The 72,089-nt window shown below is 30.9% G+C and overlaps 1 long non-coding RNA gene across 1 annotated transcript; it reads left to right on the top strand.

The window, feature by feature from the left end:
• The first annotated feature begins 27,562 nt into the window (after positions 1-27,562).
• On the top strand, positions 27,563-47,837 carry LOC147802011 (uncharacterized). The gene is made up of 4 exons (XR_015430273.1): positions 27,563-27,744; positions 35,485-35,546; positions 40,686-40,762; positions 45,936-47,837. It is a non-coding gene; the product is annotated as an uncharacterized LOC147802011 (long non-coding RNA).
• The last annotated feature ends 24,252 nt before the right edge of the window (positions 47,838-72,089 follow it).

The raw sequence follows: 72,089 nt of genomic DNA, 5'->3' as shown, positions 1-72,089 counted from the left end.
TTTAAGAAGGGAAATTTATTTCTGTATTCCAGAATTTCCCGTTTTTCTGATTCAGATATAATAGTTTTGAGGATAATGTGATTCTGGAGATCCAAAATTTCTATCTCCTTACTTGAAGAAATTCTGAAATGTATGTTGCTATTTCGGTTACGTTTATTTGGCTGGCCAAAGGATTTACAGAAAAAGGTGACTATAAGCTCCTTATGATATTAAATTGTTGAAAGCGCTTTTCAAGTTGATCTTGAAGTAATTGGAGGTTGATGACAAATGTTTATTAGTCAATTTCATTGCTGTCTATCATTTTTTTCATGTTTGAAAAATGCACAAGAGACTTCATTTTCAAATGTGATATCCACAAAACCAGCTTAGCTCTGAACGAGATCATAATCATTCTTGATATATGTTTGTCCTTCCCTGCAGCTAAATTATTTAGTTTTTCCATTATGTCTGTTACGAAAGACAAATCTGCTAGCCGAAGAGGATCTCTAAGTTCTAAAAATATTTGATTTTTGGCAGCAAGATAATTTTTTATTTCTTCAATTAAATTTATAAATCTATCAATATATCTGTGGGGATGCAGGTGTTTTTCCTGCGAATTCTATTATGGTTGTGTTTAACATCAATATTAAAAAAGCAAAAAAAATTGCATAGCATTTTATGAGAAAACTGAAATATTTTATCGTTAGGCACAAACAGGGGGCACACCAAAACCGACCGACGGGCGCCATGGTGACCGTGGGAGAGTAGTGCAGGTGTCTCCAGGGCCCGACTTAGCCTAATTGGGACCCCCTTTGCTTTACTACTTCAGTAATGAAGAACCGAACTTTATGGGGGTATTTAAATTTTTCTCCTCACTATAGGTAACAAACTACTATACTACTTTTTTTTTACAAAAAAAGTAGCACTCTACACTTCAAACTACGAATAAATGTAGTGACTACAGTAGTTTCACAAATTGTAGTGCTCTAATTCGACCACTGAGTTCAAAGGATTTAAATTATGATTGCAACCTATTAAGAAAATTCATATATTAATTGCACTTTGCATTCAGGAGCAGTGTTAGTACCTGTTTCGCTACTAAAAATTTAACGAGTGCAAGTAATTATAATTATAATTGTGTCTTAAAGTCACGAATATGATTTTGATTTATGTCTGGTATTGAAAAGCCAATCTATGTTTGGGCTTACGTCTATCATTGTTCTATTCCTAGTTTTTTTAATTTCGAACCCAGCCTAGAAGACAAAGAAAGTTCTAGATCGAGAATTGGGATAAACTAGAAAAATTTTTTGATAGAATTTTATATGGAGTGGAAAACCATGAGAATCTCTAACGGAGCCTTAATGGCAAAGGAATTCTAACCTTTGATCATTTGATTTAATTATAATTGTAAATGATAATGATATTCGTTTTATTTATAATTATTTATTCTGATCGTATCTTATAATAACCAGAAATCCAGTTGGCCTATACTCGTGCAAATCCAGAAGCCCCTTTAAAGACGAAAAAAAAAAAGTCCATTTTTGGGTTATTTATTAAGACTATAAAAATCAGAACTTTTTTTTACTCCGTCTACTATATGGAATTGGCAATTAATATTCCAAAATATTAAGTGAAGAGACCGGGATAGCCTGTTTGGTAGGGCACTGGACCCATGTCCAAGAGGTCGTGGGTTCGATCCCTGCCGGCCGAAGACTCCCCGTGTAGTAAATGGTGACTGGTGCACACTAAATCTACCGAGTCACAAAGTCCTCCATGTTCCCATAACAAATCATATCTCTGGGAGTATTGATCCAGGGGTTTCCTTGTGTTCTGGAATGGGTTCAAAATTACAAGACTATGGAGTTGAACATTAGTAGTCGTATACCCAAAAATTGGGTCGGTTGTTCAGCGACGGTTATAATATAAAATATTAAGTTAATACTTTTCAAAGAAGGACTAAATTACAGTATTCATGAAAAGAAACTATTATAAGTTTTGTTATTTGCACTTTTATTTTATAAACAAAGTAATCGTTTCTTTCTTTGAGGTGTGAGGTATTAAAAAGAGCAGAACGGTAAAGGAAAGAACATGATAAAAAGTATTGAAAGAAAATAATAACAATTTGCCTCCAAAGGCGTGTGATATAAATTAAACGAGGAATTGAGTATAGTAAATTCAAAAATATTGTGATTCATTTTAAGAACTTTTAATACGAACTCGTAAACGTATTTTTTCCACTCGATATATTTTTTTTTAAACTATCAGACTTTGTTTATCATCGAAAGCAAACCACAAACCCCTTTGAGAACCTCGTTTTCATTTTAAAGATTGAAAATTAGCAAAATATAAAATGCTTTATTTTAATTAAGTAATTTAAAAACAATTCTTACACTTATCAATGAATCTCGTTAAATTTAAGATAATTTGAGAAGAAAATACTTCTTAATAATTATTTTTTATTTTCTATTATTTATGGCAAAATTTAAATTACAAAATAAATTATTTTAAATGGCAAAATTAGAATAAAATCTACGGAGTAGTTCATAAGAAATCAAATTTTAAGCATACGGTTTTTATTGGATAACTCAGAAACCGTTTAACCGATTTCGTTCAAATTTTGTCTCATTTAAAGTTACATGCTTTAAAAAGATGTAAAAATTTACACATCATACAATTTTAAAAAAATTGACAATTATTAAACAAAATAATGAAAAAGAATTTTTTTTTTTTTTTTTTTGGAAAATATCAAATTTTATAATTGTGTGAAAAAATGCTTTGGCTTGCTTGATAAGTCCGCGAAATACGTAAAAAGAAAAATTAATATTAAGGGACCCAAACGTAAGTCTAAATTATTGGAACCCTATTTTCCACAATTATGGCTACTTTGGAGATCAAAAATCTATATCCGTTAACAAAAAAAAAAAAAGTTTCATTAATTAGAAGAAAGTGCGTTTTTTTTTGTTGTCTGATTTCGTGACTTAATAGTTAACACTAATTCATTAACATATTAAGTTCCGATTCAAAGCCCTATTAATTTAAACTAAGAATTAATACTTAAAGTATGAATAAATCAACTCTTAATTTATAATTTAAAGAGTAAAAATTTCCACAGTGTGTGTATAATATTGCTTTTAGAGAGATGGCCCCAGAGAAAAGTAATAATCCGTTGACCACAAAATCGTCGATTCGTTTCTGATTTAGTGTAGCTTATTTATCAGATTAGCAATCAATTCAATCTGACACAACTCGAAGGCAATCATTAAAAATAAGCAATTTTGAAGTACGTTTATTTTTTTTATAAATAACTTAGTGAAATCAGTGTTTTTCAAGTATTCATTCTAAATTTGAATTTTTGGATAATTCAAAATTTTTTTACCTTCTCCTCTGAATTCGAAGCACTTTCGAGTGTATGTGGGTATTAAATAAATGAAATTATACTTTAAAAGTGAGGAATATCATTACTATTCTCATTACTTTTATTATTTTTTTAAGCAAGCACTTTTAAAAAAAACTGCGATTTAAATATCATTATTTTTAAGAAAGTTACATGTTACATGTTTTTTTATTAGAGTTATAAAATAGTTTTAAAATTGTGTCATAGAAATAAAAATTAAAAGAAAAATTTTGCTTGAGAATGAAAACGATATTTTAAAAGCCACAGTTTTTGAAAGACACAGTTGACAGACACAGTAAAATTTGATGAGTAAGTTAAGCATCTGCTAGCAAAAGAGGCATATCGTATTGAAAGACCCCGTTTTGAAATGGAACAAAACTAGATGCTTAAATAAAAATAGTCGCACAGATGAGAATGTGGTTTGTAAAATGTGTTTCAGTTGCACCGCAAATAATGATTTAAATTTTAAAATAATTTCGATCACCGTGATATATAAATTCTTTTTTGCATTAAGCTTCTATCACCTCGTCGTTGTTTTTCTTTCTTTTTTTTAGTGTGATTCACTCCACAATTTCAATTTATAGTGTGATAAATATTTAAAACTATCACATTTTTAGTCAACCTAAATAAAGTGGTTATTAAAATCCATTTGATTTATTATTATTTGTTTACAGTAGGGTATTCGAGGTGCGTTCTCAAAACCCCTACTCGAACTTGTAAGAAAAGTTTTGTTCGAGAATTAAAAATGAGAATTGAGTTTTTTAAAAAAGAATATTTTTCTCTTTAAGTTTAATCGGTGTATGATTATGTTATTAAGCGTTAAAGTTAACTTTCAAGCTATTTACATTATATTGTCAACGTTATTTTAAAATGATAAATATATTTAACGTGAGTTGCAAAAAATAGTGTTAGATACGAGATAGATTGTTATGATTCATAAAATTATTATCTCCAATAAATTGAATACTAAGTGCTTTTTGAAGAAAATAATTAATTTTACGAATGATATTTCAGAATGCAATCGATACTTTGATCGACGTCATTCTCACCAACATCTTTAACTGTGTCAAATAAATGTAAGAAATTTTTTTTCCGTCATAGTTAAGCTAAATTCGAATTTCTGTGTGATGCACTTTTAAATAAAGCTTCAGGTTGTAGTTACAATTTGTAGTACTTTAAAAATTAACTGTTGGCTATAATTTTATTTTATTTTATAACCGTCGTTGAACAGCCGAACCAAATTTGGGTTTATGTCTACTAATGTTTAACTCCGTAGCCTTGTTATTTTGAACCAACCCAATCCAGAAGACAAGGGAACTCCTGGATCAAGTATCAGGAGAAATTTGCCTTGGTGGAGGACTTTTTGATGAAGCTAACCGGCATTTGCGTTATATGGAAAGGAAAGCCACGAAACCCCAACACGGTTAGCCTGTGGGCAAAGAGACTCTAATCCATGATCCATCTACAACTGAGGATATTTTACATCAGCGGTGCACAGGAAACTATTTTATTTTTTTATTTTATAACCGTCGTTGAAAGCCGACCCTACTAATGTTCATATCCGTAGCCTTGTAATTTTAAACACAATCCCAAAGACAAGGGAACTGCTAGATCGAGTATTGGCTTAAATTTCGCCTTCGTGAAGGGCTTTTTGATGGAATTAACACGCGTTTGCTTTACATGGCGAGGAAGACCACGAGAACCTCTCACGGTTAGCCCTCTAACCCATGATCTGTCTACCACTGAGGATATTCTCGCGTCAGTACTGTGGTCGGTGCAAGCCATCTCGGAGTTCGAACCCGGTTCACCTCATTGGAAGGCGAACGCTCGATCCCCTGAGCCATCGGGGCTGAACAAGGAACTATTTTATTTAATACAACCGTCGTTGAACAGACGACCCAATTTAGGGTTTACGACTACTAATGTTCAACTCCGTGGAATTGTAATTTTAAACCCATTCAGAAGACAAGAGAACTCCTGGATCGTGTATTGGGAGAAATTTTGTCTTCGTGGAGGACTTTTTGATGAAGCTCACCCGAATTTGCGTCACACAGAGAGGAAGATCTCGTGAACCTCCCACGATTAGCCTGACGGCAAGGGGACTCTAACCCATGATCCGTCGACCACTGAGGATATTTCATGTCAGCACTGTGATCGGTGCAAGCCGGATGCGGAATTCGTATCAACTGGGATTAACGTTTTGCGGCATTTTCAGAAAATAAGCAAAGACAGCGGTTGCTTTAGATAGGCTAAACTTGACCTAACAGTGACGAGTAACTGCTGAAAACTCATCAGCTTTGAAAATAGTATATTATTCGCAAAAAAGGCATCATTTCATATGACCCTACGAAAAACAGACAAATGTAAACCTAAGAAACCAATGCCTAAAACCGAAACTGAGAGCAGGATACTTTAAATGTAGGTTACGCAGTCATATTTCCATCATCAAGGAAGATTGGTTTGAACTATTTTGAAAAGCGCCTTTAACCGTTCCCTCTGCGGATCCAGAGAGAATTTCGGTCGCCGAGAGTGATGTCCTCCTCTCCTAAATTGATAGATTCCATTTATCTTCAAAATTGAAATTTGCAACCATATGCTTTTTAAAAATAAAATTATGAATTGAATAATAAATATAATTTTATTTTAAAAAAGATATTTCCGATTTTAATGAAACTACAGAAGTCTTCTTGTTGTTGTCTCTAATGCCACTTGCCAGTATCCAAACCTGCTGGAAGTCAAGCGAACTTAAGGCAGAAGGTGCGTTTCTTGTTTTCCGGTAGCGGCATCTATAATCAAGAATACATCAGTCACACACACGCGTCACAGCCTGTTAATAGGGAGGAACCATTCATCCATCCATGTATTCATCCACAGATCGTTACTTTTACCTGAAGCAGGGAAAGACCCATCTCCAATTCAGTACCACTAGAGTTATTGATTTGCTAGGGGAACATGAAGGACTTCATGACCCGCTTCATTTAACGTTCACCAGTCACCATTACAACATAGAAATTCTTTGGCCGGAAGGGATCGAATTCACTACCCCTCGGACATAGGTCCAACCCACTGCCAACCAGGCTATTCCGGCCCACTAAAGTTGAGGTACCTGGGTCTCCTGACCCTCTTTCAGAATAATTGATGCGCTGGGCATGGCTAACAGGACTAGTCTAGCAGAACAATAGTACAATTTACATAAAATTTAAAGAGAAGTTTCAGATTAAATAAAAATTGAGATAAAAAAGGGTGAAGAGGACCTTATTAAGAGGACGTTATAGCCAATCCGAAAGAAGATCTCTGCTCAAATTGACTCACAGAGAGCCTAGGCTGATAGAGATGATAATTATGCAATGATTATGAAGAGGAGCCGGCAGGTCAAGAAGACACCCTTCTTCGAAGAGGATGATGAGAGAGAGAGACTACATCCTCCCCAAAACTTCCGACATCCAGGGAAGGAGAAGAGGGAGCGCATCAGGGAGGAACATAAACCACACTCGGATCTGTTTTTCCCCCCTCCAGCTGGGACGTCTTTTTCAGGACGTCCGTGCTACCCTCCAGAGAGTGTTGCATCAACAGGGGCACTGAGAAGAAGCCCCTCTTGCCCTCACAGCCACAACATGAACAGGGTGTGCATAACTGCCAACATTGAACTAAACCGCATTTGAGTTGCATGGAGAGGAAAACTTCCCACGGTTAGCCTGACGATAAGGGGACTTTAACCTGTGATCCGTCTTCCATTGAGGATATTTGAATAGGCGGAGGGTATCGCAATCCGTCTTCCATTGAGGATATCGCAAAAGTATCCGAACTTAAAAGGCTATGATACCTTTTCCGGTCAGAGATTTTTCTAAATTATTCTCACTCTCAGCAAATGTCATCCTCGCAGGAGATGCCAAACACACCTTTTGGAATAATAATTCTAACAATGTGTATCGCAAAAATCTGTTAAACAGGCCCAAAAGCACCGGCAACAGGATTGTAGCCCCCTTCCAAACACATATTCGAAAAACATGTACATATGATAAGAAATACGTAAAAAATATTTTATTATGTCCTTGTTACTCTCTATATATAGATAGCACAGGTGTCGCTAAGATCGATGATGGTGTAAAATACGATATGAGGACGGAAAGAAATTTCTGTATGGCCTACATTTAATGTATAGTATTGTCTACTTTGCTTATAGGCATTCCTCTACATTGCTTTCTAATTATTATTAATAGCTGGTTTTAAGGGTATAATTTGGTGGACACTTTAGTAATTTTTTATAATTTTTGGGTACAAATGACAACTTTGATACTAATACCAGATCAAAGGAGAGGTGTCAAAATTTCGAAAAATATATACATATATTGAGAAATCTGTAAAAAGCATTTTTTAAAAATATTTCATTCTATCCATGTCACTCGATTTACAATAATTAGCACAGGTGTCGCTAGGATCGATGATGGTCTAAAATACGATATGAGGAGAAAAACAATTTCTTTATAGTATACATTTAAAGTATACTATCGTCTACTTCGCCTGGTGGCATTCCTCTCATTTGCATTCAAATTATTATTAATAGCCGGTTATAAGAGGATAATTTGGTGGACACTTTAGTAATTTTTTACAATTTTTGGGTTCAAATGGCAACTTTGATACTAATACCAGATCAAAGGAGAGGTGTCAAAATTTCGAAAAATATATACATATGCTGAGAAATCTGTATAAAGCATTTTTTAAAACTATTTTATTCTGTCCATGTTACTCGATTTATAATAGTTAGCACAGGTGTCGATAAGATCGATGATGGTGTAAGTTACGATATAAGAAAGAAAAAAAAATCTGTTTGACCTACAATTAATGTATACTATTGTCTACTTCACTTATAGGCATTTCTCTCCATTGCTTTCTAAATATTATTAATAGCTGGTTTTAAGGGTATAATTTGGTGGACACTTTAGTAATTTTTTATAATTTTTGGGTACAAATGACAACTTTGATACTAATACCAGATCAAAGGAGAGGTGTCAAAATTTCGAAAAATATATACATATGCTGAGAAATCTGTATAAAGCATTTTTTAAAACTATTTTATTCTGTCCATGTTACTCGATTTATAATAGTTAGCACAGGTGTCGATAAGATCGATGATGGTGTAAGTTACGATATTAGAAAGAAAAAAAAATCTGTTTGACCTACAATTAATGTATACTATTGTCTACTTCACTTTTAGGCATTTCTCTCCATTGCTTTCTAAATATTAAATAGCTGGTTTTAAGGGTATAATTTGGTGGACACTTTAGTAATTTTTTATAATTTTTGGGTACAAATGACAACTTTGATACTAATACCAGATCAAAGGAGAGGTGTCAAAATTTCGAAAAATATATACATATGCTGTGAAATCTGTATAAAGCATTTTTTAAAACTATTTTATTCTGTCCATGTTACTCGATTTATAATAGTTAGCACAGGTGTCGATAAGATCGATGATGGTGTAAGTTACGATATAAGAAAAAAAAAAAAATCTGTTTGACCTACAATTAATGTATTGTATTGTCTACTTCACTTATAGGCATTTCTCTCCATTGCTTTCTAAATATTATTAATAGCCGGTTATAAGGGTATAATTTGGTGGACACTTTAGTAATTTTTTACAATTTTTGGGTTCAAATGGCAACTTTGATACTAATACCAGATCAAAGGAGAGGTGTCAAAATTTCGAAAAATATATACATATGCTGAGAAATCTGTATAAAGCATTTTTTAAAACTATTTTATTCTGTCCATGTTACTCGATTTATAATAGTTAGCACAGGTGTCGCTAGGATCGATGATGGTCTAAAATACGATATGAGGAGAAAAACAATTTCTGTATAGTATACATTTAAGGTATACTATCGTCTACTTCGACTGCAGGCATTCCTCTCCATTGCATTCAAATTATTATTAATAGCCAATTATAAGGGGATAATTTCATGGACACTTTAGTAATTTTTTATAATTTTTGGGTTCAAATGACAACCTTGATACTAATACCAGATCAAAGGAGAGGTGTCAAAATTTCGAAAAATATATACATATATTGAGAAATCTGTAAAAAGCATTTTTTAAAAATATTTCATTCTATCCATGTCACTCGATTTACAATAATTAGCACTGGTGTCGCTAGGATCGATGATGGTCTAAAATACGATATGAGGAGAAAAACAATTTCTTTATAGTATACATTTAAAGTATACTATCGTCTACTTCGCCTGGTGGCATTCCTCTCATTTGCATTCAAATTATTATTAATAGCCGGTTATAAGAGGATAATTTGGTGGACACTTTAGTAATTTTTTACAATTTTTGGGTTCAAATGGCAACTTTGATACTAATACCAGATCAAAGGAGAGGTGTCAAAATTTCGAAAAATATATACATATGCTGAGAAATCTGTATAAAGCATTTTTTAAAACTATTTTATTCTGTCCATGTTACTCGATTTATAATAGTTAGCACAGGTGTCGATAAGATCGATGATGGTGTAAGTTACGATATAAGAAAGAAAAAAAAATCTGTTTGACCTACAATTAATGTATACTATTGTCTACTTCACTTATAGGCATTTCTCTCCATTGCTTTCTAAATATTATTAATAGCTGGTTTTAAGGGTATAATTTGGTGGACACTTTAGTAATTTTTTATAATTTTTGGGTACAAATGACAACTTTGATACTAATACCAGATCAAAGGAGAGGTGTCAAAATTTCGAAAAATATATACATATGCTGAGAAATCTGTATAAAGCGTTTTTTAAAACTATTTTATTCTGTCCATGTTACTCGATTTATAATAGTTAGCACAGGTGTCGATAAGATCGATAATGGTGTAAGTTACGATATAAGAAAGAAAAAAAAATCTGTTTGACCTACAATTAATGTATACTATTGTCTACTTCACTTTTAGGCATTTCTCTCCATTGCTTTCTAAATATTATTAATAGCTGGTTTTAAGGGTATAATTTGGTGGACACTTTAGTAATTTTTTATAATTTTTGGGTACAAATGACAACTTTGATACTAATACCAGATCAAAGGAGAGGTGTCAAAATTTCGAAAAATATATACATATGCTGAGAAATCTGTATAAAGCATTTTTTAAAACTATTTTATTCTGTCCATGTTACTCGATTTATAATAGTTAGCACAGGTGTCGATAAGATCGATGATGGTGTAAGTTACGATATAAGAAAGAAAAAAAAATCTGTTTGACCTACAATTAATGTATACTATTTTCTACTTCACTTTTAGGCATTTCTCTCCATTGCTTTCTAAATATTATTAATAGCTGGTTTTAAGGGTATAATTTGGTGGACACTTTAGTAATTTTTTATAATTTTTGGGTACAAATGACAACTTTGATACTAATACCAGATCAAAGGAGAGGTGTCAAAATTTCGAAAAATATATACATATGCTGAGAAATCTGTATAAAGCATTTTTTAAAACTATTTTATTCTGTCCATGTTACTCGATTTATAATAGTTAGCACAGGTGTCGATAAGATCGATGATGGTGTAAGTTACGATATAAGAAAGAAAAAAAAATCTGTTTGACCTACAATTAATGTATTGTATTGTCTACTTCACTTATAGGCATTTCTCTCCATTGCTTTCTAAATATTATTAATAGCCGGTTATAAGGGTATAATTTGGTGGACACTTTAGTAATTTTTTACAATTTTTGGGTTCAAATGGCAACTTTGATACTAATACCAGATCAAAGGAGAGGTGTCAAAATTTCGAAAAATATATACATATGCTGAGAAATCTGTATAAAGCATTTTTTAAAACTATTTTATTCTGTCCATGTTACTCGATTTATAATAGTTAGCACAGGTGTCGATAAGATCGATGATGGTGTAAGTTACGATATAAGAAAGAAAAAAAAATCTGTTTGACCTACAATTAATGTATACTATTGTCTACTTCACTTGTAGGCATTTCTCTCCATTGCTTTCTAAATATTATTAATTTCTGGTTTTAAGGGTATAATTTGGTGGACACTTTAGTAATTTTTTATAATTTTTGGGTACAAATGACAACTTTGATACTAATACCAGATCAAAGGAGAGGTGTCAAAATTTCGAAAAATATATACATATGCTGAGAAATCTGTATAAAGCATTTTTTAAAACTATTTTATTCTGTCCATGTTACTCGATTTATAATAGTTAGCACAGGTGTCGATAAGATCGATGATGGTGTAAGTTACGATATAAGAAAGAAAAAAAAATCTGTTTGACCTACAATTAATGTATACTATTTTCTACTTCACTTTTAGGCATTTCTATCCATTGCTTTCTAAATATTATTAATAGCTGGTTTTAAGGGTATAATTTGGTGGACACTTTAGTAATTTTTTATAATTTTTGGGTACAAATGACAACTTTGATACTAATACCAGATCAAAGGAGAGGTGTCAAAATTTCGAAAAATATATACATATGCTGAGAAATCTGTATAAAGCATTTTTTAAAACTATTTTATTCTGTCCATGTTACTCGATTTATAATAGTTAGCACAGGTGTCGATAAGATCGATGATGGTGTAAGTTACGATATAAGAAAGAAAAAAAAATCTGTTTGACCTACAATTAATGTATACTATTGTCTACTTCACTTATAGGCATTTCTCTCCATTGCTTTCTAAATATTATTAATAGCTGGTTTTAAGGGTATAATTTGGTGGACACTTTAGTAATTTTTTATAATTTTTGGGTACAAATGACAACTTTGATACTAATACCAGATCAAAGGAGAGGTGTCAAAATTTCGAAAAATATATACATATGCTGAGAAATCTGTATAAAGCATTTTTTAAAACTATTTTATTCTGTCCATGTTACTCGATTTATAATAGTTAGCACAGGTGTCGATAAGATCGATGATGGTGTAAGTTACGATATAAGAAAGAAAAAAAAATCTGTTTGACCTACAATTAATGTATACTATTGTCTACTTCACTTATAGGCATTTCTCTCCATTGCTTTCTAAATATTATTAATAGCTGGTTTTAAGGGTATAATTTGGTGGACACTTTAGTAATTTTTTATAATTTTTGGGTACAAATGACAACTTTGATACTAAAACCAGATCAAAGGAGAGGTGTCAAAATTTCGAAAAATATATACATATGCTGAGAAATCTGTATAAAGCATTTTTTAAAACTATTTTATTCTGTTCATGTTACTCGATTTATAATAGTTAGCACAGGTCTCGATAAGATCGATGATGGTGTAAGTTACGATATAAGAAAGAAAAAAAAATCTGTTTGACCTACAATTAATGTATACTATTTTCTACTTCACTTTTAGGCATTTCTCTCCATTGCTTTCTAAATATTATTAATAGCTGGTTTTAAGGGTATAATTTGGTGGACACTTTAGTAATTTTTTATAATTTTTGGGTACAAATGACAACTTTGATACTAATACCAGATCAAAGGAGAGGTGTCAAAATTTCGAAAAATATATACATATGCTGAGAAATCTGTATAAAGCATTTTTTAAAAATATTTTATTCTGTCCATGTCACTCGATTTATAATACACTGCTGGACAATTGCTAAGGACGGATAACACTATCATCCATAGCAACCACAAAATGAAAGGCAGCAAAATGTGGAAAATTAGAATAAGTGCGGGATATAGTAAGAAGAGGTATGAGTATGCAAATTTTTTTTACACGTCTGTTCATCACGTGATAGCGCTGATAAGAGCTTTAAAGGTTTTGACGCGTGTGGAGAGTTGTTGTTTCAAGTTAAAGTTTTACAGGAAAGATTTAGATGACGAACTTGAAATTTTCGGCATGTCTTCCCGATGTCACTTAGATGATTTTAAGCGTGGTCGAATTATTGGAAAGATCGAAGAAGGGCGAAAAATAACAGATGTGGCCAGGGAGTTCGACATCGCTCACAGCGTTGTTTCACGGCTGTGGAAATCATTTAAAACTACTGGAATGTGCAGTAGGCGGCACAGGGGAGATCATGTTAGAAGTACGACGCCTGCAGAAGACAGAGACATCGTCCTATCAGCAAAAATGAACAGGCGCACCACAGCTCAGCAGGTGGCAAATCAGTTTCTTGCTGCCACAGGAAAGCAGATCTCCCGAAAAACTATTGCCAGACGTTTGAGGGGAGGAGGACTATACGCCCGCAAACCTGCTGTGTGTGAACTATTGACCAGACAGCACCGTACTGCCCGTTTGCAATGGTGTCGTGAGCATCAGAATTGGACTGAACAGGACTGGACATGCGTACTATTCTCAGATGATAGTAGGTTCAGTCTGTCATCGGATTGTGGACGCCAACTGATCTGGCGCGAGAGTGGTACTGGTTATCGTCCAGAAAATATCCAGGAAAGGGACCGATATCCGACATGCAGTGTCATGTTGTGGGCCGGCTTCATGATGAATGGCCGCACGCCCCTACATGTGGTTGCGAATGGGACTATGACGGGCCAACGATACATTGATGAAGTTCTACTTCCTCTTGTTCGTCTTTTCCGTGGTGCTGTCGGTGATAAATTTGTTTTTATGTACGACAACGCAACATGTCATCGAACACTCGCTGTGCAGGATTGTCTAGACAGCGAGGGTATTCAACGTCTCGTATGGCCATCACGTTCTCCAGATCTAAACCCCATTGAAAATGCTTGGGTTGCTTTGGGGAGGCAACTTGCTGGTCGAAACTATCCTCCGACAAACAAGAACACCCTCGTCCGTGCACTGACAGAGGAATGGGATAAATTGCCTCAACAGCTGCTGGATAATGTTGTGCAAAGTATGATACGACGTGTAGAATGCTGCATCACACTCCACGGTGGACATATCCCGTACTGACACCTTTCCTCAATTTGTCTGCTGACATTTAGATGCATTGTTCCATTTTTTCGTACACAGCATCAAATGAACATTTTTTTTCTTTCAGATGTTTCATAGCTTTTGTACTTTCCAGAACAATGAGTATTCTTTATTCTAATGTCTGAACAGTGTGGCAACTATATTTTATCCTACTAGGCCTCATGTCTCGCTTAATGTTATGCTACATTGCAATTTGTGATCCGTCCTTAGCAATTGTCCAGCAGTGTAGTTAGCACAGGTGTCGCTAAGATTGATGATGGTCTAAAATACGATATGAGGAGAAAAACAATTTCTGTATAGTATACATTTAAGGTATACTATCGTCTACTTTGACTGCAGGCATTCCTCTCAATTGCATTCAAATTATTATTAATAGCCGGTTATAAGGGGATAATTTGGTGGACACTTTAGTAATTTTTTATAATTTTTGGGTTCAAATGACAACTTTGATACTAATACCAGATCAAAGGAGAGGTGTCAAAATTACGAAAAATATATACATATGCTGAGAAATATGTATAAAGCATTTTTTAAAAATAGTCTCCTCCTTCAATTCTCCTCCTGCTGTTGTCGCTTAAATCTGAGATTCTGTAAATTATTCTGGATAGCTGGGATAATTTTTTGTTGTATAGCCATGTTTAAAGGACTGACATTTACTGTTTCATGCATTGTTTTCTTTTATTTACTTATTATCATCAATTGCTGCATTTTAGGGGGTCATTTGGCGGACAACTGACTAATTTTTTATATTCATTTGTTTGAAAGAGAGTACTTTGATATTAATACCTAGTGAAAAGGCTAGGTGTGAGATGGGTATAAGCTCTTTTCAAAAAAATGTTTTTTTTCTGTCTTTGCGACTTAATATAGTATCCACAGGTTTCGTTATAATCGCAATTGAAGCAAATATGATAGGACACTAGTTAAAAAAATTCTTTTTAGCAACATTCAATATAGCTTTTACTTTTTTTCGGTTTTAAGCATTGCTTTCTTCTGTATATATGTTATTATTGCATTTAATATAATGATCAAGAACAGCCCTTGGAATTTTTGTGTCTAACCAAACAATCTGCCAAAGCTTTACACAATGTTGCAGGATAGACTGATTTACAGGATGGTAATACTTTCTGAGGAGTTTTGCCTGATGGAATTTGCGTGTGTTGAAGATTTTGTTGACATGGGACAGAATTTATAGCGAGTAAAATTGTTGGAGGTGATATGAAGCCGTGGTATCCCCAATTATACGGGGAAAGGGAACGACTATCTGCCGGGGTAAAGTAGTTTGAAATTATCATGAAAACAAACCTATTGGCAACTTGGCGCAATTAAGTTACATAGATGGAAAACTGAGCGTGTTACGATATTTCGAAAGCCGTAACATAGAGCAAAAAAGTTGTTAACATTGAAGAAATGAATTGTCTTACAGAAATACTGACCCGTTTTTAATATGTAAGCGTTTTTAAACTTTTAATTTTAAATTATTTTGCTTTTTGTCTTTTTTTAGAAATATGAAATTTAACATTTTCTTTACGTAAATCGTACCTATAGCTACATAAATAAATATAAATTTAAGTTAATCTTATATTTACACATACTGTACATTAAGTTAATCTTATATTTACATATACTACACATTAAGTTAATCTTATATTTACACTGTTTTGAGTAATTGGTAGTAAGTCTTTTTATTGAATACTTTAAAATCAATGTTACACTCAAACAATTCAATGTTTATTCAATGTAGGTATTGTATTTTTCTCTTTCAGAATTCTTCACTTTAACAATAAACAGTAAAAGGAAAACTTTGAAGATTATGATTCCAACTTTCATTTAAAATAAATTATGGCCAGGAGGTGAAATTATGTTTTTCTTTGAAAGCTGTTGGATTTAAAAATGCACACTCTAATCAATGTATTTTGACTAGAGATAGGTTGATGTGCCTACGTTTTGCTATTTTTACTTTTGATTTAGATCTTTTTTCTTTTCTTAAAAAAAATCATGGAATTCAGACAATCCAACGAAATTTTAATTACGAAAATTTCCAACGCACAAAATAGTGTTTCTTTTTATCTCTTATTACTTTTTGAATTCTGATCAATCAAAAACTCTAACTGATATTTTGTTTACCTTCCATTTATTTAACCTTACTTAACACTAAATTAACTTTATTATTATCAATAATTAAAATCGTGCACAATCTAAAATAGTTGATTCAATAAAAAATGTTCCACCATCATTTTCTTTATCTTTTTTTCAGAATTAAAGAAACCCAGTAAACAACTTTAAAAGCAGAAAATCAATAATCCAATAAAGAAAAAATTAATCCAGTAAAGAAAAAATGAATAAATAAATAAAAAACTTTATCAAAGTATGACAAATCATTATTGAAAAATGTGAGATTATCATTTACTCTTCGCATTTTTAAAAACTTTGCAGTTGATGTATGATCTGAATTGAGAATTTATTTTTTCATTTACCCCGGCAATGGGATAGCAAATTTTAAAAATTTGCTTACGTTGTTTTCGCAATTTTCTAGATAAAAATGCTCAGTTTTGCCTTGCAGTTAGCATTTATATTTTATTCAATTTATTTTTTATGCTGCTGTGCATGATCATAAATCCTGGTTTTAGAAGATGTGGTGCCTGACACAAAGAGTAAAAAATAATGTTTAAGAAATCTTGGATAAAATGGGTAAAAAATGGATAAAAAATAATATGCATAATGTTTAAAATTCGAAATAAAATTTAAACTGAAAAAAGTTATTGAAATCGACTATTGTGGTCGAATCACTATTGTGGAACGCAGGACTCAAAGCAACGAAACTTATTAGGTAATTCGAAGAAAACAGAAAACTTTAGAAAGGTGATTATTATAGTATACACTTCCAACTTTCATTAGACAATGATTTTTAATTAATTTAGATGTTTTTCAATCCTCCTTCATCATGAACGTTTGCATAATTTTGATAACGTTTTTATTTACCCGATTTAATATGATTTTGAGACCTCTCATTTATATTTAACTTAATTTTCGACAAACAGGGCATAAGTATATCAAAGGGCCGGCCAGATGGTTGAGCGGTTAGCGTGCCTGACTGCGGGTTCGAATCCAGCTCAGGACATGAATGTTTATCTGTGTGTGTTGTTCTCTATTGTGTGAATGTGGCCCACCCTATAAACGGGTATCTGTGGCAGTGTGGCATGTTGATCGTCTCCGTGACTTAGGTTCACAGGTACCCACTGGGTAAAGTTAAATGAGTAATACTTCCGGCAACTTCACATTCGAAGGACGTAAAAGTTCAGTGCCTGCCTTTAGAAGAAAAAATATTAAGGGTGACTGTTGTGTAAAACCCTGTAATAAACAAAGAACAATAGCGTGCATAACAAACTCCTAAAATTTAAATTACTATTTGGCAATCATAATAAAATCAAGTTAGTGAGTTAGTGAATAAAAAAATTATGGTCGAAAAATAATAATTAAAAATAATAAATAATTTACAATTCTGGGGAAAAGCTTTCAAAGGCACGACGTAGAAGGTAGTTTTAAATTTAATTAAAACAATCTTCTTGGTGATTTAAACATTGTAAAAAAAATTTTTACTTTCAGAATTTAATTGGATAAATATTTTGAAAGCACGACAATATATAAATAAAGATTACATCATTTTTTTTGTTAACTATATAATACGATTTCATAATCGTTAACATTTAAACACAGCGAAAAGCTGATTTCTCTGCATCGATTACAATCTGTTAGAAAGTCAAATGAAACTAAAATTCAATAATAAATTCTAGCAGATTAAAAAAGAAAGAAAAAACACTTCTTTATTTATATTTGGAAGTTGTATTTGTTTATATTTCTAATAGGAGTTATTGATATTAAAACAAATGGGAAGAGCTTTTCAAGCATATAAATTAGGTATTTTTTTCTGTAGATATAGAACATTTTATTTGAAAAACATAAAAATTAATTACGATAAGAAAAACCTAATAGATGTATGAGGGTTTAACTTTTGATTCCATACAATCCAGTGAGATGTAATTCTTTTTCGAAATTTGCAACATCTTAGATTCGCCCTTCACACCAACTGTTCAGGTGTACTTTTTTTGCATATTCTATGCAGCTTAAAAAAATGGAATTAATTCACCTCAAAGCACTCGCTTTTTTTTTCTGCGACTATCTTTAAAACAATAGAGAGCACGCGTAAAATGTTTTTAATCGCCTCTTAATCTTGTCATATCTTCAAGGAATCTCCAAAGGGATTTCTCTCGCATGAAGATTTCAAATTACGCACCTCGGAATGCTATGCTATAGCGTTGAGCTTTAGCTCGTTTTCAGGTGATAGTAAAGCATAAGCCGGGAGGGCACCATAAGGATACCGATGCATTGTACAACAGTCCACTAATTAAACATAAGATGAATGCAAAAAAAACAACTTTTTTTTATTATTTATACCTGTTGAAAGAGGCTTAAATGCTTTGATGGTATGAGCGCTTTTAAATTATGTATTAATATATATATATATATATATATATATATATATATATATATATATATATATATATATATATATATATATATATATATATATTGGGTTGGAGGGAAAGTTCTGTCGTCAATCAATAGTGATGTTTTGCAATCCATGTTGGAAAATAATCCACATTTAACAAGTCGACAAATTGCAGAAGAGTTTGTTATTCATCATACAACTGTTGGAGATCACATTAAATCTCTTGGATTTGTGTTAAAGCAAAGTGTTTGGGTTCCACATGAAATAACGGAAAAGAATTTATCTGATCGTGTAAGAATGTGTTCATCACATCTGATTAGAGACAATGTGGAGCCGTGTTTGGACAGGCTGGTTGCTGGAGATGAAAAGTGGAATCTTTACGAGAATATTGACAGAGAAAAATCCTACTGCAAACCAGGAACATCGTCAGCAACAGTTCCAAAACCAAGTATCCATCAGCGAAAAGTACTGCTTTGTTTGTGGTGGGACAGGAAAGGTCCAGTGTACTACGAGTTGCAGAAACGGGGAAAAACCATCAACGCGGTTCTGTACTGCAATCAGCTAGATAAATTAAAAGCAGCTATCAAAGAAAAAAGGCCAACATTAGCGTCCAGAAAAGGAATAGTGTTCCACCACGATAATGCTCGCCCGCATACTGCAATGGTGACACTTCAAAAACTGAATGCGTTTGGATGGGAAATCCTTAGTCACCCACCGTATTCACCTGACATTGCACCATCAGATTGTTATCTGTTCAGATCTCTGCAAAATTATCTAACGAGTAAAAAATTCAAGTCTTTTGTAAGTGTTTCTAAGGCAGTTGCTGACTATTTCAATTCTAAGGACGAGAATTTCTACAAAACAGGAATTCACAGGTTACGTGAAAGATGGCAACAGGTTGTAACAAATAACGAAGCATACAAAATTTATTAATATTAAACGCATATTTTTATAAATGAATTCAAATATTTTCTTTAAAATACGACAGAACTTTCCCTCCAACCCGATATATATATATATATATATATAATATATATATGTTGTTGTGTTGTTGACGCATGCCATGAAGGCAGAGGGGGAGCGATTGTTCTTGTTTTCCAGTTGCGCCATATATGACCAAGAATTCGACTTCCGCCACACCCATACGTCACAACCGTTTATAGGGTGGACCCATTCATACATCCATTCATTCATCCACAGATCTTAATTTTTGACCTGAATCAGAGATAATGCTTGGTGCTCATTTAAAAAAAGAAATATTTTAATGAGTAGTTGGATGTTAATCTTTACATAAACCAATATATTTAATTCCTCGTTTCATTCTCTGTCTTCTACTATCGCACATACCTTTCCTGTATCGCTCTTATAATTTGATATCAAACTCTCATTTTCTCTCCTTTTTTTCGATGTTATTATTTGTTTGCTAAATTAGAGATTCAATTTAAATCTCTGCGCTTCGAATTTGTAAACATGCACGTTACTTAAAATTTAATTTCATTTCAAGTTGAATATGATAATTTAAACTTTTTCATACCAGATATAAAATTAAAGAGTAAATTTATTTGTTAATTCTTTTCAGATTTAAATTCCATGCCTTTTGATTTTAATTTTTTATTCTGGGCTTGCCAAGTTTTTAATTTTAATTTCTTTCACGTTGCTTTTAAAAACTGTTGTTATGGTTGTTTCTAATGCCACTTGAAATATCAGCAACCCAGATTGGTGGACCAAGCGACTCTCCTTGTTTTGTAGTGGAGCCATCCATGCCAAGAATTCAGCCACACACAACACGTTTATAGGACGGAACCATACATACATACATTCATTCACAGATCGTAATTTTGACCTGAACCAGAGAACGATCAATCTCCAATTCAGTACCCCCAGAGGTATTGATTTGTTATGGGAAAATGGAGGACTTTGCGACTCCACAGATTTAACATGCATCAGTCACCATACACGGGGAGTCTTCGGCAGGCAGGTTTCGAACCCACGATCACTTGGACATGGCCCCAGTGCCCTACCAACCAGGCTATCCCGAAATGGTAAAGTATATTAAAGGTATATTTTATGACTATTCTGTATAGTTTAACCATCTCCCCTTTCTTTTTTTAATATAGGGATAGGCTTGTTATTATTTTTTGGTTTCATTCATATTACCAGGCATAAATATAAAGATATCCCCTATATGCGCCCCTGCGACCACGGTAGAAAATTGAACAAGATGAAAGCGTCGCGGCGGGACGGGGGGAAGTGTTAGTATTCTGACTCCACTCCCATGCGTGTGAACGATCTCTGGCCTGGAAGGTGTTGTTCTTGAAGAGGAAAAGATTTTTAAAAGAGAAGGACACTTTTTGGATATGTACTGATACTCATAGACCTAGGCGTACAAACAGTAATACGCCTTGTCTTATATGAAGGGAGAAGGTTGAGAACCGGAGAGATGTGACTCCATGAGTAAAAATGTAAACTTTTCTTTAAAGTAACCGATATTTATTATTTACTTATACATATTTTATAATCGTCGTTGAACAGTCGAACTAAATTGGAGTTTACAACTACCATTGTTCAACTCCGTTGTTTTGTAATTTTGAACACAATCCAGAAGGCAAGGGAACTTCTGGATCAAGTATGCGGAGAAATTTTGCTTTTGTGGAGGACTTATTGATGGAACTAATCCGCATTTGCGTTACATGGAGAGGAAAACCACGAAAATATTCCTCAGCTGGCCTGGCTGCACGTTGATTTTTAACCATGATCAATCCACCACTGAGAATGTTTTACGTCAGCACAGTTGTCGGCTCGAGCCGGGTGTGGAAATCGCTCCGACGGGTCATCGTTAGGATTCGAATTCGGATCCCATCATCGGGAGGTGACCGGCGCACTATCCGTTGAGCCACCACGACTCATATATATATATATAAATGAATAACTTTAATTTCTACTTTTTTTTCAAAATTTTTTGACACCCTATACCCTTTGTCACAAAGTATCCCATTTCACAATTCGGAGAACAGTTCGGAAACAAAATACATGTTATAGATCACATCTAAAATTTTACTCTTTAATTTTAAAGCGTTTTTTTTAATTACATTTGTTATCTGAATATAGATGAGCCTTTATTTTGTTATACGAGATAAAAAAAAAGTATAAATATGCTAAATAATTTCAAATACATTAAATAATTTTAAATATATTAAATAATTTTAAAGCTATTAAATAGTTTTAAATATTTTTATTTTAACCAAAATGTGTGGTGTTTTATTTGATATTACCTCTTCCTTTCTCTCCAAACATGGCTGTTTTAGAGCATTTTTGACCCACTGATTGAAAAGTACTAAAAATTATATTTAATTTCAAATGCAGTGAATGATCTTTTAAGCCTTTTTTTATCCAGACTTTTTTAAAATCTCTCTCTACCAAGAAAGTACTATCTTTCTTCAAAATTAGAATATCTATTCTTTAAGCTTTGAACAGAAGTTATATTGATTTTGTAACACGTTATGGCTAAAAGAAAGAAATAATAAAATTGAAAACGTCTAAAAAAGATTGAATAAAATTTGAGCTTAAATATCAAGTTATTGTTTTCAAATTCATAGTTTAATACTTCTTTGGCTGCATGCCAACTTTTTAAATTTGTGAAAAGGTGAGGGAAGAAAGTTTTTTTCTTATTTATTTTATTTTTCCTTCTCTTGTTTAAAATCAACAGATGGGATTTTTTTCCCTTCAGGTGTCCATATTTATGACAGAATCTTTCTTTTAATTAGTTTGGCGAAACCAACGCTTCGAAGTAATATATTTTTTTCGCTTAAAAGCTTTCAAAATCATTTTTAATGATTCTAATAGTGTTATTGTTTACGGTTCTAAACGTAAAATAAAAATTATATAAAAATAGGATTTAAAAAGGGCAGGAAAGTATGTAAATAGGGTTTCAAAAATGTTAATAATAACAATAATTGTTTTAGGGGAAGGTGTATTTCAGGATAACAAATGTTTTTGTTTTGTTTTATTTTAAAAATGAAAAATAATTATCAATCAATGTTATACTTCAATTTAAAATAATAATTTAATTCAATAATTATTAACAGCTTCTAAATAGAGGGTATTTCGAAATTACCTTTTTAATATACAGGTTGTTTATAAATTCCGGACCCATTTTGATGTTTAATAACTCATAAAATAATGAAGATATAAACAAACTTATGGCATTTGTTGATGGAATAACTCATATATTTTCCTTTTCAGGTTTGAGTATCTTTACTTTTGTAAATATCGTCTGCGCATGTGGTTAATTTTAGATAATTTCATTTTCCAGTCTAAATATCTGTACTTTTCTAAATATCGTCTGCTTAATAATTGCATTTTTCTCTCTTTTGTTTTTGGCAACTATTGCAATGTTATGTTTACTTTTGATGCGTTTGTTCTATGTAGTACTTTTCTTTGTGATGCTTTATTCGAGCGGATATTAAGGAGAATTCATACACCACAAGAGGAAGCACTGATTTAATGGTGGATGCTTGCCGCTACCTGGCTTGTAATTGACTATCGACTTGATATTCTCCATGCCACGAAGGGAGAACACGTGGACGTTCATTGACAAGGGTTATGTTATTAATTTTAATCTATCTTTATTATTTTAAGAGTTATTGAACATCAAAATGGGTCCGGGACTTTATAAATACCCTGTATATTTGAAGAAATTTTTCTAAATAGGAAATAAACAAAAGTAGTTGCCCATAAGGGATTGCAAATTAATATTAAAGAGAGGGAAAAAAATCTGACAAATAGTATAAATATTTCTTTAAAAATTACGGTATAAAATTTTACGGCAAAAATTGATTTTACAGTGGGCATAGTTTTACATATAATGCACCCAAACGTTCAGTACTTTAAATCGTAATTTAATTCCAAATTTTTTACGGTGTTATAATGGTAATTTAGATTATATCTATAATTGGACAAAGTGGCATCTTCTTAATTCGTACTTAACTTTGCAGAATTATGCTTTCTTTCAAGAAATATTTTTCAAACAACATAAAGGCATCAATATATTTACCATATATATTGATGCCAACCCAACATTCCAACCCAATTTTGAGTTTACGACTACTAATGTTCAACTCCGTAGCTTTGTAATTTTGAACATATCCAGAAGACAAGGAAACTCCTGAATCAGTACCCCCAGAGGTATTGATTTGTTATGGGAACATGGAGGACTTTGCGACTCCACAGATTTAACGTGCATCAGTCACCATTTACTACACGGGGAGTCTTCGGCCAGTGGGGATTGATACGAACAGGCATCGATATTATAACAAATGCTCAATATGTGTGTGTTTTTTGTTAAATGTTTAAGTTGTTAAAAATGTGCACCATATTTTCCCTTAAAAGTAGAATATGACTCAACAGCCTGTTCTGAGCTAGAGGAGAGAGTCCATATTGATTAATGATCCTCAATTTCGTGTCCAACAACATGATTGTAGCGATGAAGTCATCAAACTAACTTTACTTTTAAGACTATAGTATTTTTTGCTTGTTTTTATATATATTTTCACATTCAATCAGAATAAGCTGTCCCTTAGTTTAGTTATCTCAGTTGTAACTCATGATAAATGTGTAATTAAATTGGTCACTAAGAAGGCAACTGTTTGAATAAAATATGAATAAATAATTAGTATTACTCCCTTTTTTTTACATTACTGTGAAATCTGGTAAATTTTCAGAATAAAATCTCAACTTGTTTGCATCTAAACTAGCTTAAGGGAACAAATATTTTCATACGTCTTAATTACTTCTACCTTCTATAAGTAAGTTTATTTTAATACATTTGTTTAGATTTCATAATTAATCAGTCTTCGAAAGGTTTATTTAAACAAAACAAAAAAACTCTTTTATTACGCTTAAATAGTTTTTGGTTAAATACTATTTTTTAAAAAAAAGATTTTAGCAATTTTGTCCCTGTCACTACTACTCTTAAAAATATGTTTTCGTTTCCTTAATTAATGTTGTTCTTGTTGTCGTTCCAGTGGCGCGATCTATGGCTAAGAATTCGACTTCTGCCACACCCATACGTCGCACCCGTTTATTTGGCAGACCCATTAATTCGTCAAAATGTAATAATTTTGACTTAAGACAGAGAACGATCCATCTCCAATTCAGTACACCCAGAGGCACCGGTTTGTTATGGGAACATGGAGGACTTTGTGACCCTACATATTTAGTGTGCACCAGTCACCATTTACTACACGGGGAGTCTCCGGCCGGCTGTTTCCTTAATTAATACAAAACTTACATGCTTCTTCAAAAAATTTTAATGCAGTTTAACAGAGTATGTTTCATTAGGGTGTCAATAGAGTGTGAACTAGATTTCCTATTACTATCATTATCGAAAAAAGTACTTCATTAATCATGTTTACTACTTATGAATTATCACACTTTCTCAAGATTCAGAATTGTATATTCTTAGATCTTATTAAAAAAACGATAAACGTTAACAGATTCGAATTAACAAAATAACATTTCAGTGAATAAAGGGAAATCAAACACACTATCGATCACGATCGTGTAGGTGGGTTTGAATAAATCAAAACTTGTTTCAATTACCGGAAGAAAAAAAAAACTTTTTTTTTTCTTTTCCAATGCCCAGCTGTGTTAACATCCGTCAATTCAAGCATATACAGGGCGATTTTGTTGGTCTCTCTTTCAGGGGCATCATATTAGGTGGGCCAACGTCGCTCCCTCAGTGAGAACAGATAGTTCAGAGAGAAGGAAAGAACATCTATGCCTTGCTCGGGATTCGAACCCAGAACCTTTCTGATGCAAGGACAGTTCCCTGCCCTCTACACAGGCCGGTCGGCCCGAAAAAAACAAGAGGAGAAAAAAAAATTTGATCAAATTAAGTAATGTTATGCAAATTAAGTTTAGTAATGACATTTCTAGTAAGGGAAAAACTTTATTCTGGTAATAAAAACCAAAATATTAGGCATTTAAACCTTTCAGTTGGTGGTAATTTTTCCGTTCATATGGTAATGATTTACCGGAAATTCTGGTTTTTAAAATTAAAGATTTTGCTACTACACATTTAGAAAAGTAAATTAACCGAATAAACGGTTTTTATGCCATATTCTAAGTATCGTGATAAAATGATCTACCTTTACCACATTTATCTTATTTTAGCATACATTGTAAAACCATATTTTATTGTAAATTGTCAAAATCATTCTTAGCTTCTGTAAAAATTATTGAGCTTTTGTTGTTAACATAGAGCCAGGAACATGGTAAATTTTACCATATTCTGAAAGTTTTGACCATACTTTTTTCTCATTGTCGAGTGTAGTTTAAAGGTAATTATTTAAAACACCCGCTAACTTCAAGGAACAATCAAACAGGTTTTTATGTTTCTTCCTCAGTGGAGATTCGTTTTTAAAATATACCGGCACCCTTGCTTTTTACCTTGGTTTGATCCGAGAATTTTTACAGTGAAGGCTTAGACAGGGATAACAGTCCCAAGGTCCGGAACTGCTGAGAGCTATTTGCAACTTCCTTGCAAAAATATAGTGTTTTGTGTTTTAAAATAATTTTTATGACAAAAAAATTGAGGAAAATTCATTTATAAGCTGGATGAACTTAAGTTTTGAAAAAAGGGTCTTTTAAACTTTGTGACTCCTTCTGTTTTTAGCCCTCAATAAAATTTGTCCCGGAATCCATAAGCAAGGCCCGACTTAGCCTATTTGAGGCCCGGGGTAAGAACTTCTTTGGGTGCCCCCGTCTGCTTCACTTTTTTAGTTATGAAGAACCGAACTTTATGAAGGTATCTAAATTTTTCACCTCATTATAGATAACATAATAAGAAAATTGACTAGAACCTAAAATAGCTATAAAGTCCCCCCCCCTCCCCCCAATTCAATGGTCAGACGAAATATCGTTCTGTTCATTTTATTCATTGATTGACAATTCCATGTCCATCATTGCCGAATGCATTTTTCTGATTGTCATCTAGCTTCGAAAAATTCATATCCTTGCTGACATTAGGACGGATTCAGCTAAATTTTCGCTATTACGATGGCTCAATTAAGTCAATCGAAAGCCCGTATTTTTGCAAACATATCGCATTTTGCGATACGTAAAAATACAAGCTTTTGATTGGCCAAATTTATCCATCGTAATTGCGAAAATTTATCTGAATTACGTCCTTGAAAGCCATAGATTTACGAAAGATAGATTTTTTTATGTTCATATGATAGATTAATGAAGAAGCTAACATAAAACTGACGGATTTTACACAGTACTGATATTTTGTTTAAAAAAATGTTTAATTAAGAAAGAAATCTAAAATAAACTCTCAATTCGTTTCGGGGACCCCCTCTGATGTGGGGCCCGGGGCAACTGCCCCGTATGCCCTTGCCTTAGTCAGGCTCTGACTCTCCTTTGTCACAATCCCCCCCCCATCTCACCATACTGCATAAACGTACACTTGTAATTCAGTTATCACTATTTCCCCGCTTTTAAACGTTTGGAGAATAAATGGAAAGAAATGAGGCAAATTAAAATTTTGCAAAATCCTACTTTTCTTCGTAAAATGAAAGTTGTATTTCGAAAGGAGTTCACAAACTTACATATGCATGTGTAACAAAAAATAAACATCATTCATTTTTAAAAGAACGAGGATTTAAATAATTCAATTAAAAATGTCATGTACTGTTGAAAATTTCGATTCCCTTTCCCGCCATTGACTTGGCGATTTCCTTTCCTTAATCTTCCTTAAGAAATTAACTTAAAGCAACCCTAAAAAGAGTAGAGGAGTTTTCATTTTGCTCTGCGAACATTTGTGCAAATGCAAATTTTCTTTCAATCGTCCTTCTATTTGATTGGTTTTAAACTAAGAGGCGAAAATGAAATGAAATCATCATGTGATGGAAACAATTTTTAGACAGGTGAGCGCGCTGCATTGAATACAGTGATTGTCAATTCTCATGATAGAGGTAATAAAGAATTTTAATATACTTTATATTCACGATACATTTTATTTGCTAAATAATTTCCCTTTACTAATATTTATATTAAAATCTTTTTATTTTATGGATTTTCTTTCCACGTCGAAAGAAAAATGTTGCGTATATCTTCAGACGCTTTTACCAAATAGTTCTTCCAGAATGGAGTTCTTTTTACATTCGGAACACTTTTGTAATATTTAAATTTAATGTGATCAGATAATAAACTGTTTTTTTTTTAATAATAAATAAAAGGCATGACAATTGTGATAATTAACATATGTGTTCGGTTTAATATCAGAGACTGTATAGATGTTATTTCTGGTATTGTTTTTAGTTAATTAATTAAATAAATCAAGTAGAAAATTTTAAGTATGTAATACATTATTTTTCTGCTTATAATTCACAAATAAAAATTTTGCTGACTTATTATAGAAATAACGATAAAAATTTATAATTTACTTGTTTTCAAATGGAAGCATTTCAATTAATATGAAGTAATGCTTCTAAATTCAAAATTAGCACACTTTAGTAAATATAACATTTTTAAATCTATTGTTTATATGAAAGCTATATAACAGAAATTTGTTGAATAAACAAAATTAACGTTTTTAATTATTTATATAAATAAATAAATCAATTGGAATTAACTGGAGGAAATTCTAATTTCTTTTAAATGTTTACATTAATTCAAAACTTAATATTTCCTATTTATTTAAAGTTCTTACCATATATACATATTCTATAAACAAAAAGAAAAAAACGAAAATAAATCTTACAGATAAAAATAAACAAAAGTTCATTTATTGAAAAATATTAATGTTTTTTTTCACAGTTGATTTAATTCATATTTTTCGTGATAAAACATTTGATTGATCATACGTGAATTTGCAGATTATTTAATTTTTCTTATGTCTTTAACATTACATTAAAAGACATACAAAGAATTTAAAAAATATTATAAAATTTTTTTGAAGTAATTAGTTGTTAGACCATAAAGGTAAATTTTAGTTATTGTCTTTAAAATCAAAATAATTTTTTAAAAAAAGTATTAATTTTTAGAACTTTGAGTATTTGATACTATTTAATAATGCAATAGTTTAAAAAATATTTAATTTTAAAGAAAAATATGTATATATTTTTTTGAGGTTGATCAATTATGGTCAAAAGTTTCATTGTTTGTATTTAATGTATTATTTTGTATACTCACAAACTGTAATTCAAAGTAATGCCTTGGATATATATGTGTAAAAACTTTCGAAAAAAAAGTACCAGAAAAAAAACCCAAATCATTACACCTCTTTTATTTTTGTGTATAAATTTAAAGTCCCATTCGTTTGGGATCATTCAATCCGAATTTAATGAGATTGAATTAGATTTTAAAATTAATTACAAAATTATTGTTTTTAAATTTGAAAAGAAAATTATAAACTGCGCAAGATATGAGTATTCAAAGTATCTTTATATTGCGCATGCGCAAAAATATTAAATTTTCATAATTTTGTAATGAATTGTAATTGGCAACTAATGAAAAAAGTTTTATTTTCACTTTGTAAAAATTTAAAAAGTTTTAAGCACTTTACTAAGTAGTTTTTGTATATATATTTCTTTAAAAGGACTCAAAACGATAGAGGGTTTTTTACAAATTTCATTTTGTATGTTTTGTATCATGATTTGCACTATGTAATTTGCAATGCTACAAAATGACATTTGTGGATAATCCCTGATAATTTTGAGCTTTCTTTTAAAAAGTACACAAACTACTAAGAAAATTGCTTCAAACTTAATAAACTTCTATGATATTGAATACTACTTTTTTATTTATTTGACAGAAATGATAAAAGTAAATATTATAATTTTTTTAAAATTTTTCTGCGCATGCGCAGCATGGAAGAACTACTTAAAATGCTCATAACTAGTGCAGTTTTAATTTTTTTTTCTTCAAAATTTTAAATTGTTTCAAAATGTTTCTTTAATTTTATTAAATGTTTTTTTTAGATTATAGTATAAAAAAAAGATAAAGGAAAATGTAAAACAAAAAAAAAGGTTTTTTTTTAAAAAAAAAACTGTCCATATTTCCATGTCAAAAATTGAAAGTGAATTAGCATTTCATATATACAGAGTTGCCACAGGCGACTAAAAGCCACTATTTGCAACTATTTTCGACCTGATGCGACTATAGCAACTTTTTTTGCATGAAAAGTCTAAGAAAGCAACTATTTTCAGGAAACGAAGACTATAGGGAGACTTTTGTGCGCTCCTAGGTTGTTTTTTTTTTGGCACAACTTGGGTTGACAACCTGCGTCCCACTGTATTTTTAGAGCACAATGAATTTTTTCTTTCTTAAAAAATGTTGATTTATCACTTTTTAATTAAATTCGATTTATCACGAAAACGATCAAAAAAATTCGATTTATCACTTTTTAATTTGCACAGATTCCATTGTAAATCTATTTTGTTCCTCGATCGCCTTTTCAACAGTTATTGCTACGAAATTCTGCATGATTTTAAAAAACCCAATTTTTAATATGATATTACGATGTGAGAATTTCAAATTTGAATAATCACTTTTCACTATATATATGTATATATATATATATTTGCTAGATCAATTATTGTTTACACTGAGATTTTTTTAGTAAAAGTATGTTTTTTTTTTAATGAGAAAATATTTTTTTGAGTGATTTCTAATAATTAAAAGTATTTAATTTTCTGCAAATATAAAAAAAAATTTTTATGTAAAAATTTAGTGCTAGAACACTAATGTTTGTATAAAAATTATATTTGCTACCAACATGAATAAATGGATCATGGTATGTGACAATTTAATCCTTTAATAAAATTTTAGTCACATTTTTGTTCTTATTTTGACAACTATTTTCATAGTTTTGGCAACTATTTTCATGCTTTAGGCAACTAAAAGCAACTATATTGTTCATTTATTTCTGTGGAAACCCTGTAGTAGAGCAAATAATTTAGATTTATCCGTAATTATTACGATGTCATGACCAAAATGATGGACTGACGTTGAGTAATAAAAATTACGGATTTTGATAATTTCCATACTAATTTACTAAACATAAGTTTTTTCCTCATAACTACCTAGAACTATGAAATTTTGTTGTCCTTAACTCATTTACTTATCTTTTTTTTTTTACTCTTCTAACAAATATAAATACAATAAATGATTAAATATTGTTTATAGAAATATAAAATTAAAAAAAAGCTAAGAAATCTTATTAATCACTTTCAAACGGATTGCTCTGAAATTTTATCTTCACTCCTTATCAAAAATGCAAGAAAACATAAACCCAAATAAATACTGTAAACAGAAATGCATCAAATGCAAAATGATAAGGAATTCTAGTGTTAATTTCCCCCCAAAACTAAAACATTGATTTCTAAAAATCACACTTATTTCATCATTTTACATAGAAGTAAAAAATTTCAGTGTTGTTTAATTTTTATTTTAGGTATATTTAAATCCTATATCTATATATAGGTATAAGATTAGGTTAGGATATCTTCTATATCGTTTATCTAAATCAGGGGTTGCCAAACGTTTTTGATCGTCGACCCCTACATAATTTTTCGAAATCTCCATCGACCCCCATAAAAGTAATTTTCTGTTAATTAAAATAAAACTCTATTAGATACTGTGTTTGTACATTTATTTTATGATTTTGAACATTTATTAAAATAATAGTACATAGTGTATCAAACGTTTTATGAAAAATATATTAATGTTGAAATTTAATACCTTAATATTTATGAAATAATAAGTAATTAGAAGTAAGTAGAAATAATAAGTAAAGTAACTACGGATTTATTGCTTCTTAATCAATGACATGGGTGTGTCTGGTGTTTTTTTTTTTTTTTTTTGCAAGGCTCGTTATATTGGGTTCAAAATTGGTCAATTTTAATCTTAAATCCCCTCGAAACTCCACATTTAATTTATTTCTGTTCTTAGTTAAGATTGAATTTACGTGACTGAAACCGGCTTCAACCATATAGGAACTTGGAAATGCTATCATAAATGGCTGAGCTATTTCGTAAAGTTGTACATATTTCTGCATTGTATTTACATTTGTCCAAAATTTGCTTATTGTTAAATTTTTAAAAAGCGTCCTTGCTTCAAATCCCCATAATAATTCAGCAAGCTCATCTTGCAGGTTGATGCCCACGTTTTCAATTTGAGCAGAAAATGGCACAATAATCCAATCAGGGATGTCAATGTTTTCCAAATCAACAAAACGCAGTTTAAAATCGTCGCCCAATTTTTGAACGTTACCTGTATATATTTCCAAGTCTTCTTCTTTTATTTCTAATTGTCACTTATCTGACAAATACTGATAATCCTTCGACCAATCGACCCTTCCGGTTCGGATCGACCCCCGTTCGACCCCCTGGCTCAGATCGACCCCCGCTTATGTTAAATAGACCCCTGGGGTCTATATAGACCACTTTGGCGACCTCTGATCTAAATATTATGTTTTTATTCAATAGTAAATTTATGCATAGTTTTATGAATGTTTTATACCAATATAAAATGAAGTAGTATATACTGCTTAAAATTGAGTTAATATGAATTTTGTTAAGGTTAACTGAATATATTTCTGTGTTATTGTACTTCTGATTATTGATCTCGGGGGTTCAGGGGATAAAGCACTTGCCTCCCAGTAAGGTAACCTGGGTTCGAATCTCAGCGATGGCGGGTCGAAATAAATTTTGCGACGACTAGAGTGCTGGAGTAAAATATCCTCAGTGTTAAACGAATCATGGGATAGAGATTCTTCGCCGTCAGTTTAACTGTGGAAGGTTTTCGGGGCTTTTCTCCTCATGTAACGCAAATGCGTGTTAGTTCTATCAAAATGTCATCTCCCAATCCAGGAGTTTCCTTGTCTTTTGGTTTGGATTCAAAGTTTCAAATCTATGGAGTTGAACGTTAGTTTCATAAACACAAAATTGGGTCTGCTGTTCAACTAAGATTATAAAATAAAACAACCGCTATAAGCATTTTTATGCCTCCAAATTTTGTACAATTTGATACAAGGATAGAAGTTACGAAAATTAGGCGCTATATAGTGAGTAATAATCTCTTAACATTTTCACTGGTCTGTTTATGTCTCGATTAAATTTTTTGTGAACAAAAAAGTACTAAAGTAATTTTAAATAAAAGTAATTTTAAATACAAAGAATGTGTAATGTTCGCAGGGGTCTGTTCAGACATTTTGTGAAAGGTCCGCTTTTCGTGAAACTGTGAAAAAATTACTCACATTCTTTCAACCAGGGTCCGCTTTTATGAATTTGTGCAAATAGGGTCCGGTTATTGCAAAAAACTTTTTCAAGGACTTTTTAAATTGTAAATAGATACAAGATTATGCTTGGCACTGTAAAATTATAATAAAAAAATTAAATTTTCAAAAATAAACAGCAATTGTTGCTTCTAAATTAGAGATGCAACATTTGATATTTAGCCTATACTGCTGAACACAGAATATTCATTTCGGACGAATAATGGAAGAATCGTCTGCCGAAGACAAAACTTAATTCGTTTACATCCATCTTTCTTGTTTTCTGCCCTGGGAAGGGTTTATTCGACAAACAATTTAACAAAACAAAATTTAACAAAACAATAATGAAGATAAGCAAATTTGTGAAGGGTCCAATTAAAAGAAAAATCATTTTGTGAAGGGTCCGTTTTTAAGTTAAAATATTTTGTGAAGGGTCCGTTTTTAAGTTAAAATATTTTGTGAAGGGTCCGTTTTTATAAAAAGATATTTTGTGAAGGGTCCGTTAACGGACCCAAATTTCCTCTAAACAGTTCCCTGGTTCGCAATTATGATGAAATACAAGTTTCAAAATATCTGGTCGTCACCCAACTGCCACAAAAAGAAATCAAATATACAGGATATATAATATTGATCGCCGTTTCTCAGAACCCTCAAAACTTAAGTGAAAACAGTATGAGCATTAAGGTTTGAAAATTAATAGTGAAACATTGAAAAAAAATGAATAAAAAGTTTTTTACGAAAAAGTTATTGAAATTTAAGAAATCTAGGGAAAGAGGACAAGGAATCAAAACCTGTTTAGTTGCCGGAGGAAAAAGGAGCTCAACTGCGGTCATTGGAAAGTTATTATCAGGCTATCAAACTGGTTTTGTTATTTTTTATCCAGTCTTTTTCGCTAGTGATTCAACTCTCTGCTTTTAATAATTAATTTCAATATAATATTTTTTGGTCACTTTAGCTTGCCAATTTAGAATTTATTGGACTTATATTAACTGTTTTATGTTTTTTTTAAAAAAAGGTTACGTAGCCAGCTAATTAGACTGCTTAAAAGGAAACTGATTAGCATGTTAGTCAACTTTTATACAAAAACGTACAAAGTTGAGAAAAATGAAAGGGCTACCAGATATACTCGTATATTTAAAATCATATTAACTTGTCAATATTTATTTTTCACACCTCTCGTCATTTATTAGATTTTAATAACTCAAAATGGATAGAAAATATTTTTCTTTACTGAACTTAATGAAAGAAGTTGGCTTTTGTACAAACTGATTCACTTTTTAACTTGTCTTTAAATGCCTCCTTTCATTAGAAAATCCGAAGTATTTAAACTCGCAAAGGTAGAGATTAAATCTAAATTTTACCGTATTTATTGATTGTTTAAAAAATTCTATCTGTGGTAAATTTTTTATACTTTACATAATGGATTTATTATTTCATAAAATGTAATTTTTTTCTCTCCTTACTCTTTGTCAGTCATAGTACGAATGCACAGTATTTAACCGTTTCCCTCTAGTAGAGTCGAAATCGTTCATAATGAACCCAGATTTAATGAGGAGCCGGATTTAACGAAGAAAGCAAAAATACTTAGTTGGTAGACCCAATTGGAACTTAGTTCGCTTTTAAAGAGCAAACCCCGGTTTCAGCAATCAATATTTTTGTGATTCATAAGCAGGGGTCTGCTTAGAAGAAATTACGGACCCTTCACAAAATAATTTCTTTTAATCGGACCCTTCACAAATTTGTTTATCTTCATTATTGTTTTATATGTTGCATCGTTAAATTAGTAGCTGTAATTGCTGTTTATTTTTCAAAATTTAATTTTTTTAATTACATATTTACAGTGTTGAGCATAATCTTGTATGTCTTTACAATTTAAAAACTCCTTGAAAAAGTTTTGCAATAACCGGACCCTATTTGCACAAATTCATAAAAGAGGACCCTGGTTGAAAGAATGTGAGTAATTTTTTCACAATTTTGCGAAAACGGACCTTTTACAAAATGTCTGGACAGACCCCTGATAAGAATTACATTTAATTCCAACTCTCCAGCTCAGTTAATCCCTTCTTAGAACAATTCTTTTTTGATATTGACGAATTTATTTCAAGGTTTTTTATAATTATTTTCTTATTTTTATTTTTTACTATTTGGGCCATAAAGCTTATCCGAAGAACTGTAACACTATAATAAGAATAGTTCAAAGCAATTTAATTACTTTTTTCATATTCTACACAGAAATAAAAAAACAAAAGAAATAAATACTGTATTTCTAATTTAGTAAGTAACATTGAACGTTTTTGATTTTTTCACAACCGCTCGGTTAAACAGCATATATACAGTCCCTTCGTGCCGCTTACTGTTGCTATCTCCTATAGATTATATGCTTGCTATTTTGATGTGTGAAATATTGATATTAATATTATCCAATTTCTCTTTCAAGGTCATGAAACTAAGGAAATCGGAGCTTAAGCTCGAAGAATTTTGATGAAAAAAAAATGATAAGTACCGATTTTATTGCTTGATTTCAATTCTCTTTCTCTCATTTATGTATATATATATATATATATATATATATATATATATATATATATATATATATATATATATATATATATATATATATATATATATATATATATATATATATATAATATTTATTTTACTTCATTTATAAATATAATTGTATATAAGCACAATAAAAACAAAAAGATAAAAAAGAGAATGCTTTTATAAATTTGGAAAAACAAAGCCTTTATTTCTCAGTTAAATATTAAATTAGCTTAGAGCATGCAACATTAAAAAAACACTATTCTGCATTTTTCTTCACAGAATTGATTTATTATTAACTATCAAATTATTTTGCACGCAGCTTATAGAATATTAGTAAGTCTTATATTGCTTTAATTCATATTTTTTTAAGTATTTAAATTTTGAATATGGAAACGAATTTACATACAATAACTTTATCATTATTTATCTTGATCAGAAGGTTAGTCTAAATTAATTAATAATACTCTCGATATAAATTATATTATGTCCTGATTATGATTCAGAAATTATGTGTCGTTATCGGCACGGCTGCTATCGTGATAGTAAATATTTTCTTTTTTTCTATCTTTTCTTTTTTCTATTCTCTTTTCTTTTTTTCTACTAATATTTTTATAAACGATTATGTTCCTGCCAGTTCGATATCTTTTCATCTTCTTTTGAGTCATTATGCCCCAACCAGTTCGAGTGACGAACTGGTTGATGATGGGGTATGTCTTCCAGAAAGTCCGGAATATGATTGAGTAATTCTGTATCGCTAGCGGTAAAAGAATTACTTGATCTATGTGCTTGTATTGCCGGGGCCGTATTAACGATTTAGAAATTCATCTGCAGAGTGTAGTTGCAATGAATTTCTTAATCTAGGACCTGTCCGCCTTCCGGACACTGGAAGCTTACTTGCTGTCGAGGTAATAATGCTTATTTTTTTCTAACATTTTTCTTTGTTTTGCTTTTTTTTTCTATGATTTTTCTAGTTATTATGCCCCAACCACTTCGAGTGATGAACTGGTTGATGATGGGGTATGTCTTCCAGAAAGTCCGGAATATGATTGAGTAATTCTGTATCGCTAGCGGTAAAAGAATTACTTGATCTATGTGCTTGTATTGCCGGGGCCGTATTAACGATTTAGAAATTCATCTGCAGAGTGTAGTTGCAATGAATTTCTTAATCTAGGACCTGTCCGCCTTCCGGACACTGGAAGCTTACTTGCTGTCGAGGTAATAATGCTTATTTTTTTCTAACATTTTTCTTTGTTTTTTTTCTATGATTTTTCTAGTTATTATGCCCCAACCAGTTCGAGTGATGAACTGGTTGATGATGGGGTATGTCTTCCAGAAAGTCCGGAATATGATTGAGTAATTCTGTATCGCTAGCGGTAAAAGAATTACTTGATCTATGTGCTTGTATTGCCGGGGCCGTATTAACGATTTAGAAATTCATCTGCAGAGTGTAGTTGCAATGAATTTCTTAATCTAGGACCTGTCCGCCTTCCGGACACTGGAAGCTTACTTGCTGTCGAGGTAATAATGCTTATTTTTTTCTAACATTTTTCTTTGTTTTGCTTTTTTTTTTCTATGATTTTTCTAGTTATTATGCCCCAACCAGTTCGAGTGATGAACTGGTTGATGATGGGGTATGTCTTCCATGAAGTCCGGAATATGATTGAGTAATTCTGTATCGCTAGCGGTAAAAGAATTACTTGATCTATGTGCTTGTATTGCCGGGGCCGTATTAACGATTTAGAAATTCATCTGCAGAGTGTAGTTGCAATGAATTTCTTAATCTAGGACCTGTCCGCCTTCCGGACACTGGAAGCTTACTTGCTGTCGAGGTAATAATGCTTATTTTTTTCTAACATTCTTTGTTTTGCTTTTTTTTTCTATGATTTTTCTAGTTATTATGCCCCAACCAGTTCGAGTGTATAGTTCGAGAGTAACATTCTTTGTTTTGCTTTTTTTTCTATGATTTTTCTAGTTATTATGCCCCAACCAGTTCGAGTGATGAACTGGTTGATGATGGGGTATGTCTTCCAGAAAGTCCGGAATATGATTGAGTAATTCTGTATCGCTAGCGGTAAAAGAATTACTTGATCTATGTGCTTGTATTGCCGGGGCCGTATTAACGATTTAGAAATTCATCTGCAGAGTGTAGTTGCAATGAATTTCTTAATCTAGGACCTGTCCGCCTTCCGGACACTGGAAGCTTACTTGCTGTCGAGGTAATAATGCTTATTTTTTTCTAACATTTTTCTTTGTTTTGCTTTTTTTTTCTATGATTTTTCTAGTTATTATGCCCCAACCAGTTCGAGTGATGAACTGGTTGATGATGGGGTATGTCTTCCAGAAAGTCCGGAATATGATTGAGTAATTCTGTATCGCTAGCGGTAAAAGAATTACTTGATCTATGTGCTTGTATTGCCGGGGCCGTATTAACGATTTAGAAATTCATCTGCAGAGTGTAGTTGCAATGAATTTCTTAATCTAGGACCTGTCCGCCTTCCGGACACTGGAAGCTTACTTGCTGTCGAGGTAATAATGCTTATTTTTTTCTAACATTTTTCTTTGTTTTGCTTTTTTTTTTCTATGATTTTTCTAGTTATTATGCCCCAACCAGTTCGAGTGATGAACTGGTTGATGATGGGGTATGTCTTCCATGAAGTCCGGAATATGATTGAGTAATTCTGTATCGCTAGCGGTAAAAGAATTACTTGATCTATGTGCTTGTATTGCCGGGGCCGTATTAACGATTTAGAAATTCATCTGCAGAGTGTAGTTGCAATGAATTTCTTAATCTAGGACCTGTCCGCCTTCCGGACACTGGAAGCTTACTTGCTGTCGAGGTAATAATGCTTATTTTTTTCTAACATTTTTCTTTGTTTTGCTTTTTTTTTTCTATGATTTTTCTAGTTATTATGCCCCAACCAGTTCGAGTGATGAACTGGTTGATGATGGGGTATGTCTTCCATGAAGTCCGGAATATGATTGAGTAATTCTGTATCGCTAGCGGTAAAAGAATTACTTGATCTATGTGCTTGTATTGCCGGGGCCGTATTAACGATTTAGAAATTCATCTGCAGAGTGTAGTTGCAATGAATTTCTTAATCTAGGACCTGTCCGCCTTCCGGACACTGGAAGCTTACTTGCTGTCGAGGTAATAATGCTTATTTTTTTCTAACATTTTTCTTTGTTTTGCTTTTTTTTTCTATGATTTCTATGATTTTTTCTATGATTTCTATGATTTTTTCTATGATTTCTATAATTCATTTTATCTATGATCACATTAAGTTAATTATATTCACTAATTCTATTAAATTTAGTTTAGATAATTAGTGAAAGGTTGAAAATTTTTATCCGATTATGTTATTATTCATTAAACCAAATTGTCATTAAATAAACAAATAGTCAATATCATCATATAAGCTATTTTTAATGTTTTACCTTAAACCGTAAATAATTCTTTTCGGACTCATGTTATTAACTAAAAGAGAACTTACTTTAAAAAATGTAAATGCTAATTGCATCACATTTAGGATTTAAAAACACATTTTGATCTCAAAAATCAAGTAATTTATACGAGTTTTTTTTTCATTAACTGAGTAGTTAGGTGATTGAAGAATTTTATAAATTATCTTAAACATTCGTTTTCCTTAAAATTTTATATAATAAAATATAAATATAATTTTATATTGTATAATATTTTTCTGCATGCGCATTTCACCGAAACTGGCGCTTTCGCACTTAAAACCTTTCGTACGAGAACGTTCGGAACCTAATTTAAATTTGCGAAATCTCCCATTGAGTCATATTTCAAAGTAGATCTCTAAACATAGTTTTGGTCTCAAAACATTGAAATAATTTTCTTCAGCTGTTTTTATAAAGAACTGTTCTAAAAGAAAAAAATTTTCTCGTAAAATCTGTGATATGTCGACATTCATTGGTCCATTTCACTCGAAATAAGCTCATGCGTTTTTTTGTTACTCTTTCAAAATGTGAAAATATTGCCCATAATATTAAAATATGAAATATTTTTATATGTACATGAAAAAAAATATCACATTTTCAATTAAATATTAAATCATTTAAAAATAATGATTAGAAATACAATTACGGTTGACATTCAGTTTTTCTCTGTGCGTACAGGCGTTGTTGTAAACACGAAGCTCGTCTGTTAGTTTAAATAGGTAATGTATGTATTTGTTACCATCAAAAATATCTTGTAGAAAGATGTTGAGGTTTGTCGCAGACAAAAATTCTGCCTGGAAAGTCACTATAACGATGAAAAAAGAATATAATTTCTAAGCTTTTTTTTTTAGACTTCGAAGTCGGTGCACAAAAAATCAGTGATTACTCAAATGCAAAATTTCAAACTCGAAAAATGACGTCGAAATTGCTAAGGATTTAAATATAATAACAAGATAAATGGCAAAAGAAGCAAAAAAAAAGCATTTGAGGTTTATAAAGAATCCTGTCTTATGCAGAGTGTTCCGAAAAGTCTGCTCTTAATATGTATTTTTTTAAATCCTTTTAAAGAAATGAAAATAAAAAGTATACACATGAGGAGTCCTAAATTAATATTCAAGAGAAAAAATAATGAATAAGAGGAATGTAGTAATTATCAAAACAGATTTAATTGGACGTCGAAACTTTAACATGTTTTCAACAATCTTACAACTTATATTTGTTCCCACATTCAATCAAACTTGCCTTGTTATTTATTATATACACCTTCCTGTGCTGTGATATGTCAGATTTCGATAGTGTTTTCGTCCCCCCCCCCTGGTTAAATAATAATTGCGATCCCCAATTTGTTTTCATTTATGATCCTCAATAGAAAAAAATAATGTGTTAATGTCTGCCTTTATCAAACATTCAGTCTCTACTTCTTTAAAGTTTTTTTTTTCCAACCTGTGTTCTACTTTTATTATCAGAGGATACAATTTAGTCAGCTATTTTCAGCTATTATTTTTTTACAGTTAGTCACTTGTGACATATTCAATATGTTGTATATCAGTGTCCTGAGTAAATTTTTATTTTGATGTGTTATTTGAAATTTTGAGTATTTCATCCTTTTTTTTTTTTCTTTGCATTTTACAGGATTAACTGCAGTCTTTATATCTATGAAGGGGAATTGTAGGTTTTGCGTGTTACATCATTTTTCTTAAATGGTTCTGGTAAGAATTTCATTTAATGCCTTAACCATTTTAAAATCTCTTTAAAGTGAATAAAATGTTTTTTGTTTTTATATTTCCTATGTAATTGTCTGATAGCTTTTTTGGGCAATTTAGTGAAAATTCAATGATTTTGTTTAAAGACTGTTCCCCAATTTTGAACATGCCCAATTCATTCTGGAAAACAGTCTTTTTACAGAAGCTATTGTTCTCTGCTGTATTAAACTTGGGCAGATAACTTTATCAGTTTTGGAAATTTGTCCCAAATGGTGCTCTTCCTTTCCTGAGTTTTAAATCCCTTAAATAAGAATGACGATGTCGTGATTTTTAAATCGCGTGAATACGAATCGAAATTGATATTTTAAATTGCGAGAAGACTCACAAGGTCTGATTTTTAAAATGCGTGAATATGAATCGCAATGTGGTATTTAAATCGTGTGAATGCGAATCGTGATGTATGATTTTTGAATTTCGAGAAGTGTAACAGCGAATGCTTTTTTAAACACCAAAATACAAATCGGGATATGCGATTTTAAATCTCATGAATACGAATCGCGATGGATGATTTTTAAATCTCGTTAATGTCAATAGGGAACGTGATTTTTAGCGAATCACGATGCGTGATTTTTAAATTGCGAGAAGAATCAAAACGTATGATTTTTAAAACGCGTAAGTACGAATAGCGATATATGATTTTTAAATCATGTGACTATAAATAACTTGATTTGCGACAAAATCGGCACAAATAAACCACGTCATAATTGATTATCTAAATGAGCGATTTGTAATAATATCGCTCTAAAACAGTGGTTTCCAACTGGCGGCCCGCTAAGCCATTTTTTGTGGCCCGCGAACTAAAATATATTAGTTGTCGTTCTCAGCGGACAATTTTTGTAAAAAATCTATATGGGTTTAAAATACTTTTCTTCCGTTTAAAAAAACCTAATTTCTTCGTTTCTGTGAAATTTAACGTACCAACGGTGCAAAAAAAATAATTTCTCTGGTTTTGCATCCAAGAAAATATTTATTTAAACACAAAAATAATCGTGTATGTTGCTCTGTTTTATTTCGTTTTTTTTTTGTATTTTGTGAAGGTAATTTAGCATGTGCGTACCAGAAATTTTCTCGAAGAAATTCTCCCATTTAGCTTTTTGAAACCATTTATTTTGGATGAAATTACTTACATTTGTAAATTTTAAAGCACATGAGAGAGGGAATGAATATCAAATTTTATTTAACTTCCCTGAATTGAATATCGCATGAGCGGAAAAGGAAAAAAATTTAATTTCATATGATCGAGAATTTTTTGTTGTTGCCATAATTCCTAATAAGTCGAAATTTTTTTAATTTATCACAGAATAAAATTTAAAAGAAAAAAAAATCTTGTCACTAAGTTTCTGATTAAGATAAGATTCAAAATGATACGTTACAAGTATTCGTAATGCTAGTATACGTAACAAATATTTGTAATGCTTGTTATTTTGCTTTTTAATGTTAAAAAAACTTTGATAAAAATCTGACTGTAATATTCAATGTACCTTCAACCATAAAAGAGTCCTGTATAAAATTTTGATTAAGTTGTGGCCCGATGTTTGACTGGTGATTTTGATTGCGCCCCCCGGCCACATGTAAGTTGGAAACCCCTGCTCTAAAAATATCAAAATTTTAAATATCTCATGGAAATGCGTAGCAATAGTCATTTAAATTTGCGATAAAGTTTGCGCAAATAAAGCTCGTCAAAAACGAATTTATATAAATGCCCCATTCCAAACTTTCAAGACGTAAAATATCTTTAAAAAAATCGTAATTTCAGAAACTACGTGAAAATGGATAGCATTGAATTTATGATAAATTCGGCACATATGGCGAATGACGTAAGTGATAACTAGAATTCAAAATTCGTTCGTGTATTCTAATAATGTCGTGTTAAAAATATGATATTTTCAAGACTATGCGTAAATCCGTAGTGTTAACCATCGAAAAAACAATCGAAAACCTACATTGGTTGAGATTGGGTGTGTCAAAAACTTAAACGAGCAATCTCAGACTTTTTTTTATTTTTCAGAATAAAAAAAATAAAAAATTGAGTTTTATTTCATTTTTTTAAAATTACTTACGGTTGCTGCTCAGGGCGCATGTGCCGCAAGGTGTGTACCCCTATATTTATGAAACTTAATATCATAATTGCGTGTTTTCGTAGTTAGATATTCTACAAACTATCAAATTATATTTTTCGCATTTTTCAAAATCTTTTTCTCTACGCAATCAAGTAGATTATATTTTCAATAATATCCTAATCAATTGTTTTAGTAATTAAATTCAAGTTTTTCTTTAAATCAAACGTTCGTTTTTTAATTATTATATTTTATAACCGTCGCTCAACAGCCAACCCAATATTTGGGTTTACGACTACTAATGTTCAACTCCGTTTGAAATTTTGAACCAAATCCAGACGACAGGGGAACTCCTGCATCGAGTATTGGGAGAAACATGCCTTCGTGGAGGACTTTTTGATGGATTTGTGTTACATGGAGAGGAAAACCATGAAAACTCCCCCCCCCCATTGTTTAGCCCGACGGCAATGGGATTCGTCAGCACTGTGGTCAATGTATGCAAATTTCGAGATGTTACTCTCGCTTTTGGACTCTTACACTTCCCTACAGCACTGAGCTTCTTATTTGAAAAGTTAAAACAATTATTGTTTTTTTATTATTACTTTTTATTCTAACTATTATAACTAAAACACGCTTTTCAGATAAAATGTATTAACTTTACAATATATTTCTCATTTGAAACCAATCCAGAAGACAAGGGAACTCCTGGATCAAGTATCGGGCTAGATTTCGCTTTAGTGGAGGGTTTTCTGGGGGAACTAAACTGCATTTGCGTGGCATGGAGAGGAAAACCATGAAAAATTATCTCGATTCGCTCGACGGCACTGGGACTTGACGAATTATAAGTTATTATTTTTTCAAATTAAGAGCCAAAACCATTATCCTACGTAAAACTTACGTGTAAACTTATTTCAATTCAATATACTTTGTTACTAAATGAATAATACCAAGACTCTAAAGTGAACAAATGAAAAATGACATTTAACTTCAAAAAATATGAAGATGTCAATAAAAGTTTAAATATTTTGGGACCTCGAAAATTCACGTCACTAGTCATTTACGTTAAGCAAGTTCTGAGATTGCCAGTGCTTAAAGCAAATGTTTAACGTTCTCAAATATAGGCACCCATTTTAAAGACTCGCCAGATGTGAATGAGGAGAACAGGAGTGATTTGAAACAAAAAATGTTTGGTTGCGAATGGAGGGCTTTTTGGTTGAACTAACCTGCATTTGCGTTACATGGAGAGGAAAGCCACTATTTTTTTATTTTTTAGTTTTTATTAAAAGAAAGCTTAGAATTATTTCCAGTTAGTTGAAAATTAAACCTTATTGAGGAATTAAATACATTCTGCTGCTTTAGAATTACTTGATGCAAAACAGCTGACTATTTAGTAAGCATTACTATTTATTCGAAGAAATGATTATAAATTATTTTTTATCTTTTTTTATTGTTTCCTATTAGAATAATGAAAAATAAATGCATATATGCGCAATGCGAAAAAAAAGATACAACATGTTACTTTTCTTTTTAAATGGAGAAAAAATTAATGTGTTAAAATTTTATTTTGACGCTCAAACTTATTCTCGCCCGCTATCTTTAAGAAAGTTGCCTTTTTTAAAACAAAATGATGAATTTTTTTTAGAGAATCTTGTAATATTATTTTTAAACTTTAGCACAACTCACAAAGTATTGTTATAGCAGGAAAATGGTCGGTAGGTCTTATTTTGTTTAACAGCAAGTACTAAAAATGGAAAATTGTAAAAAAAATTCCAAAACTTTGCTAATTTTAGAATCGTCATATCAAAAATTCTTTCTTTTTCTAACTTTAGGTTTTTCTTAATACTCAAATAAAGTATAGAATACATTTTTTAATTTTAAATTATTTTATAGCTGTAATTATCATATTCAGAAAATAATTTCAATATACGTTTTTCTTCTCCATAAATTTTAAATAGAAATTGTTCTTATTTCACAGTAAGGAATTAATTCATTAATGTTCATCGTGTTTTCATTAATGTTCATCGTGTTATCATTTATGTTTAATTAATTTTTTAACCCCAGAATAGAAATAATTTTGTAGGAATTAATTTACTGCTAGAAACAATTTAACTTATTAAAATTATTGGAAATCAAATTTATTTCTTTACTTTATTAAGACGGCAGGACAGATAAGGGGGGGGGCAGTGATGAGAATTGCATATAATCATATAACTTGCGTAATTTTAAGTAAGATATATTTAAAAAAATTGATGGGAGTATAATATAAACTCTATAATAATATGTCCTTAAGTATATCTTAAAACATATCTAAATTAGATTTTGGATCGAAGAATAAAAAATATACTTTCAAAATTTTCGAATAGGGCGAAGATGTTCAAAATAATTGACCTTTTAACTATTTAACTTTGAATCAAGGGGAGATTTATTTCATTGTTTCATTCGACTTTTCAGATTTCAATTGTTGACGGAATTGTTTAACTTGCCAGCTGTTAAATAAAAACAATAAAAAATAAATAAGTAAATTACACTATTTTGATTGTGACGAATTACAAGTTATTAATTTTTCAAATTAGAACCCAAAACCATTATCTTACGTAAAACTTATTTTAATTCAATATACTTTGTTACGAAGTGTATAATGCCAAGACCCTGAAGTAAATTTTTTGATTTGTATTGTATTAAGTTTTGTATTATTGCAATTAATTTTAGTAAAATATTAGTCTAATTTTCTTTTATTCAATTTTTAATTTAGTTATAATGTTTTTCTAATTTATTTTATTTCATTTATATATTTTATTTTATTTGTTTATTTATTTCTTTTTACAGACTTATTAATTTTGCTTAAATGTTAGAATTTGATTTTCTTTCTTTTTTTATATTATTTATTTTTTATTTTTGTGACTTTTGAAAGTTTATACAATTTTTCTTAGTTTATTATTAAATTGTTGCTATTATTTAATAGCTCTATCACACGAAACCAAGAAGCGAAGGCCTTTGTTATCATTCTATTATTGTAAAAAATGTGTTATAAAGAGGTAATAATAATGTACTTTTTATTACAGTGTCTACAACAAGGGATCGGGGGTGCCCCAGACTTGCCAGCCGAATTAAACAACGCTCTTCAACCTCATTTCCGAGGATTTCAAATGGACTAAATAAACTACAAAACTTTTCCGTATCAGTTTAAGAATCGACTATCTGTTAAAATGGTGTATTTCAAGAGAATTGATTATTCCCTGTACCGAATATCTTGGTTCTAATTCTGCAGTTTTAAAAAAAAGCAGTTTGATATTCATTATAGTAATTAATATTACTGCAGGTTATTCATATACTGGTGGATGTAAGTAAAATAATATTTGGTGTTGGTGTCTTTATTTACTTTCGAAACATAAATTTTAAAATCGAATCCTCGTAGATACATTTTAAATGTAAGGAAAGTTATTACGTGTTTTCTTAGCATTTCTAAACATGTCGATTTAATTTACCCATATAGTTCTATAAAGAATATGTTCATATTATAGACTTTTAATTTGCTTGATATGAGCTATCACGTGATATTATCGATCAGGGTAGGTAATTACAAAAATATTTAATTACAATAATATTAAAAGGAGAGGGGTACGTGATTCAAAAATAATATTGATTGCATATGATATGGTTGCAAAATAAGCGACTCGCCAGCTGCCGCATGAAGTTTACCCTTATCGTTTAGTGATGTACTGCCCGCGACAGCCCCAGAACGCAATAAAAAACTTATAAATTTGATTTATTTATAATTTTTTTTTTGGAGAATAAAAGTCTGATATTTTTATGTAGTGCACCGAAGTTTTAGAAGCGTCTAATCTACAATGTAGTTTTTCGATCACTTTTCGCAATATTTTTTAATGCAGCAGAATAATAACGTAAAATACTTTCGAATTAATATAATCACTTTTAAAGTTCTATGATACCTTTTCTTAGTTAATGTAAGTTGCTTTTCGAACTTGTTTGTTTACTACGTGTTTCCTAAAATCCCAATCTTTTAAATACAATATTATAACGACTCGCAAATTTCGAAGCGAGTACTTTTGATGTGCTATAGTGTCAATTTTATTGTAAATCCAAGTTAATATTTTTTATTTTTTTTATCGTGTTTTGTATTCTGTACTCAAATGTGCGACTTTACTTTTTCTAACATTACAGCAAATCTAAAAGGTTTATTCTTTTAACAGATATTGTTATTCCAGGGCTGCCATTGGAGACTAAAAAGGCGACTATAACGACTATTTTAAAGCAATAGCAACTATGGCGACTATTTTAGTAGAAATATGAGTAAAAACAACTAATTTGCAATGATTTGCGTAAAATCGGCGACTTTATTAAGCCAAAGCGACTAAAATGAAGAATAGCTTCATGAGTTTCCCCCTTTCCCACTTTTTTTTGCCGTGCTTTCGTTTTATCCTAACTTTATTATTTCTCACTGTCTGATGTCAAAAGCATGACAGACATATTTAACCAGTCAGACTATTGGAATTGGAATGCTCCTCCTGTTTCAGAAAGCTAATGTAATATCTCTGAGGATTAAATTTTTTCCCCTCTTTTAATTTGAACGAAGTAGCAAAATTAGAAAAATTGTCTTTAATTACACAAAATATGTTGTAAATTTTTTTAGAGCTATTTAGAATAGAAAGAAAGGTACATGGTGATATTCGTTTTGTCGAGTTGTGATCGTAATTTTTTTGATAAACATTAAAATTTGGAAATGTGTCAGTTATGAAAAATAAGCAAAATAAAATTGAATTAAATTGCAATATTTATTTTTTTAATGTCTAAACTAAGCAGCTGCAAATTGGAACCGAGAAAGGACATTCAAGTTTCAAATTCAACTGTTCTGTAACAGATAAAAATACAACTCCCTGTTTTTATACGTAGTGTGAAAGAATATATTGTTGGAAAATCCACAAATAAATTTACATTTTTTATAAAATATGAGTATCTAAATGCATGTTATTTGAATTTTATGCTATTACAGCACAAATAATTAAAATTATATTAGAGGAGGATATGATGTTAGCAACTATTTTATATATCTTTGAGACTATTTAGGAGACTTTTATTCATATATGATGCTACTAACGCAACTATTTTTCTTGTTTTCATCCAGTGGCAGCCCTGTTATTCTTTTCCCCGGAGCTTCGAAAAGCTTGATATTTTTAATCCGTATAATAACGACTCGCAATTTTCTAACCAGGCAATCTAATCATCACTTTTGACATTTGGTTTATTTTTTTGCCGATTTAATCATCAATCCATGTTTTTATTTATTTATTAGCCCTTTTGATTCATAACTGTACTCATTCGCTTGAACGATAAAAAATTAAAAGGACACAGTATTTCACTTGCATGCATAGCAATATAAACAGTGCGTAATAAATGCAAGCACAAAATTTTAATTCTTAACTTTTAGTTTGATCGTCTCGGGATTGGTTTTGAATACAGATAGTATATATATATATATATATATATATATATTATACACTGGTTATCATAAATTAAGGAAAATTCACAAAAATCGCGATAACTCAAGAAATTACACATGGAATTTTATGAAACTTACCCACAATATACAACACATAGTAAGGTATTAAACAACATAAAAAGAAATTATCAGACATTAATAGTAGTATAGAAATTAGCACATGTATAAAATAAACAAATTGGAAGTATCGGTTTGCAATAGAAAAAGTACCTTTAATATGGAATATGATTGCCTCTAGAAGCAATACAGCACAAACAGCGATGTGTGATGCTTTCAATTATGCGGTCTATCAGTTCAATAGGAAGTGAGAGCCATTGCTCTTGTAAAGCAGTTGCAAGCGTGGCAAGGGTCTGAGGGGGCGGATTGATGGCAGATACACGCCTCCCTAGAGCATCCCAAACGTGCTCGATAGGATTCAAGTCCGGGGATCGAGCTGGCCACTCCATGCGAGTAATTGTTTCCTGTTGAAGATAATCATCAACAATGCGAGCTCTGTGTGGTCTTGCATTATCGTCCTGTAACAGGAAGCAATCACCAATTGCCCCGGCATATGGGCGCACATAAGCATCAAGGATGTTGTCTCGATAAACCTGAGCATTCACGGTTCCCCTTGGAAAGACATGGAGGTATGTGCGCCCTCCTAAGGATATGCCTCCCCAAACACAGACACTGCCTCTTCCGTATGCATCTCTTTCACGGATGTTTGATGGATGATAACGGGTCCCAGGTTCTCTCCATATCAAATAACGTCTACTGTCACTTTCTAGACTAAACCTGGACTCATCCGTAAAGAGAACAGGCCTCCATTGATCTGACGTCCAGTGGACATGTTGTCGGGCCCACTGCAAACGGTCTCTCCTATGGCGTGATGTGAGCGGCACGCAAATGGCTGGTCGTCTCGCATACAGACCACCTTCGTGGAGCCTTCTGCGCACAGTTGACGTTGACACCAACCTTCCGGTGGCTGCAGCAAGAGAGGATCTAAGATGTGTCGGAGTAGCGGTTCTATTCCTGCGTGCACTTAATGTCAAATATCGGTCATCGGCACTGGTCGTAACAGTTGGCCGTCCTTGACTGAACCTCCTAGATGCCGAATCTGTGGTTTGAAATTGCCTCCAAAGTCTATGAACCACAGATGGACTCACATTTAGCCATCTGGCCACTTCTGATTGACTCTGCCCTGCCTCTAGTCTCCCGATGGCTCTCCATCGTAGTTCTTCAGGCAAATGATATCTAGAGGTCATTATTACGAATTGGCTATCTCAGATTTTCAATGTCGCAATCACAGTAAAATTTGTGTGCTTTCTCTCAAACTTGGACTTTTATGCTCCAGGCAGATGACGTAAGCCGAGTGCAGCGCCACTAATTTGCATATTGCAATTTTACTCAGCTACTCTTAGTGGACAACATATGCAAATTTTGCACGGTTTGGCTTACTTTTGAAAGAGTTATCGCTATTTTTGTGATTTTTCCTTAATTTATGATAACCAGTGTATATATACAAGAAATCCATAACTTCCAGTGAAGGAACGTAAAAGTTTTTCTTCTTTTATTTATTTACTAGACTAACATTTAAATAATTGAATAAATTTCAATATTGAGTCTTCGGTATCAACCGTTCTATGTAGTTACTTTATGAATAAATAGATGGCGCAATCAAAATTTTAATGAAAATATCCCGTTAACAAATATTTTTTTTTATTTGCCATAATTTGGTATTTAACATCAGTAGAATCTGATTATTAAAATACTATCAACTATAGAGCGAAAAACTTCGATATTAAGGACAAGCAATTGTATTAAATAGAGTAAAAAATAATTGTTCTTAAAGAGGAGAAAAACGTTTCGCTAATTCACTTTTTCAAAGCGAAAATTTAAAACATTTCACTGTGGCAGACTTCATAATATGTAAAAGAAGCTATCAAATTATCTCTAAAAATAGTTAATCTTATTAGTAAACATACAATAAATTCGAAATAGCTTGTACATGTTATATGCATAAAATTGTTTTGTTTTTTATTAATTGAAGGGTTGTTAGCTATGTTTTTTCAAGCCAGAATAATAGCATATATTAAAACAATTGTAAAAGCTTCCTTATCAATTTACGATTAATTTAGAAACAGCCTATTCTATCAATTATAGTGGCGCTATCTGTCAATCTATGTAGCAGAACTCCGAAACGGCTTTATAATTTTTTTTTAGCATGAACTTTATATAAGGATTTCTTTATTATCCTTATTGATTTCCTAATTATAGGAATGAACTTTAGGCTAAAAATATCTAAAGAATGTAAATTTTGGAATGTTGTTAGAAAAATAATTAATTTAAAGTAGTCATTCTTTTTCTTATACTACTCATTCACATTTACTAATGATAATTGAAGTATAATCATTGAAATAAAATCAAATACTCGAGTATTTATGAAATGTTGCTGTCCAGTCACATAACAGTTATCTAAAATAATAATTCATTTAAAAATATTTTAAATATGTCCCTTTGAAATTTACTATCCGATTGTAATTAATATAATTTTCTTTTGTTTCAATTATTTTATACTTTAAATCACAGATAGTTATGCCGTTAAGAGGCCAGATAAGTCCCATTTTGCTTTAAGAAACTATGTTAACATTAAAGTAAATATGGTGTCTTGTTAATACATTTTAGTATGGGAACGTACTTCTTGCAAGCCTCTTTTACTACTTGCCTCCATATCAGTGTCTTACATAGACGCGCCCTTGAATGATTTGTAAAACCTGACACAATTTTTCTTAAAAATAATAATATGAGAAAAATGACATTCTGGTACTTAAAATCATTCATTCTATTTTAGTTTATTTAAAATTATTTTAATATCAATTTAATTAATTGCGACGGAAAGGTGGAATTTAGAAAAAGTGCGAAATCAGAACATTGTATGCACTTAGTACTTTGAAATAAAATTTTTCTTATAGATATGAGAAAAGAGATACACAACTTTTTTTTGACTGATGGCAATTATGGTTATTTTAAATTAAACAACCATGTTTCAGATACATTACTTTTTATCAGTCAACTGAAGTAACATGTTTGCTGCTTAAACTTAAAATTCTTTAAAAAAAATTTATTTCAAAGCCGAAGAATACCAAAATCTTACTTTGAAAAGGTGAGGTAAGTATTAAATCAAAAAATAGATTTGAAAAAATATAAATATTGGGGAAACGTGATGACTTTTTTTAATCACATTACGTAATACAAAAGTGCATTTTAAAATTAATTAATTAAAATGCTCTTGAATTGAAGTAAAAAATAGATGATTGTTTTATTGGGCAACATAAATGCCAATCAAATATTTTATTTCAAGAAATTAAATTGCTCGTGGGGGGCGCGTTTTGTTTTTAAATGAGTTTCTTTCATTTAATAACAAAAATTTTATCACATGTATAAGAAAAAAAAAAGTATTTGTCTAGCGAAAATAAAGTTTCAAAGTTGGAGAAAAAATTTTTTTTTTTGGAATTACTAATTTAACTTCATTTTTATGAATGTCTTTATTTCAGAAGTAACGAAAGCCTATTATTCTCCCGCTTACTTTAATTTCAGAAGAAAGTCAAGTTATATCACTTCTAAGTGGAAAATTCTTTTCTTCTCTAGTAAGTTTGTTAATTAAACTTGACACATTATTTGTTTTAATGTCTAAATTTCAAAAAGAGCAAAATACTTCATTCGCCCTTAAACTAAATTTCAGAGGAAAGATTTCTTGTCGAAAAATAGCTTCTAAATTGAAGTAAAAAAGTTCTTTTTTTTTAAAAAAAATAACCAATTTAATTTTGCTTTATTTTCACAAATGTCTAAAGCTCAGAAGGAGGGAAGCCAATTATTCGCCCTCTCATTCAAAGTTCCGAGTGAAATAAAGTTTAAAATTTTAAAAATAACTTCAAAGTTGAAATTGTTTTTTTTTTTTGAAATTATCTATTTAACTTAACATTATTTTAATGAATATCTAAATTTCAGAAGCGGCGAAGCACGTTATTCGCTTCCTTACTTAAATTTCAGAGGAAAATGAAGTTTTTTACATAAAAGGTCGCTTTGAAGTTGGAAAAAAAAGGCTTTTTTTTCTCTATTTCTAATTTCAGAAGGGGCCAGACTTATTATTGACCCTTTAATTAAGTTTCAAAAGAAAATAAGGATATTCTTTTGAAAATAACTTCAAAATAGAAAAAAAAAAATTTTTTTTCGCAGCTAATGTTCAAATTTCAGGAGGGGCGAAATATGTTCTTCATCCCCTCACTTAATTTTCAGACTGTTCCCTCTGCCCCACCCCCCGTGTTGTCACGCCAGGAACTAGGGGCGATGAGTATTAAAAAGGAAGCGAAAGTAGAAATAGAAAATTTAGACGAAACCAATCGTTCAGATGATGAATTATGTAAAACAAATTAAAATTAAGCGAAGATCTGTCAGCCAGATTCTCTCAGAACAAAGAATTTTCTTGAATGCTGATCTCTGTTGAAAATTCATGATTCAACTGAAAGCACAAAGAATTCATTGTTAAGTTAATAGAGTTTTCAAATTTTAATTATCAACGCATTCAATTAAAATAAATATATGCATATCTTCTTAAAAAAATTAATATATAGAAAATAGAGCTAAGGAAGATGGCAGTTAACATTTAGAGGGAGGGAGGCGATAGGCCAAAAAATGTAGGCGTTATTTGGAAACCATTTTTTTGGGCTAGGATATCTGCCATAGTGAAAAAATGGAAATGCTCTGTGTCGACATTCGTAATTTCACAAACCTTTATCAGAAAACAGGTTTTTATAAAATGTTAATTATTTTTATTATTTAAAAATTTGAGCAAATTGGGTCAAATATTTCACAAAATATCAAATTTTAGAAAAATTCGTATTTTTAAAATTTGAAGAATTATTCGATACATTTCGTTCAAAAAAATTCCAACCTTTAGACTACCCTCCTGACCAATATATTCGGACCATAATTCCTAGATTGAAGCTACTCCCTATATTTGAACGACATTAATCCGAATGCGAAGAAGTGGAATGTTTATTCTGAGAAAGCACGTTTTCTTGTTTAATTTCGTAACTTAAGAAAATTGCTAAGAGTCCATTAATATTATAAGAAAAAGCTTTTTATTCGGCTTTTCATTACGGAAACCGCCGTATTTTAAAGGGTATATGGAGCCCAATGAAAATTCCAAGCATAAATTTAAAATTATATATATGTTACTGTGAATGACCGAAATCTGGAGAATGTCGACTTTCACCGGTGAATGTCAACAATCACATAGTCGCTTTGGTGAATGTCCGAAATATTTGTTATATCCAATTTTATATTAATTTATGCGTTGATATTATAATATTTATTTAATATAATTACATTTATTCGATATTTTAATACTTACTGACGATAGATTAGAAGAAACATCAGTATTTGGAGTACCGGGCAATGGAACTTGACCATAAAAAATATCAGTGTAGGATATACCGGGAAGTGGCACTTAACTAGACCTAGTATATATATTTCGGACATTTACCAAAGGTCTAGTCTTGCTAGATCTAGTTAAGTGGCACTGCCCGGTATATCCTACACTGATGTTTTTTTTAAGGTTCAGTGCCACTGCCCGGTATACCCTACATGATATTTTTTTAACGTCAAGTACCATTGCCCGGTATACAGATGCCCGAAACTCCAAACACTGATGTTTCTTCTAATCTATCGTCAGTAAGTGTTGAACTATCGAATAAATGTAATTATATCAAATAATATCAGCGAATAAATTATTATAAAATTGGATATAACAAATATTTTAGACATTCATCAAAGCGACTATGTGATTGTTGACATTCACCGGTGAAAGTAGACATTCTCCAGATTTCGGTCATTCACAGTAACATATTATATAGAATGAACAAAAAATTTTTTGATCTAACGATTGTCACACGGTGCCATGTTTTAATAGTTTAAGTGAATTATAAATATTTTATTAAACGCTGCATAAGAAAACATATTCTCCATTACGAGCTGCGTTTTCCAATTTTTTCCGGAACTCTAAGTGATTGATGTGGGGGAACACCGATTTAATAAACAAAAATATAATTTTGAATTGATATTTGTTATCTTTCAAACAATTTTAAAATTAGGTGTTGAGTCAGATGGTTTAATTTTTCTGGACTATTATGTTTAGTTTATGCATAAACTGAATTTGAAACAAAAAATTATTCGATATAACTAAATTGTTACTACTTTAATTGAATTTTATTTTATAACCGTCGTTGAATAGCCGACACATTTTTACCTCACTTCTAATGTTCCGTAGCCTTGTCATTTTGAACCCAATCCAGAAGACAAGTGAACTCCTGGATCAAGTATTGGAAGAAATTTGCCTTCATGGAGGACTTTTCTATGGAACTAACCCGCGTTTGCGAAGAAAATCTCCCACAGTTAGCCTAACCGCAAGGGGAGTCTAACCCATGATCCGTTTACCATTGTGGATATTCTACGTCAGCAAGCAGCATGTGAAATTCGCATCGACCAGCCATCGAGGGGATTCGAACCCGGTTCACCTCATTGTAAGGCTCTATCCCCTGACCTTTTACGGCTCAATTTAATTGAATTGTCTTAACTCTCGGCCTTTCACGTAACACGTTTTGGGAATCGGTGTTCTAGAGATCGTCGTTTACGACGAATTTTTGACTCAAATTATAAGGAATAACCCCAATTTTGTTCATTTGAGTGCTTGAGCCGCTTATTGTTAATTTTATTCTTTCCATCCCTTTTTCATTACATTGAATCAGAATATATTTTCAAAGAAAGTAGTTTTAGTTATTTACAAAATTTAACATTAATTTAAACATTTTTGTCTTGTAGGATAAAATAAAATTATATTACAATTTTCACGTATCGTTTTATATTGGTAGATGATTCTTTCTCTGTTCCTGTTTTTAAATAATTTCAGAAAAATATTTTACTATTTATCAATTACTTTTGAAATTTTAAGCAACTTCTAATTGGATTTTTTTTTCATCACCTTGTGTGGAAAATGTAATTTTTTCCGCATCTACATTGCTTAAAACTACCGATAGTTCAATATTAATAGTTTCTCAGTTTTTTTTAATTTTACGCATTGTACAATATTTTAAATGCCTCATTCAATTAAAATTTTAGTGGTGGGAGTGTTGGTCAAGTAAAAAGTTCCCGCAACAGCCCGTAGTGGGCCATGGGGGATAAGACTGCACAATTTCGTGACTGACGGCATTATTGCGGCAATGTGATAAGCACAGGCTCCCCTTACTTTACGCACCAACTGATGCCCATCGATCTAATTGAGAGGGCTTCAAACCGCCTCTGGGAATCGAGCCTTAGCTCTTCTGAATGACAGTTTATTGCCTTAGCCACTAAGCCATTACGACTCAAAACAGTGTTAAGAGAATTCCGATAATTTACACCTATTTTTGCTGTTATGAACCAATTCACTCCAAATTTAAAGCTCAAACGTTAGAACACACTCCTACCGGACCTAACTGTCAACTTCAAAATTACCCCCCCCCCAGCACCGATTGGGGAGCTTTCCATAGCAATAGTAGATACATATTATACAAGGCCGGGATAGCTTGGCATGTAGGGCGCTGGACTCACGTTTTTGAAAACGGGAGTTCGAATCCAGCCGGCCGGTGAAGTAAAATAGTGACAGTTGCACGTTAAATCTGTTGGATCACGAAGTACTCCATGTTCTCATATAAAATAAATACGTCTGGGGGTATTCAATTGTGGATTGACGGTTCTCCGGTTCTGGTCAAAATTATGATCTGTAGGTGAATGAATGGGTCCGCCCTATATGCAGGTGTGGCAAAAGTCAAATTTTTGGCCATAGATGGCTCCACTGGAATTTAGGAACAATCTTACCCCCTCTGCCTATATGGCCGAGTACAACAACTATACATATTACATAAAATATGTATCTATCAATTCTAATAGATAAATATTTTTATAATAGTTGCATTGAGATAAAGTTGACGACCTTTCCCAGATCGAACTCCATTCTTTTTCGTATTTTAAATGGAACTCTCTAGCGGAAAAGATTAGGAAGCTTTTTTCATGTGGAAATCCATGCAGAAGAAACAAGTTGCTGCGCACTTGCTTGTTACGTTTTTCAGTTTTACACGTTTTCACTGTTATTTTTGAACATCTTGTGATAGATTATATTAGAACTAAAGTAATGAACAGTGCGCAAAAAAATAAATAAGCAAAACACCTTGAATAACTTTTAATCTAATGACAGCACTTTTAAGTTCTTGTACTTAATAGTTCAAGGGGTGGAGTGATCTTAAATCTGTTAATTAGTTAGTGCAGATGATACTTTAAGTTACGAAATCAGATACAAAAGCGTATTTTCTCTGAATAACAATTTTTCTACCGATTATGATTCTTGACTCCCAAAATAAAGGGGATTGCTGCAATTTGGAAAATAGGGTCCCAAAGTTTGGTGAGGGGAGAGGTCGAAAGTTTGATCCCCTTATTGTTAATTTTACTTTTTGCGTATTTCGTCCTAAATCGATTTAAGAAAATAACATAAAATTTAATTAATAGTATGAAAAAAAAGATAAGTGCACATCGAATGTTCTTCAACCAACTGTAAATGATGGCGACAAATGATTTCAGTCGGCACTGATGGGGATCATCTGGCACACGTGATAAAAACAATCGATTTTATAGCAAAAAGCATTTTCATTTATCGTCGTTCCTGTTGTCGTAGGCAATTAAGGCAAAGGGTGCGATTGTTCTTGTTTTTCAGTAGTGCCATCTATGGACAAGAATTCGACTTCTGCCACACCCATACGTCCCACTTGCTTACAGGGTGGACTCATTCATTCTTCCACAGATCGTAATTTTCACCTGAGCCAGAGAACGATCCATCTCCAATTCAGTACCCCCAGAGGTTTAATTTGTTATGGGAACATGGAGGACTTTGGGACTCGATAAATTTAGCGTGCACACGTCACCATTTACTACACAGGGAGTCTTCGGATGGCTACATTCGAACTCCCGTTCTCATAAACGTGGGTCCAGCATCCTGCCAACCAGGTTCATTCATCGTTACAACACCGTTACTGTAAAAAAAATACATGGAAATTTTCTGCCAGAATTACAGCAATTTTTTACAATGTGTTAGTTGCAAACTCGAAAAAACTGTTTGAAACACTTAATGCATTAAATAATTCATTGAATTCCATAAATAAGAAACACACTCTCATCAAGTTTTAATATTCTTACTATTTTTACGAAAGAACCTATAAAGTTGTTAAATTCCTAACTTAAAAAGAAGCTCATTTGAGAATATATTTGGAATTTATTCACGCTTATAATTAAACTGAATGTAATAAGTAAGTATGAATTGAATATAAAATGCTTTTTTTTTTACTCTTAAGTTTCATAAATTCAATTTTCAACCAGTCATTTCCTAAATCGTTGGTTTAACTGAGAAAGTTTTCTTCTCTTTGTCACAAAGTGGTTTTACTGGTGGTCTTCTCTTTGTCACAAAGTGGTTTTTAATAGTTTCTCATTAATAAGAAATTGCAACATCAGAAAAGTTCCTAATTTTACACTAAAATCGAAATAACGAATTTATCATTAAAATCTTCTTTTTAATTTCCTATTCAACGTTGGTATCACAAAAAAAAAATTAATTCTACTTTTTAATTTTTAGAATATCGTTTTAAATGACAATTTATTTTATTTCATGTTAGATTTAAAAAGTCCTTAACTCCAGATTTTTAGCTTATCCGGTGATTCTTTTAAAAGTTTCATTTTAGTGCCCTATTTTTTTTAAAAAAAAGATAAGATTGATGAAACCCAAAAATGTTCCTTATTTTTATTTCTTTACTTTTTGCGTTAGCAGAATATTTTTTTAGGAGGTATAAAACTTTATTCACAAATTTCAATCTTTATTGTATTTAAAATTTATTTTCAGCAGTAAATTATTCTAGATTTATAGTTTCTTCCTAACCCAGGAGTAGAATTATATCTAATGTTCGACTACAAAATTCTTTATCATTGCAAATGTGGTACATGGATTATGAGATCAGGCGAACCATAGAGGGTTTCTTTGGTTCTCTTCATTGTTATGCTGATTACTGCCATTGCAAGTCTTCCATGGAAGCAGGTTGTGACAGTAACTTTTCTTTTCTTCGTTGTGATCAAAATTAGAAAGTGTTAAACATTGGTTGCCACGAATTTATGGTCTGTTATCAACGCTGATGATAAAATAAACGAGACATAGCATTTTTACATACAGTTCAGTTAAATTCTAACAATAATATGCATTGCAATGCTCTATATTCTAATAAAAAAAAATTTATTTTTTTTTAATTAAAAGTTTAAGTTTAATTGAAACCAGGGGGAAAAACAGAATTCTATCACCGTTGTTACGCGTAAATTTACAACAAAACCTATGCATTATTTTTTTTAATATTAAATAAGAGCAAAACTTGCTCAGGCGCTAATATTCCTGAAATTGGCGTAATTTTTTTAGTTTTTTGGTAACCCTTTAAGATGACGTTGAATCCCGTTCAAAACAAACTAATTCAACTTTGAATACGAAGTAAGTGTCCTTAAAATTCAAATTGACTTTTATATTTTATCCTATATATTTAAAAAGTTCCTATTTTACTTGGTTTAAAAAATTTCACATAGAATCAACAAAAAGGATAATATTCGTCTAAAATATTCAATTACTAAGCATTATATATTAATATTCTGACATTACATAATATTCAAACTTCATATCCTCATTTTTGAGAATGTAGATTTCTCAAATCGGCAGATCTCACAATCCGCGAATAAATCTTGCATAAAATTATATTCTTTAATAGGCGTTTACATTTAATTTTATTTTATGGAGCTTATATTATTTCCTCTAAAATTTTAGTTGGATTGTAGAAATTGGGATTTTTTTTATCAAATATACAATAATCTGACGAAAGCAGATACATTTAGAAAAATCTTGTTTATAGTTCTGAATATTTTTAATGCAAAGATAAAAGTATTTAAATTATGAAATTGTTCATGGAGTATGAATATACTGAAGTGTAGTAAAATTATGAGTGCAAAGTAAAAATAATTGTTCTAACAGTTTAGAATAGTTCTAATAGAAACATAATTTACATCCTTGCATTTGGCAATTTTATTTTAACTTGAAGAATTTAATGAGAGATACTTATAAATGCATACATATATTTTTATTTACTTTAATCATTATATTATGATTGATTTTTTTAAAATTTTTATTTATATAATCTATAGATTTTTACATAACTTATTTCCTATAAACTTCCGAAGTATTAAATAAATTATTAATTATTAATTGAATATAAATATAGCTGGATAAAAATCGTTAACATTATCTCTCAGAACCTTATAGGACATTTTTTAAGTACTGCTGACCTAAAAAATACTTCGCCCAAATGAAGTAACTTAGCAAAATGTGGGTCAGAAGTTATGTTTTTGATACACACTTTTATTAAACATATTTTTCATACTTTTTTTATTAATTATGTGTTAATATAGGTCAAAATAAGTGACAAATATATTTACCGGTGTCTTTTTCCGTGTTAATGTTAAAATCTTCCAAACACAGCTCACTTCCATTTTTTTTTTAAATTTGCTGTTATTTAGAGATCTAAGAGAAACAGTTATTCATCTTAGAAATTTCTCTAATTTACAAAATCAGTTATTGATTACTTTTTGAATATGAATGGAAAAAAATTGGATTTGGATTTTATACTTTAATGCAATTTTGGATTTCATCACACGAAAAAAATTGTCGTGTCATTTTGGATTTTATACTTTAATTCAAATATAATTTGATATTTTTAGGACATATTAAACTATTTTTTATAAGTAAAAAATATCAAACTATATACACCTGAAAAAAATCTATATAAGGGAGATCCCATGTTTGTCAAAAGGTCCATGACAATGAAATTTATTAACATTCTTTTCTTTTAATCGAGAGAAAATGTTAATTATTTTCTAATACGATTAAGAAAAAGGAAACAACTTGAATAACCTTTGATAGAATGATTTGGTTTTCGCTTTACTGGAAGTAAATATTTGAGAGTCTAATCTTAAATATATTAATTAATTAGGGCAGACTTTATTTTACGCTACGAAGGAAGACACAAAAATGCTTTTCAATAAACGTATTTTGTACCGACTTTTGAACCCTCCATATATGGGAGGATCTGGAAAATAAGATTCCACTATTTTAGACAGATGAGTGTTAATTCTTAATGCTAAATTCACTTTTTTGCGTTTTTTACAAGATTTGGTTGAGTAGTTTTTTTCTTAATAATTGGTCTTTATTTCGCATTTTATTAAATTATGGTTACAAGGTTTTTCAATTGAAATGCATATTAATTTTTTATATACCTTTTTATACTTTGTTAGTAAAAATGCCAAAGTTCCAAATTTGAGCGTAATGAGTCAAATAGTTTTCAAAAAAGAAAAGTTTATAAGTACTATATCATATTTGAAATGTTTCGTTCAAATTTTGCATTTTGTGTCGGGGTTTGATTACGCAGGTTTTCTGATTTTGCATCTAAAAATATAAACTGCGAAAATCAAATTTTCATTTAGGGTTATGCTTTCGAATCATTAAGCTTGTGATGAAGTAGATGAAACTCGGATTATCGAATGATGCCAACTTGCTCCGGACAGCAAATACATATTTTAAAGTGGTAGTTTATCAACTGTGATTCTTGGTTTAATAAATTCAATTTAGTAGATTTTTACCCACCACTATTTCAAAATAATTCGTAGGCTTATATAATTCACCACTTTATAATACTTATCTAATGCTATGCCTTTTGACAAGCAAGCAAAAATAGTCAAATATTTGCGAAATTTACTTTGTAGTTATTTACCGTTTCTTTAATTAATTTGGCGGAGCAGTTGGCGGCATCTCTGCAAAAGTTATTGAAAGTGTGCCTTTCGCAATTTCGAAAGAGCAATTTTGTGTTAATTTTTTACGTGTGATAATTTTTTTTTACTGCCGTTGTAAACGTTGAAAGCTAAATTATTCAAAAACAAAAGTAAAACAACTAAAATTAAGAAAAGCAAAGATAATAGATATTATTTAAATAATGTAATTTTAGAAACTAGAAAATATGATTCATTGACAGATTTATGCCAAACAAAGGAAATCATAATTAAAAATTTGAACACAAAATATTCAGATAAAAAGGTAAAATTATTGATGACAATTTTTTCCCAAAAATTATGCAACAGCTAAACAACATATTACAAATGTATACAAGTGTTATAAAATATTTCGATTTTTTTTTATGAACTAAGAATTTCAAATACATTTAATATGAACTGAAAAATATTGAATTAAAAACAAATTATTGTGATGAATTTGTAAAGCATTGGGTTTTTAGCTGTACACATTGATCAAAATTTTTTTAATTCATTCTTTTTTATATGTACATCACTTAGGCCTTGGTTAAAGCTAAAATTCAATATTTCAACTTTTAAGGAAAAGAGAAGGAAAAAAAACTACCGCCGTTTTTCTATGGCACTGCCCAAATAGTATATTGCCGCGATGACTCAGAGGATAGAGCGTTCGCCTTCCAATGAACCGGGGTTCGATCCCGATGATGGCTTTTGGATACGGATTCCGCATCCGGCTTGCACCGACCACAGTGCTGACGTGAAATATCCTCTGTGGTAGACAGGTCATGGGTTAGAGTCCCCTTGCCGTCAGGCGAACCGTGAAAGGTTCTTGTGGTCTTCCTCTCCATGTAACGCTAATGTGAAAGAGTTCCATCAAAAGGTCCTCCACGAAGACAAATTTCTCCCAATACTTGATCCAGGAGTTCCCTTGTCTTCGGGATTAGGTTCAAACATACGAGGCTACTGAATTGAACATTCGTAGTCATAAACACAAAATTGAGTCGGCTGTTTGAATGACGGTTATGAAATACTAAAATAAAATAACATTAGAAAGACAAAACATGGCTGTATATCTAGAAAGTGTTGTAGAGTGTCTACCACTAAAAGAATTCAACTCAAATTCGGCAGTATATATAAGACATGCTAACGCAACTCTATGTTGAGGTACCTTTAGATAAACGACGGTTGACAAGGTGGATCATATTTTACCCACATTAGTGAACTTCGGACGTGATCTGACCACGCCTACCTAGACAGAAAAGCCTACTTCGATAGATGGTCCTCATTGGACAGTTACATGCTATTTGTAACTGCTTGCCCCTATCAAGCTGCTGTTACTCAGTCTCGATCACACATGGTCAGCCTGTACACACTCGACTACTAATGGCAACACGGAAGGGACGTCGACCGTCCAGAACTTAATACAGCTCTCATATCAGTACTCAAAGTTTGGTGATTTCATTACAACTCTCCAGGTTTCTTACAGAATTTAATTGAAGACTCGGTTATTAAAATGCTATAGTATTTCATTTGATTTGATTAGAACAAAAATATTTGATCAAACTGTGCTAGTTTTTTAACGGAACGAAAGTTTCTCAGTTAATTGAGTTTCCTTTTCTCTGTTAAAGTATTTAATATGTGTTGAAATATTCTTCTTTTTTAAAAATAAAATTGGAGTACCTTATACTTACTAGAGGTCATAAAGATAACTAACCCTACTTGGTGTTATCAAAATAAGGGATCACTGTGGCCCCTTCCCTCATTCTAAGTATAAGTTTCTGTAAATACTCTTATACGGCTGACACGTGATTGATTAAATTGGATCAAATCATTTCTTTAACTTCAAAGCAAGAACAAATAAACAAGTAAAAACAAGAGATGCAAAAATGTCCTCAAAACCATCTTTTTAAAAACTACCTTTTTCGGAATTCTTAAAATTGTTTCACCGAAACTTATTTTCAAAATATTGTTAAAGTGGCTCTAAGATAATTAAAAAATACTGAGCATCTTGAGGTTTGAACACAAAAATATTCCCGAACAGATGATAAAAACGTTATAAAAGGGGTCGTTTTATTACACTTTTATTTTTGGGAGGGTGGTTCAATCAACAACCGAAGTTCCCAACTAACTAGCGTTTACTCAAATCTCACCAACAGCTTTGTGACTAGAGTTTTTAGATTTTAAATGTGTCTGATTGTAACATTCGTTTTACGATGGTAAAATGCATTATTCACAAAAAAAATAGAATTTATGGTCAATCGGAAATATGATTTTTTCCAGTATTGCTCTTGTTGACGATACAACTTTCAATCTTTTCCGAGTGCTTCAAATTGAATTTATTTTCAAATAGTCGTAAATCGATATTTGGAATACTGACTCCATAATCCGCAGATTTCAGTTGGCCAGATGACTAAAAAAATATTTGTTTCTAATATCCTGGTGGCAAAATTTATCGAAATGACTATCATTTTATGACATAAAAAAGTTAGTATACGCAAAATTTAAAAGCAGAAAGTAATAAAATAAAAGGTTTTAAAAACTATTCTTTAGAAGTTGGTTATAAAGGACAAAATAATTAAAAATTAGTCTATTTAAAACTTGATGCATTCATCTTCATAATGAATTCATATCACCACCGAAAATTTTATGTCTTTTACTTTTCTGTTTTATATATTATAAATAAATAAATAATATAAAATTATTCAGTGTTGGAGGAAGTGGTATATTTGTTTGCTGTAAATGCAGTAAATTGGGACTCGCATCGATAAAAAAAATTTCTGAACTACTTATTTACATTTCCAATGAGTTTTTTCTGTAAAGAAATAATTTTAAAATTAGAAAAATTAACTGCAAGTAATTGACGCCCGGTGGCTGAGTGGGAGCGCTCTCGTGCCACAGGTCCTGGGTTCGATCCTGGGGGCGGGCAAGAGTGACGCAGCCTTTCATTCCTTCAGTGGGTCGATAAATGAGTACCAAGCATACTTGGGAGCTAAACACTGGGGGTTCCGCGTTTGGCTGACCACCTATCTAGGACATCTGCTCCTGCACTCCAGAGCCCAAGATCCAGAAAACTGAGATGGGCACAGTAGGCCTTGGCCCTCTATGGGCTGTCGCGTGACTGAGTTTAGTTTATTTTTTAATTGCAAGTAATTAATTTTAAAAATTTGATTAATCTTTCCTTTAATTGAAAAAAATGCTTTTCATTATTGTTTGGTTAGAGGTAGTGGTGAGAGGTTCATTAGTTTTTTATACCATTTTTAAAAACTATTTCCGTAATTTATATTTAATTGACATAAATTTTAATAGAAAAAAATGTTTAGAACATATTTTTTTCTCACTCTTATCCAAGCAAAATTTACTAATTCATATTACTTAAGCTTACTCAATACACTGTGTGATTCTGACAAATTTGAACTTATGAATAATGGTCTTATGTCTCTAACATTTGCAGAACGAAAACTTTTTCACGATATTACTGATTACGCAATTTCACTGTTTTTAGTGCTATGTTTCAGTTCTATATTTTTCATAATTCTTTCAATTCAAGTTTCGTATACAAAATAATAGGAGAAATATTTTTTTAATAAATTTTTTCTAAAATAACTGCAGAATTGTTAGTTATATTCTTCAAAGAAAAATCTATTGAATAAAGTAAAATTTGGATTTTTTTAAAATTTGGATTTTTTTAAAATATCGAAATTATTTGGTGGTTCTACTTATATTTAATTAACGTAGTATTTATACAGTTTTTCTGACTACTAAAACTTAACGGTTGAAGTTTATTAATGTTCAGTGTCAATATCATGCAAACACTCAATCCAATTTTCTTCACTGGAAAAATAAAATAAAAATTTTCAATGCTGAAATTATAATTGATAGAATTTCTTTTTTGTTAACATTTATGAAGAATTGTATCGCCTGAAAAAAAATACTACTCACTGAACGAATTTAATTATTAAAAATAAGAGGAAAGAAGAATGACTCAAACAAAATTTTATTTAGTATTCATAATAACATCGAAATTGAACTGACTTCCCTGTGATTCCATACACTGCAAAATGATACTTTTTATTTTGTTTGTAGAAGCAGCTGGTCCCCATAAATTTTAAGATCTGATAAGTTACCCTGAAATTTGGCGTTGCCGGTTGTTAGCTAATTTTTATTTTGTTTGTAGAAGCAGCTGGTCCCATAAATTTCAAGATCTGATAAGTTACCCTGAAATTTGGCGTTGCCGGTTGTTAGCTAATTTTGATATATTAAATGAAGCTAAGTCTTGTTGGAAAAAAAATCGTCCTCTTCAGTTGATGGATTAATGTTGTGCTCGAGAGCCGTGATGGCTCGGGATAAAGCGTTTGCCTTCCTATCAGGGGAACCAGGTTCGAATCCCAGCAATGGCTGGTCGATATGAATTCCGCATCCGGCTTGCACCAACCTCAGTGCTGACGTAAAATATCCTCAGTGGTAGACGGATCATGCGTTAGAGTCCTCTTGTCACTAGGCTAACCATGGAAGGTTTTCATGGTTTTCTTCTAGTAACGCAAATGCGGGTAGGTTCCATCTAAAAGTCCTCCCGAAGTCATATTTCTCTTAATACTTGATCTAGGAGTTTTTTTGTCTCTGCATAACCCTTCCATTTGCACACTGCAAATTTTATCGAACGTTTCAGGTACACTTTATCAAATACTTAATATCTCAAAACTCAATTACTTTTATTAACATAAGACACACAGAACAAACTTTCCTAATACTCCTAAAACAAGCTTTTTTTTACTGTCATTTTTGAAAAACGAGAACTTAAATTGTTTGCCAAAATATTGTTGAGAAACATAAATGCAAAAATCGTTCCCACTCAACGATTTCAACAAGTTTAATTTTCGCCATTGACTAAGTTATGACAAAATTGCATTAATACAGTGACTAACAATTTCACCAGGTGTTAATCCAAATAAAAATTTTATAAAAAAACTACAAGAAGTTGCTCTTATAAAGTAAGCTGAGGAAATTTCGGCTAATTTGGAGAAAAAAAATGTGCAAAAACTAGTTTATTCAATGGAGTGCGATTCTCAAAGACGATGCTTCGAAATACTTTCTTCATTTATAAATGAATTTTAGCGTTTATAACGAAATATTATAATATTTTACGTCACATAAAATTCTATTCTAATATTTATTTATTTTTATAAAAAATAAATTGTATAATAATTTATACTTTATTTAGATTTTTTTTAAAAATATTGTAAAGTATGTAAGTTTGCCTTTCTAAATTTGAAATTTAATCAAGTATAAAACAATATAAGAATCAATCTAACCGTCAAAGTTTTCAATTATTCTAATATTTTTAATCAGAGTTGTTGTTAGCTTGATTGTAGTGTCAGAGTATCTCCCAAAGACTTTCAAAAAATTGTTTCTTCAAATTATTTCCTTAACCTCAAGGAATATATTATAGTATAATACAACATTAATAATTTTAGACAGCTCATATATAATTTGCCGAAGCAATTCTATGATTGTCACTTTTATGTAATCTTAAAAACCATTTAATTAATTTTATTTAAAAAAATTGTTGAGCAAAATTTATATACTGCTACTTCATAATTGCAGTTAATGATTATTTAGTCTAATTTATGCCCAATGCAACTCTTTTTAATTATAATGATTTTCCTAAACATATGTTTAATACTCTTTATTTTTTAATATTTTTTTTTCTTCTTTGTTTCATAGCAAAATAGCACGTTTTGAAATCGCGATCTACATCCTGATTTGTTAAAAGCATAAATTTTACGGTAAAATTTGATGGAAACATGTTATGTTGAATATCATATTTTTTTAATCAATATATTCCATTTTATGCAAAATGTCCTTTTTTACATTAATAGTTATTTTTATATACAGCGTAAGATTTTTTATAACCTGTTTCAGCATTCTGAACTGTTTCATTTAAGTTCTTTTTTTTTTTTAAATTCAAAATTAAGATTCTGACTTCGAAGACCGCACCCAACGCATAGAAATTTCAAGAGAGACAAATTTTTACGAATGGGATTTTTTAAGATTTTAAGAGCATCTCAACGCTTAAGATTTGATGGATTAATTATGCTATGTATTACGTTATATAATAATGTTATGGTGGATCTTATTTCTTTTCGGATAAAAATTAAGACGAAATAAATATATAAAAACTGTTTTTATGATTTCGGTATTCTGAACAAAGTGATCATATCTCGAATTACAAGCCTAAACTAATTTATTCTATCATTTTTTTCATTGTTAATGCATTTTATGACCATTTTAATTGAATAAGATTTCCCACTATTTTTCCACGACAGGAACAATTCTGAAAGGTAAAATTAAATAAAATTTAACTAAAAATAATTTCTAATTAATAAAAATCGTGGAATTTAAAATATTTAAGGTTAAAACAATTATAAATGATAATTCAGAAGAAACCTAAATTTGAAAGATAAAATTTAGACGATATCTTCGCAGTTGTAATTTTATATTGTTTTTTGTCAATTTTCTAATAATAAAATAAATTCTTATTATGCTTAAAACTGTAGTATTTCTCTATAGCGGAAAATTAGTGGTTAGGTTTAAAGACATTCTTAAAGAATCAAATTTTCTGTATTTTGCGAACATTCTTTTAAAAGCCTTTGGAACCAAATTGCAATTTCTTTATTTGTTTTTGTTTTTATTACTCTATTGTTATAAACTTGAGTCCTTCTAAATGAGAGACTATACATTGACTATAAATACTCACATTTTAAGCGAAAATGAAGTATTTTAAGTGAAAGGAAATTGAATTTCTGAAAAGTCTAATAAAACTGAAATCACATTTAAATGTGAAAACGTCGATAACTATTATGGCTCACTCGTATAAAATCGACTTGGTACGTCTATGGATATTACAGTTATGCTTGTGATCATCTAGAAATGATTGAAAATCGATCCTCTGTTGAGATTTTAATACTCTTGCTAGTCAGAAAGCAGTTAGGATTCCGATTGCATTATTCCATCCTCAAAAGCAAGAAAGCAATTTAATGGAAACGCGTTGAAAATCAAATTATGAAGCAAACGCTCTTTATAAGCTGCCCATTTATTGTAACATTTAAAATAATATTGCGAACTTTAGAGCTATCCGTAAAAATTGTAACTATTTATGAGTTTAAAAATTATATGACTATTTTAAAAAAAGGTGCAATGGGAATAAAATTTGATTTGAATGTTTTTTTTCTTCTTCCTTTTACAGAAAAAAATTGTAATGGCTAGTGTTGGTGACAAGCGAAGAAGGGTAAGTTTTGGTACAATTTTATTTTTGTCATAATATTAAATTCTATGTTTTCTTTTCTTTCTAAAAACTGGATTTTACTCAATATTCAAATCGTTTATCTTCAGATTTTAATTGCTTTTAATGATTTTTAAAATAACGTAGAAAAATTGAAACAATAAAGGTGTCTGTTAGAAGAAAAAAAATCTTTTTTATTAATATAATTTGTAAAGGACCTAATGAATCTCGTGAAATTATGGATGAAACTAAATCCGTGTGCAAAATTTAAAATCTCGTGCAAAATATCACTTAAGAAACGTCCAAATAAGGCAGAATAAACAAAAGTAAAATAAGGGGACCGAACTCCTCAACTTTTGAGACCCTTTTTTCCAGAACTCTCTTCCCGTGTTTTGATAATTTATCCAAAAAGTAATCTGTTTAATTGTATCGGAATCCTTAACACAAATAACACAATAAATTAATACAAATAAATAAACACAAATCCATTGGCATATTTGAGGCCAATCCTTTAAACCACTAAGTTCGGTTTTTTATTTGTTGAAAATACGATTAAGTTGCTCATAATAAAATATTTTTTTTCAAACTTTTTTTCATGGATTACTGAATTCTTGCATATTAATGCAAGAATTTAGTATTTAGGGAAAAGTACTTCATTTTGAATTTATGAGGTTGTGATGAACAACTTACATCCCTGAAAGAACTGTCTATTTCCATGATTTTTGGGTCCTTTTTGAAAAAAATCTTAAATAAATCAAATCTCAACCAGTTTGACATACCTTAATATATGAGATTCTCAGTTTGATAGAAAATCTGTTTGACTATAAAACGTTTTTGATTTTTTATAACTCTAAAAATTTATTTTTCGTGCTTATGTTAATTTATTACTTTCTACTAACAGGATGAAGAAGGGGATGAAAGTTCTGGTGGAAGCGGCGGATCCAAGTAAGTAAACTTTTTCTCGACTTAATTCACTGTCTCGACACTAAATGTAGTCCTTCATTACATGCACCAATGCACAAAAATTATTGTTCTTCAATTTCAAATGAAAAACTTTTCTACGAAGGTGAATTGCGGCATAAAATCTTTATTTTTTCTGCAATTTTTTTGATGGATCTAATATCATAGTTTAAATGGTCCTTAATTCGCCTTTCTGCTATGGATATATTTGGGTTTTCGCTAGTTATAGTTTATAAAGTAGTCAAAAGTTTGGGCTTCTTAATGTTGATTTAATTTCCAGCGTATTTCCCCATATTTCCAAACTTTTTGAAGTAAATCAAAGCAGTTGTGCACACAATAATAAACTTCATTTTTCCAAAGATAATCCCATGTAATAAATTCTTTCAAGATCTTTCAAGATTTTTGAGCTTTGAGGCATAAAAGTTTTTGCACTGTTTTAAACTGTGTAATGTAAATTTAAAAATAATCAAATAGTATTTTTGCGAAATGAACATTTAAAAACTTTATTTTTCATATTTCATGACTTAGAAACTATTCGACCCATTGTGTTTAAAATTCATCATTTAAAATCGCAGTATTTACAATGATTTTTATCAGTTTAATATTCCTTAATTCCTTAATATATCATTTTAATACCTTCCCTCATTTAGTTTTTAAATTGATTTTATACCAAATAGTATAAAGAGTCTAAGATGTTTAGATAATTTAACAGGCTTAGTCTTTACCAGCAATGTCTATGCATATAATGCATGCATGAGTACAAATAACTACACAATGTTTATTTTATTGAAAACTAAAAACTGAAATTATGTGTGTTTTGTAAAATCATGGGTATTGACACGAGCTATTCTACTGATATACGATTCTTATGTTAGTATTTTTATTGTTTTAGTGTCCGCCCCGTGGGCAAGGCCATTCGTGTACTCCATTCTTCTAGCGAGGAAGAAACGCCCTCCCAAACGGTGAGTTCATTTTTCTATGTCATAATCTATTATTTTCTGTTCTGCAAACAAACTTCTTTTTTTTTATTTACGTATTTGCAATCCCTCGAACAGTAGTAACTAACTGATTTTAAGTCATTTTTATTGTTTTTTTATTCCTATAACCAAAAAACATAATTTATATTTAATAACTATTCAGATTTTGATTATTTTTTAACGCGTTTCAATAATTAAACTATAAAATGTTTAATGTACCAGTTCTTTCATAGTTCATTATTTAATTAACAAACTTATTAATTAAACTAAGTAAACTAATATTAACTATTAAAAAAATGCAAGTATCGCAATGCTGTGAAAAGTATGTCATTTTTTATTTAATAGAAAGTTTTGCTGTAACTAACTCTTGGGTACTTGTCTTTTTAAACAAAAAAATCTAAATAAATATTACATTAGATTTTTTTTATGAGTTCAAAAGAAAGCGTAGCCTAAATTCCTTAATGATATTTAATGAAAATTTTAATTAAGTAAATTTAATATTATTAAGTAAAATAATTATACTTAAAAAATATTTTTAAAAAATATTTCTTTTTAAATTATTATAATTCCCATTTTTACATAATAAGATCATACTTGGCTATAATTTTCATTACCAAAACCTAGCTGGTCATAAAACAACCCCGAAATGCCTTAGGATTGTTTCATAATTCAAGTTCGCCCATTGGATATTCGTGTGCCTAACTTTTTATGTTTGCTGATACTCTTTTTAAAGAAGTTCTTAAAATAGGGACATCCACTCATGCTTTTGGTTTATTAATTATTAATTCAATTGACTTATATTATGTAATTATATTTATGCATACTGATTCCTTGCAAAAAAAAATAATTCTTATTAACTATTATAAGTCAATTGTTTAAAAAAAATTGACACATTTTTACATAAAAATTCTTTGCAATTATTAAGAGGTTAATTATTTTTGATTTTTGTTTCTTTTCCATTCTATTGAGCGTACAACATTACATAAGATACAATGCCACATTTTCTTAAGTAAAAATATCAGATGCTTTATAAGAGCAAAATTGTACTTTTCGTAATAAAGAAAAATTTTAACGAAATTTTCGTTCAAAAATTTCGTAAAATCAGTACGAGGGTTATACTTGGATAGTTTCCTTAGTTGAGATATTTTTAGAGAAATGTTTATTTTAAAACACTTTATTCATCACATTATCTATTATTTATTATTATTACATTCACTCTCTACATCATAAAGATAATTAATTATCTTAATTAGAAGTTCCTTCAGGTCACAGATTATCCAGGATGCAATTTGATTTTTTTTAAAAATCAATAATCTAGGATAGATTAAACCAAAGGATGACTAGGCTTGAGGCCTCTCAATTTAAGGGTCCTAAAAGTATTTAAAATCGTGAAAATTAAGGCACAACGTTAAGAATATTTTTCAAACTTTAGTATTTTTAAATTTAATAAATGTATGAAAGAATAAAGTGCTAATAATCATAAGTTAATTTTTTTTTACATTTTTCTGGGCCTAATTTTTTTAAAGAATATTGTATATAA

This window comes from Parasteatoda tepidariorum, chromosome 11, assembly GCF_982258835.1.
Source record: "Parasteatoda tepidariorum strain Cologne lab strain chromosome 11, Ptep-v5.0, whole genome shotgun sequence".
NCBI lineage: Eukaryota > Metazoa > Arthropoda > Arachnida > Araneae > Theridiidae > Parasteatoda > Parasteatoda tepidariorum.
Note: the sequence above shows the minus strand (reverse complement) of the source record. Positions and strands in the feature narration are given on the sequence as shown.